Source organism: Phyllobates terribilis, unplaced genomic scaffold (genome assembly GCF_046119375.1).
Source record: "Phyllobates terribilis strain yellow unplaced genomic scaffold, ASM4611937v1 Scaffold_15__1_contigs__length_34870131, whole genome shotgun sequence".
NCBI classification, from domain to species: Eukaryota; Metazoa; Chordata; class Amphibia; order Anura; family Dendrobatidae; genus Phyllobates; species Phyllobates terribilis.
This window is the reverse complement of record NW_027362775.1, coordinates 28,528,426-28,600,514: the sequence shown is the minus strand read 5'-3', so window position 1 is coordinate 28,600,514 and position 72,089 is coordinate 28,528,426.

Genomic DNA, 72,089 nt, shown 5'->3' with positions numbered 1-72,089 from the left:
ATTTGCTTATGCTTTCCAAGCAAAAGCTGCCAAAAATTAGGACGGAGCAACTTGCAATGCCCCTTACAAGAGCCATGCAGTACAGCATATTACAAACATAAGTCCCATTATTGGGGAGTGGGTGTCCCATAGTATTTGCTTATGCTTTCCCAGCAAAAGCTGCCAAAAATTAGGACGGAGCAACTTGCAATGCCCCTTACAAGAGCCATGCAGTACAGCATATTACAAACATAAGTCCCATTATTGGGGAGTGGGTGTCCCATAGTATTTGCTTATGCTTTCCCAGCAAAAGCTGCCAAAAATTAGGACGGAGCAACTTGCAATGCCCCTTACAAGTGCCATGCAGTACAGCATATTACAAACATAAGTCCCATTATTGGGGAGTAGGTGTCCCATAGTATTTGCTTATGCTTTCCCAGTAAAAGCTGCCAAAAATTAGGACGGATCAACTTGCAATGCCCCTTACAAGAGCCATGCAGTACAGCATATTACAAACATAAGTCCCATTATTGGGGAGTGGGTGTCCCATAGTATTTGCTTATGCTTTCCCAGCAAAAGCTGCCAAAAATTAGGACGGAGCAACTTGCAATGCCCCTTACAAGAGCCATGCAGTACAGCATATTACAAACATAAGTCCCATTATTGGGGAGTGGGTGTCCCATAGTATTTGCTTATGCTTTCCCAGCAAAAGCTGCCAAAAATTAGGACGGAGCAATTTGCAATGCCCCTTACAAGAGCCATGCAGTACAGCATATTACAAACATAAGTCCCATTATTGGGGAGTGGGTGTCCCATAGTATTTGCTTATGCTTTCCCAGCAAAAGCTGCCAAAAATTAGGACGGAGCAACTTGCAATGCCCCTTACAAGAGCCATGCAGTACAGCATATTACAAACATAAGTCCCTTTATTGCGGAGTGGGTGTCCCATAGTATTTGCTTATGCTTTCCCAGCAAAAGCTGCCAAAAATTAGGACGGAGCAACTTGCAATGCCCCTTACAAGAGCCATGCAGTACAGCATATTACAAACATAAGTCCCATTATTGGGGAGTGGGTGTCCCATAGTATTTGCTTATGCTTTCCCAGCAAAAGCTGCCAAAAATTAGGACGGAGCAACTTGCAATGTCCCTTACAAGAGCCATGCAGTTCAGCATATTACAAACATAAGTCCCATTATTGGGGAGTGGGTGTCCCATAGCAGTTGCTTATGCTTTCCCAGCAAAAGCTGCCAGAAATTAGGACGGAGCAACTTGCAATGCCCCTTACATGAGCCATGCAGTACAGCATATTACAAACATAAGTCCCATTATTGGGGAGTGGGTGTCCCATAGTATTTGCTTATGCTTTCCCAGCAAAAGCTGCCAAAAATTAGGACGGAGCAACTTGCAATGCCCCTTACAAGAGCCATGCAGTACAGCATATTACAAACATAAGTCCCATTATTGGAGAGTGGGTGTCCCATAGTATTTGCTTATGATTTCCCAGCAAAAGCTGCCAAAAATTAGGACGCAGCAACTTGCAATGCCCCTTACAAGAGCCATGCAGTACAGCATATTACAAACATAAGTCCCATTATTGGGGAGTGGGTGTCCCATAGTATTTGCTTATGCTTTCCCAGCAAAAGCTGCCAAAAATTAGGACGGAGCAACTTGCAATGCCCCTTACAAGAGCCATGCAGTACAGCATAATACAAACATAAGTCCCATTATTGGGGAGTGGGTGTCCCATAGTATTTGCTTATGCTTTCCCAGCCAAAGCTGCCAAAAAATAGGACGGAGCAACTTGCAATGCCCCTTACAAGAGCCATGCAGTACAGCATATTACAAACATAAGTCCCATTATTGGGGAGTGGGTGTCCCATAGTTTTTGCTTATGCTTTCCCAGAAAAAGCTGCCAAAAATTAGGACGGAGCAACTTGCAATGCCCCTTACAAGAGCCATGCAGTACAGCATATTACAAACATAAGTCCCATTATTAGGGAGTATGTGTCCCATAGTATTTGCTTATGCTTTCCCAGTAAAAGCTGACAAAAATTAGGATGGAGCAACTTGCAATGCCCCTTACAAGAGCCATGCAGTACAGCATATTACAAACATAAGTCCCATTATTGTTGAGTGGGTGTCCCATAGTATTTGCTTATGCTTTACAAGCAAAAGCTGCCAAAAATTAGGACGGAGCAACTTGCAATGCCCCTTACAAGAGCCATGCAGTTCAGCATATTACAAACATAACTCCCATTATTGGGGAGTGGGTGTCCCATAGTATTTGCTTATGCTTTCCAAGCAAAAGCTGCCAAAAATTAGGATGGAGCAACTTGCAATGCCCCTTACAAGAGCTATGCAGTACAGCATAGTACAAACATAAGTCCCATTATTGGGGAGTGGGTGTCCCATAGTATTTGCTTATGCTTTCCAAGCAAAAGCTGCCAAAAATTAGGACGGAGCAACTTGCAATGCCCCTTACAAGAGCCATGCAGTACAGTATATTACGTCCCATTATTGGGGAGTGGGTGTCCCATAGTATTTGCTTATGCTTTCCCAGTAAAAGCTGCCAAATATTAGGACAGAGCAACTTGCAATGCCCCTTACAAGAGCCATGCAGTACAGCATATTACAAGCATAAGTCCCATTATTGGGGAGTGGGTGTCCCATAGTATTTGCTTATGCTTTCCCAGCAAAAGCTGCCAAAAATTAGGACGTAGCAACTAGCAATGCCCCTTACAAGAGCAATGCAGTACAGCATATTACAAACATAAGTCCCATTATTGGGGAGTGGGTGTCCCATAGTATTTGCTTAAGCTTTCCCAGCAAAAGCTGCCAAAAATTAGGACGTAGCAACTTGCAATGCCCCTTACAAGAGCCATGCAGTACAGCATATTACAAACATAAGTCCCATTATTGGGGAGTGGGTGTCCCATCGTATTTGCTTATGCTTTCCAAGCAAAAGCTGCCAAAAATTAGGACGGAGGAACTTGCAATGCCCCTTACAAGAGCCATGCTGTACAGCATATTACAAACATAAGTTCGATTATTGGGGAGTGGGTGTCCCATAGTATTTGCTTATGTTTTCCCAGCAAAAGCTGCCAAAAATTAGGACGGAGCAACTTGCAATGCCCCTTACAAGAGCCATGCAGTACAGCATATTACAAACATAAGTCCCATTATTGGGGAGTAGGTGTCCCATAGTATTTGCTTATGCTTTCCCAGTAAAAGCTGCCAAATATTAGGACGGAGCAACTTGCAATGCCCCTTACAAGAGCCATGCAGTACAGCATATTACAAACATAAGTCCCATTATTGGGGAGTGGGTGTCCCATAGTATTTGCTTATGCTTTCCCAGCAAAAGCTGCCAAAAATTAGGACGGAGCATCTTGCAATGCCCCTTACAAGAGCCATGCAGTACAGCATATTACAAACATAAGTCCCATTATTGGGGAGTGGGTGTCCCATAGTATTTGCTTATGCTTTCCCAGCAAAAGCTGCCAAAAATTAGGACGGAGCAACTTGCAATGCCCCTTACAAGAGCCATGCAGTACAGCATATTACAAACATAAGTCCCATTATTCGGGAGTGGGTGTCCCATAGTATTTGCTTATGCTTTCCCAGCAAAAGCTGCCAAAAATTAGGACGAGCAACTTGCAATGCCCCTTACAAGAGCCATGCAGTACAGCATATTACAAACATAAGTCCCATTATTGGGGATTGGGTGTCCCATAGTATTTGCTTATGCTTTCCCAGCAAAAGCTGCCAAAAATTAGGACAGAGCAACTTGCAATGCCCCTTACAAGAGCCATGCAGTACAGCATATTACAATCATAAGTCCCATTATTGGGGAGTGGGTGTCCCATAGTATTTGCTTATGCATTCCCAGCAAAAGCTGCCAAAAATTAGGACGGAGCAACTTGCAATGCCCCTTACAAGAGCCATGCAGTACAGCATATTACAAACATAAGTCCCATTATTGGGGAGTGGGTGTCCCATAGTATTTGCTTATGCTTTAGCAGCAAAAGCTGCCAGAAATTAGGACGGAGCAACTTGCAATGCCCCTTACAAGTGCCATGCAGTACAGCATATTACAAACATAAGTCCCATTATTGGGGAGTGGGTGTCCCATAGTATTTGCTTATGCTTTCCCAGCAAAAGCTGCCAAAAATTAGGACGGAGCAACTTGCAATGCCCCTTACAAGAGCCATGCAGTACAGCATATTACAAACATAAGTCCCATTATTGGGGAGTAGGTGTCCCATAGTATTTGCTTATACTTTCCCAGTAAAAGCTGCCAAATATTAGGACGGAGCAACTTGCAATGCCCCTTACAAGAGCCATGCAGTACAGCATATTACAAACATAAGTCCCATTATTGGGGAGTGGGTGTCCCATAGTATTTGCTTATGCTTTCCCAGCAAAAGCTGCCAAAAATTAGGACGGAGCAACTTGCAATGCCCCTTACAAGAGCCATGCAGTACAGCATATTACAAACATAAGTCCCATTATTGGGGAGTAGGTGTCCCATAGTATTTGCTTATGCTTTCCCAGTAAAAGCTGCCAAATATTAGGACGGAGCAACTTGCAATGCCCCTTACAAGAGCCATGCAGTACAGCATATTACAAACATAAGTCCCATTATTGGGGAGTGGGTGTCCCATAGTATTTGCTTATGCTTTCCCAGCAAAAGCTACCAAAAATTAGGACGGAGCATCTTGCAATGCCCCTTACAAGAGCCATGCAGTACAGCATATTACAAACATAAGTCCCATTATTGGGGAGTGGGTGTCCCATAGTATTTGCTTATGCTTTCCCAGCAAAAGCTGCCAAAAATTAGGACGGAGCAACTTGCAATGCCCCTTACAAGAGCCATGCAGTACAGCATATTACAAACATAAGTCCCATTATTCGGGAGTGGGTGTCCCATAGTATTTGCTTATGCTTTCCCAGCAAAAGCTGCCAAAAATTAGGACGAGCAACTTGCAATGCCCCTTACAAGAGCCATGCAGTACAGCATATTACAAACATAAGTCCCATTATTGGGGATTGGGTGTCCCATAGTATTTGCTTATGCTTTCCCAGCAAAAGCTGCCAAAAATTAGGACAGAGCAACTTGCAATGCCCCTTACAAGAGCCATGCAGTACAGCATATTACAATCATAAGTCCCATTATTGGGGAGTGGGTGTCCCATAGTATTTGCTTATGCATTCCCAGCAAAAGCTGCCAAAAATTAGGACGGAGCAACTTGCAATGCCCCTTACAAGAGCCATGCAGTACAGCATATTACAAACATAAGTCCCATTATTGGGGAGTGGGTGTCCCATAGTATTTGCTTATGCTTTAGCAGCAAAAGCTGCCAGAAATTAGGACGGAGCAACTTGCAATGCCCCTTACAAGTGCCATGCAGTAAAGCATATTACAAACATAAGTCCCATTATTGGGGAGTGGGTGTCCCATAGTATTTGCTTATGCTTTCCCAGCAAAAGCTGCCAAAAATTAGGACGGAGCAACTTGCAATGCCCCTTACAAGAGCCATGCAGTACAGCATATTACAGACATAAGTCCCATTATTGGGGAGTGGGTGTCCCATAGTATTTGCTTATGCTTTCCCAGCAAAAGCTGCCAAAAATTAGGACGGAGCAACTTGCAATGCCCCTTACAAGAGCCATGCAGTACAGCATATTACAAACATAAGTCCCATTATTGGGGAGTGGGTGTCCCATAGTATTTGCTTATGCTTTCCCAGCAAAAGCTGCCAAAAATTAGGACCGAGCAACTTGCAATGCCCCTTACAAGAGCCATGCAGTACAGCATATTACAAACATAAGTCCCATTATTGCGGAGTGGGTGTCCCATAGTATTTGCTTATGCTTTCCCAGCAAAAGCTGCCAAAAATTAGGACGGAGCAACTTGCAATGCCCCTTACAAGAGCCATGCAGAACAGCATATTACAAACATAAGTCCCATTATTGGAGAGTGGGTGTCCCATAGAATTTCCTTATGATTTCCAAGCAAAAGCTGCCAAAAATTAGGACGGAGCAACTTGCAATGCCCCTTACAAGAGCCATGCAGTACAGCATATTACAAACATAAGTCCCATTATTGGGGAGTGGGTGTCCCATAGTATTTGCTTATGCTTTCCCAGCAAAAGCTGCCAAAAATTAGGACGGAGCAACTTGCAATGCCCCTTACAAGAGCCATGCAGTACAGCATATTACAAACATAAGTCCCATTATTGCGGAGTGGGTGTCCCATAGTATTTGCTTATGCTTTCCCAGCAAAAGCTGCCAAAAATTAGGACGGAGCAACTTGCAATGCCCCTTACAAGAGCCATGCTGTACAGCATATTACAATCATAAGTCCCATTATTGGGGAGTGGGTGTCCCATAGTATTTTCTTATGCATTCCCAGCAAAAGCTGCCAAAAATTAGGACGGAGCAACTTGCAATGCCCCTTACAAGAGCCATGCAGTACAGCATATTACAAACATAAGTCCCATTATTGGGGAGTGGGTGTCCCATAGTATTTGCTTATGCTTTCCCAGCAAAAGCTGCCAAAAATTAGGACAGAGCAACTTGCAATGCCCCTTACAAGAGCCATGCAGTACAGCATATTACAAACATAAGTCCCATTATTGCGGAGTGGGTGTCCCATAGTATTTGCTTATGCTTTCCCAGCAAAAGCTGCCAAAAATTAGGACGGAGCAACTTGCAATGCCCCTTACAAGAGCCATGCAGTACAGCATATTACAAACATAAGTCCCATTATTGGAGAGTGGGTGTCCCATAGAATTTCCTTATGATTTCCAAGCAAAAGCTGCCAAAAATTAGGACGGAGCAACTTGCAATGCCCCTTACAAGAGCCATGCAGTACAGCATATTACAAACATAAGTCCCATTATTGGGGAGTGGGTGTCCCATAGTATTTGCTTATGCTTTCCCAGCAAAAGCTGCCAAAAATTAGGACGGAGCAACTTGCAATGCCCCTTACAAGAGCCATGCAGTACAGCATATTACAAACATAAGTCCCATTATTGCGGAGTGGGTGTCCCATAGTATTTGCTTATGCTTTCCCAGCAAAAGCTGCCAAAAATTAGGACGGAGCAACTTGCAATGCCCCTTACAAGAGCCATGCTGTACAGCATATTACAATCATAAGTCCCATTATTGGGGAGTGGGTGTCCCATAGTATTTTCTTATGCATTCCCAGCAAAAGCTGCCAAAAATTAGGACGGAGCAACTTGCAATGCCCCTTACAAGAGCCATGCAGTACAGCATATTACAAACATAAGTCCCATTATTGGGGAGTGGGTGTCCCATAGTATTTGCTTATGCTTTCCCAGCAAAAGCTGCCAAAAATTAGGACAGAGCAACTTGCAATGCCCCTTACAAGAGCCATGCAGTAGAGCATATTACAAACATAAGTCCCATTATTGCGGAGTGGGTGTCCCATAGTATTTGCTTATGCTTTCCCAGCAAAAGCTGCCAAAAATTAGGACGGATCAACTTGCAATGCCCCTTACAAGAGCCATGCAGTACAGCATATTACAAACATAAGTCCCATTATTGGAGAGTGGGTGTCCCATAGAATTTCCTTATGATTTCCAAGCAAAAGCTGCCAAAAATTAGGACGGAGCAACTTGCAATGCCCCTTACAAGAGCCATGCAGTACAGCATATTACAAACATAAGTCCCATTATTGGGGAGTGGGTGTCCCATAGTATTTGCTTATGCTTTCCCAGCAAAAGCTGCCAAAAATTAGGACGGAGCAACTTGCAATGCCCCTTACAAGAGCCATGCAGTACAGCATATTACAAACATAAGTCCCATTATTGCGGAGTGGGTGTCCCATAGTATTTGCTTATGCTTTCCCAGCAAAAGCTGCCAAAAATTAGGACGGAGCAACTTGCAATGCCCCTTACAAGAGCCATGCTGTACAGCATATTACAATCATAAGTCCCATTATTGGGGAGTGGGTGTCCCATAGTATTTTCTTATGCATTCCCAGCAAAAGCTGCCAAAAATTAGGACGGAGCAACTTGCAATGCCCCTTACAAGAGCCATGCAGTACAGCATATTACAAACATAAGTCCCATTATTGGGGAGTGGGTGTCCCATAGTATTTGCTTATGCTTTCCCAGCAAAAGCTGCCAAAAATTAGGACAGAGCAACTTGCAATGCCCCTTACAAGAGCCATGCAGTACAGCATATTACAAACATAAGTCCCATTATTGCGGAGTGGGTGTCCCATAGTATTTGCTTATGCTTTCCCAGCAAAAGCTGCCAAAAATTAGGACGGAGCAACTTGCAATGCCCCTTACAAGAGCCATGCAGTACAGCATATTACAAACATAAGTCTCATTATTGGGGAGTAGGTGTCCCATAGTATTTGCTTATGCTTTCCCAGTAAAAGCTGCCAAAAATTAGGACGGAGCAACTTGCAATGGCCCTTACAAGAGCCATGCAGTACAGCATATTACAAACATAAGTCCCATTATTGGGGAGTGGGTGTCCCATAGTATTTGCTTATGATTTCCCAGCAAAAGCTGCCAAAAATTAGGACGGAGCAACTTGCAATTCCCCTTACAAGAGCCATGCAGTACAGCATATTACAAACATAAGTCTTATTATTGGGGAGTGGGTGTCCCATCGTATTTGCTTATGCTTTCCAAGCAAAAGCTGCCAAAAATTAGGATGGAGCAACTTGCAATGCCACTTACAAGAGCCATGCAGTACAGCATATTACAAACATAAGTCCCATTATTGGGGAGTGGGTGTCCCATAGTATTTGCTTATGCTTTACAATCAAAAGCTGCCAAAAATTAGGACGGAGCAACTTGCAATGCCCCTTACAAGAGCCATGCAGTACAGCATATTACAATCATAAGTCCCATTATTGGGGAGTGGGTGTCCCATAGTATTTGCTTATGCATTCCCAGCAAAAGCTGCCAAAAATTAGGACGGAGCAACTTGCAATGCCCCTTACAAGAGCCATGCAGTACAGCATATTACAAACATAAGTCCCATTATTGGGGAGTGGGTGTCCCATAATATTTGCTTATGCTTTCCCAGCAAAAGCTGCCAGAAATTAGGACGTAGCAACTTGCAATGCCCCTTACAAGAGCCATGCAGTACAGCATATTACAAACATAAGTCCCATTATTGGGGAGTGGGTGTCCCATAGTATTTGCTTATGCTTTCCCAGCAAAAGCTGCCAAAAATTAGGACGGAGCAACTTGCAATGCCCCTTACAAGAGCCATGCAGTACAGCATATTACAAACATAAGTCCCATTATTGGGGAGTGGGTGTCCCATAGTATTTGCTTATGCTTTCCCAGCAAAAGCTGCCAAAAATTAGGACGGAGCAACTTGCAATGCCCCTTACAAGAGCCATGCAGTACAGCATATTACAAACATAAGTCCCATTATTGGGGAGTGGGTGTCCCATATTATTTGCTTATGCTTTCCCAGCAAAAGCTGCCAAAAATTAGGACGGAGCAATTTGCAATGCCCCTTACAAGAGCCATGCAGTACAGCATATTACAAACATAAGTCCCATTATTGGGGAGTGGGTGTCCCATAGTATTTGCTTATGCTTTCCCAGCAAAAGCTGCCAAAAATTAGGATGGAGCAACTTGCAATGCCCCTTACAAGAGCCATGCAGTACAGCATATTACAAACATAAGTCCCATTATTGGGGAATGGGTGTCCCATAGTATTTGCTTATGCTTTCCCAGCAAAAGCTGCCAAAAATTAGGACGGAGCAACTTGCAATGCCCCTTACAAGAGCCATGCAGTACAGCATATTACAAACATAAGTCCCATTATTGGGGAGTGGGTGTCCCATAGTATTTGCTTATGATTTCCCAGCAAAAGCTGCCAAAAATTAGGACGGAGCAACTTGCAATTCCCCTTACAAGAGCCATGCAGTACAGCATATTACAAACATAAGTCTTATTATTGGGGAGTGGGTGTCCCATCGTATTTGCTTATGCTTTCCAAGCAAAAGCTGCCAAAAATTAGGATGGAGCAACTTGCAATGCCACTTACAAGAGCCATGCAGTACAGCATATTACAAACATAAGTCCCATTATTGGGGAGTGGGTGTCCCATAGTATTTGCTTATGCTTTACAATCAAAAGCTGCCAAAAATTAGGACGGAGCAACTTGCAATGCCCCTTACAAGAGCCATGCAGTACAGCATATTACAATCATAAGTCCCATTATTGGGGAGTGGGTGTCCCATAGTATTTGCTTATGCATTCCCAGCAAAAGCTGCCAAAAATTAGGACGGAGCAACTTGCAATGCCCCTTACAAGAGCCATGCAGTACAGCATATTACAAACATAAGTCCCATTATTGGGGAGTGGGTGTCCCATAATATTTGCTTATGCTTTCCCAGCAAAAGCTGCCAGAAATTAGGACGTAGCAACTTGCAATGCCCCTTACAAGAGCCATGCAGTACAGCATATTACAAACATAAGTCCCATTATTGGGGAGTGGGTGTCCCATAGTATTTGCTTATGCTTTCCCAGCAAAAGCTGCCAAAAATTAGGACGGAGCAACTTGCAATGCCCCTTACAAGAGCCATGCAGTACAGCATATTACAAACATAAGTCCCATTATTGGGGAGTGGGTGTCCCATAGTATTTGCTTATGCTTTCCCAGCAAAAGCTGCCAAAAATTAGGACGGAGCAACTTGCAATGCCCCTTACAAGAGCCATGCAGTACAGCATATTACAAACATAAGTCCCATTATTGGGGAGTGGGTGTCCCATATTATTTGCTTATGCTTTCCCAGCAAAAGCTGCCAAAAATTAGGACGGAGCAATTTGCAATGCCCCTTACAAGAGCCATGCAGTACAGCATATTACAAACATAAGTCCCATTATTGGGGAGTGGGTGTCCCATAGTATTTGCTTATGCTTTCCCAGCAAAAGCTGCCAAAAATTAGGATGGAGCAACTTGCAATGCCCCTTACAAGAGCCATGCAGTACAGCATATTACAAACATAAGTCCCATTATTGGGGAATGGGTGTCCCATAGTATTTGCTTATGCTTTCCCAGCAAAAGCTGCCAAAAATTAGGACGGAGCAACTTGCAATGCCCCTTACAAGAGCCATGCAGTACAGCATATTACAAACATAAGTCCCATTATTGGGGAGTGGGTGTCCCATAGTATTTGCTTATGATTTCCCAGCAAAAGCTGCCAAAAATTAGGACGGAGCAACTTGCAATTCCCCTTACAAGAGCCATGCAGTACAGCATATTACAAACATAAGTCTTATTATTGGGGAGTGGGTGTCCCATCGTATTTGCTTATGCTTTCCAAGCAAAAGCTGCCAAAAATTAGGATGGAGCAACTTGCAATGCCACTTACAAGAGCCATGCAGTACAGCATATTACAAACATAAGTCCCATTATTGGGGCGTGGGTGTCCCATAGTATTTGCTTATGCTTTACAATCAAAAGCTGCCAAAAATTAGGACGGAGCAACTTGCAATGCCCCTTACAAGAGCCATGCAGTACAGCATATTACAATCATAAGTCCCATTATTGGGGAGTGGGTGTCCCATAGTATTTGCTTATGCATTCCCAGCAAAACCTGCCAAAAATTAGGACGGAGCAACTTGCAATGCCCCTTACAAGAGCCATGCAGTACAGCATATTACAAACATAAGTCCCATTATTGGGGAGTGGGTGTCCCATAATATTTGCTTATGCTTTCCCAGCAAAAGCTGCCAGAAATTAGGACGTAGCAACTTGCAATGCCCCTTACAAGAGCCATGCAGTACAGCATATTACAAACATAAGTCCCATTATTGCGGAGTGGGTGTCCCATAGTATTTGCTTATGCTTTCCCAGCAAAAGCTGCCAAAAATTAGGACGGAGCAACTTGCAATGCCCCTTACAAGAGCCATGCAGTACAGCATATTACAAACATAAGTCCCATTATTGGGGAGTGGGTGTCCCATAGTATTTGCTTATGCTTTCCCAGCAAAAGCTGCCAAAAATTAGGACGGAGCAATTTGCAATGCCCCTTACAAGAGCCATGCAGTACAGCATATTACAAACATAAGTCCCATTATTGGGGAGTGGGTGTCCCATAGTATTTGCTTATGCTTTCCCAGCAAAAGCTGCCAAAAATTAGGATGGAGCAACTTGCAATGCCCCTTACAAGAGCCATGCAGTACAGCATATTACAAACATAAGTCCCATTATTGGGGAGTGGATGTCCCATAGTATTTGCTTATGCTTTCCCAGCAAAAGCTGCCAGAAATTAGGACGGAGCAACTTGCAATGCCCCTTACAAGAGCCATGCAGTACAGCATATTACAAACATAAGTCCCATTATTGGGGAGTGGGTGTCCCATAGTATTTGCTTATGCTTTCCCAGCAAAAGCTGCCAAAAATTAGGACGGAGCAACTTGCAATGCCCCTTACAAGAGCCATGCAGTACAGCATATTACAAACATAAGTCCCATTATTGGGGAGTGGGTGTCCCATAGTATTTGCTTATGCTTTCCCAGCAAAAGCTGCCAAAAATTAGGACGGAGCAACTTGCAATGCCCCTTACAAGAGCCATGCAGTACAGCATATTACAAACATAAGTCCCATTATTGGGGAGTCGGTGTCCCATAGTATTTGCTTATGCTTTCCCAGCAAAAGCTGCCAAAAATTAGGACGGAGCAACTTGCAATGCCCCTTACAAGAGCCATGCAGTACAGCATATTACAAACATAAGTCCCATTATTGGGGAGTGGGTGTCCCATAGTATTTGCTTATGCTTTCCCAGCAAAAGCTGCCAAAAATTAGGACGGAGCAACTTGCAATGCCCCTTACAAGAGCCATGCAGTACAGCATATTACAGACATAAGTCCCATTATTGGGGAGTGGGTGTCCCATAGTATTTGCTTATGCTTTCCCAGCAAAAGCTGCCAAAAATTAGGACGGAGCAACTTGCAATGCCCCTTACAAGAGCCATGCAGTACAGCATATTACAAACATAAGTCCCATTATTGGGGAGTGGGTGTCCCATAGTATTTGCTTATGCTTTCCCAGCAAAAGCTGCCAAAAATTAGGACCGAGCAACTTGCAATGCCCCTTACAAGAGCCATGCAGTACAGCATATTACAAACATAAGTCCCATTATTGGAGAGTGGGTGTCCCATAGAATTTGCTTATGCTTTCCAAGCAAAAGCTGCCAAAAATTAGGATGGAGCAACTTGCAATGCCCCTTACAAGAGCCATGCAGTACAGCATATTACAAACATAAGTCCCATTATTGGGGAGTGGATGTCCCATAGTATTTGCTTATGCTTTCCCAGCAAAAGCTGCCAAAAATTAGGACGGAGCAACTTGCAATGCCCCTTACAAGAGCCATGCAGTACAGCATATTACAAACATAAGTCCCATTATTGCGGAGTGGGTGTCCCATAGTATTTGCTTATGCTTTCCCAGCAAAAGCTGCCAAAAATTAGGACGGAGCAACTTGCAATGCCCCTTACAAGAGCCATGCAGTACAGCATATTACAAACATAAGTCCCATTATTGGGGAGTGGGTGTCCCATAGTATTTGCTTATGCTTTCCCAGCAAAAGCTGCCAAAAATTAGGACGGAGCAACTTGCAATGCCCCTTACAAGAGCCATGCAGTACAGCATATTACAGACATAAGTCCCATTATTGGGGAGTGGGTGTCCCATAGTATTTGCTTATGCTTTCCCAGCAAAAGCTGCCAAAAATTAGGACGGAGCAACTTGCAATGCCCCTTACAAGAGCCATGCAGTACAGCATATTACAAACATAAGTCCCATTATTGGGGAGTAGGTGTCCCATAGTATTTGCTTATGCTTTCCCAGCAAAAGCTGCCAAAAATTAGAACGGAGCAACTTGCAATGCCCCTTACAAGAGCCATGCAGTACAGCATATTACAAACATAAGTCCCATTATTGCGGAGTGGGTGTCCCATAGTATTTGCTTATGCTTTCCCAGCAAAAGCTGCCAAAAATTAGGACGGAGCAACTTGCAATGCCCCTTACAAGAGCCATGCAGTACAGCATATTACAAACATAAGTCCCATTATTGCGGAGTGGGTGTCCCATAGTATTTGCTTATGCTTTCCCAGCAAAAGCTGCCAAAAATTAGGACGGAGCAACTTGCAATGCCCCTTACAAGAGCCATGCAGTACAGCATATTACAAACATAAGTCCCATTATTGGAGAGTGGGTGTCCCATAGAATTTGCTTATGCTTTCCAAGCAAAAGCTGCCAAAAATTAGGACGGAGCAACTTGCAATGCCCCTTACAAGAGCCATGCAGTACAGCATATTACAAACATAAGTCCCATTATTGGGGAGTGGGTGTCCCATAGTATTTGCTTATGCTTTCCCAGCAAAAGCTGCCAAAAATTAGGACGTAGCAACTAGCAATGCCCCTTACAAGAGCAATGCAGTACAGCATATTACAAACATAAGTCCCATTATTCGGGAGTGGGTGTCCCATAGTATTTGCTTATGCTTTCCCAGCAAAAGCTGCCAAAAATTAGGACGAGCAACTTGCAATGCCCCTTACAAGAGCCATGCAGTACAGCATATTACAAACATAAGTACCATTATTGGGGAGTGGGTGTCCCATAGTATTTGCTTATGCTTTCCCAGCAAAAGCTGCCAAAAATTAGGACAGAGCAACTTCGAATGCCCCTTACAAGAGCCATGCAGTACAGCATATTACAATCATAAGTCCCATTATTGGGGAGTGGATGTCCCATAGTATTTGCTTATGCATTCCCAGCAAAAGCTGCCAAAAATTAGGACGGAGCAACTTGCAATGCCCCTCACAAGAGCCATGCAGTACAGCATATTACAAACATAAGTCCCATTATTGGGGAGTGGGTGTCCCATAGTATTTGCTTATGCTTTAGCAGCAAAAGCTGCCAGAAATTAGGACGGAGCAACTTGCAATGCCCCTTACAAGAGCCATGCAGTACAGCATATTACAAACATAAGTCCCATTATTGGGGAGTGGGTGTCCCATAGTATTTGCTTATGCTTTCCCAGCAAAAGCTGCCAAAAATTAGGACGGAGCAACTTGCAATGCCCCTTACAAGAGCCATGCAGTACAGCATATTACAGACATAAGTCCCATTATTGGGGAGTGGGTGTCCCATAGTATTTGCTTATGCTTTCCCAGCAAAAGCTGCCAAAAATTAGGACGGAGCAACTTGCAATGCCCCTTACAAGAGCCATGCAGTACAGCATATTACAAACATAAGTCCCATTATTGGGGAGTGGGTGTCCCATAGTATTTGCTTATGCTTTCCCAGCAAAAGCTGCCAAAAATTAGGACCGAGCAACTTGCAATGCCCCTTACAAGAGCCATGCAGTACAGCATATTACAAACATAAGTCCCATTATTGGGGAGTGGGTGTCCCATAGTATTTGCTTATGCTTTCCCAGCAAAAGCTGCCAAAAATTAGGACGGAGCAACTTGCAATGCCCCTTACAAGAGCCATGCAGTACAGCATATTACAAACATAAGTCACAATATTGGGGAGTGGGTGTCCCATAGTATTTGCTTATGCTTTCCCAGCAAAAGCTGCCAAAAATTAGGACGGAGCAACTTGCAATGCCCCTTACAAGAGCCATGCAGTACAGTATATTACAAACATAAGTCCCATTATTGGGGAGTGGGTGTCCCATAGTATTTGCTTATGATTTCCCAGCAAAAGCTGCCAAAAATTAGGAAGGAGCAACTTGCAATGCCCCTTACAAGAGCCATGCAGTACAGCATATTACAAACATAAGTCCCATTATTGGGGAGTGGGTGTCCCATAGTATTTGCTTATGCTTTCCAAGCAAAAGCTGCCAAAAATTAGGATGGAGCAACTTGCAATGCCCCTTACAAGAGCCATGCAGTACAGCATATTACAAACATAAGTCCCATTATTGGGGAGTGGGTGTCCCATAGTATTTGCTTATGCTTTCCAATCAAAAGCTGCCAAAAATTAGGACAGAGCAACTTGCAATGCCCCTTACAAGAGCCATGCAGTACAGCATATTACAAACATAAGTCCCATTATTGGGGAGTGGGTGTCCCATAGTATTTGCTTATGCATTCCCAGCAAAAGCTGCCAAAAATTAGGACGGAGCAACTTGCAATGCCCCTTACAAGAGCCATGCAGTACAGCATATTACAAACATAAGTCCCATTATTGGGGAGTGGGTGTCCCATAGTATTTGTTTATGCTTTCCCAGCAAAAGCTGCCAGAAATTAGGACGGAGCAACTTGCAATGCCCCTTACAAGAGCCATGCAGTACAGCATATTACAAACATAAGTCCCATTATTGGGGAATGGGTGTCCCATAGAATTTGCTTATGATTTCCAAGCAAAAGCTGCCAAAAATTAGGACGGAGCAACTTGCAATGCCCCTTACAAGAGCCATGCAGTACAGCATATTACAAACATAAGTCCCATTATTGGGGAGAGGGTGTCCCATAGTATTTGCTTATGCTTTCCCAGCAAAAGCTGCCAAAAATTAGGACGGAGCAACTTGCAATGCCCCTTACAAGAGCCATGCAGTACAGCATATTACAGACATAAGTCCCATTATTGGGGAGTGGGTGTCCCATAGTATTTGCTTATGCTTTCCCAGCAAAAGCTGCCAAAAATTAGGACGGAGCAACTTGCAATGCCCCTTACAAGAGCCATGCAGTACAGCATATTACAAACATAAGTCCCATTATTGGGGAGTGGGTGTCCCATAGTATTTGCTTATGCTTTCCCAGCAAAAGCTGCCAAAAATTAGGACCGAGCAACTTGCAATGCCCCTTACAAGAGCCATGCAGTACAGCATATTACAAACATAAGTCCCATTATTGGAGAGTGGGTGTCCCATAGAATTTGCTTATGCTTTCCAAGCAAAAAGCTGCCAAAAATTAGGACGGAGCAACTTGCAATGCCCCTTACAAGAGCCATGCAGTACAGCATATTACAAACATAAGTCCCATTATTGGGGAGTGGGTGTCCCATAGTATTTGCTTATGCTTTCCCAGCAAAAGCTGCCAAAAATTAGGACGGAGCAACTTGCAATGCCCCTTACAAGAGCCATGCAGTACAGCATATTACAAACATAAGTCCCATTATTGCGGAGTGGGTGTCCCATAGTATTTGCTTTTGCTTTCCCAGCAAAAGCTGCCAAAAATTAGGACGGAGCAACTTGCAATGCCCCCTACAAGAGCCATGCAGTACAGCATATTACAAACATAAGTCCCATTATTGGAGAGTGGGTGTCCCATAGTATTTGCTTATGCTTTCCCAGCAAAAGCTGCCAAAAATTAGGACGGAGCAACTTGCAATGCCCCTTACAAGAGCCATGCAGTACAGCATATTACAGACATAAGTCCCATTATTGGGGAGTGGGTGTCCCATAGCATTTGCTTATGATTTCCCAGCAAAAGCTGCCAAAAATTAGGACGGAGCAACTTGCAATGCCCCTTACAAGAGCCATGCAGTACAGCATATTACAAACATAAGTCCCATTATTGCGGAGTGGGTGTCCCATAGTATTTGCTTATGCTTTCCCAGCAAAAGCTGCCAAAAATTAGGACGGAGCAACTTGCAATGCCCCTTACAAGAGCCATGCAGTACAGCATATTACAAACATAAGTCCCATTATTGCGGAGTGGGTGTCCCATAGTATTTGCTTATGCTTTCCCAGCAAAAGCTGCCAAAAATTAGGACGGAGCAACTTGCAATGCCCCTTACAAGAGCCATGCAGTACAGCATATTACAAACATAACTCCCATTATTGGAGAGTGGGTGTCCCATAGTATTTGCTTATGCTTTCCCAGCAAAAGCTGCCAAAAATTAGGACGGAGCAACTTGCAATGCCCCTTACAAGAGCCATGCAGTACAGCATATTACAAACATAAGTCCCATTATTGGGGAGTGGGTGTCCCATAGTATTTGCTTATGATTTCCCAGCAAAAGCTGCCAAAAATTAGGACGGAGCAACTTGCAATGCCCCTTACAAGAGCCATGCAGTACAGCATATTAGAAACATAAGTCCCATTATTGGGGAGTGGGTGTCCCATAGTATTTGCTTATGCTTTCCAAGCAAAAGCTGCCAAAAATTAGGATGGAGCAACTTGCAATGCCCCTTGCAAGAGCCATGCAGTACAGCATATTACAAACATAAGTCCCATTATTGGGGAGTGGGTGTCCCATAGTATTTGCTTATGCTTTCCAATCAAAATCTGCCAAAAATTAGGACAGAGCAACTTGCAATGCCCCTTACAAGAGCCATGCAGTACAGCATATTACAAACATAAGTCCCATTATTGGGGAGTGGGTGTCCCATAGTATTTGCTTATGCATTCCCAGCAAAAGCTGCCAAAAATTAGGACGGAGCAACTTGCAATGCCCCTTACAAGAGCCATGCAGTACAGCATATTACAAACATAAGTCCCATTATTGGGGAGTGGGTGTCCCATAGTATTTGCTTATGCTTTCCCAGCAAAAGCTGCCAGAAATTAGGACGGAGCAACTTGCAATGCCCCTTACAAGAGCCATGCAGTACAGCATATTACAAACATAAGTCCCATTATTGGGGAGTGGGTGTCCCATAGAATTTGCTTATGCTTTCCAAGCAAAAGCTGCCAAAAATTAGGACGGAGCAACTTGCAATGCCCCTTACAAGAGCCATGCAGTACAGCATATTACAAACATAAGTCCCATTATTGGGGAGTGGGTGTCCCATAGTATTTGCTTATGCTTTCCCAGCAAAAGCTGCCAAAAATTAGGACGGAGCAACTTGCAATGCCCCTTACAAGAGCCATGCAGTACAGCATATTACAGACATAAGTCCCATTATTGGGGAGTGGGTGTCCCATAGTATTTGCTTATGCTTTCCCAGCAAAAGCTGCCAAAAATTAGGACGGAGCAACTTGCAATGCCCCTTACAAGAGCCATGCAGTACAGCATATTACAAACATAAGTCCCATTATTGCGGAGTGGGTGTCCCATAGTATTTGCTTATGCTTTCCCAGCAAAAGCTGCCAAAAATTAGGACGGAGCAACTTGCAATGCCCCTTACAAGAGCCATGCAGTACAGCATATTACAAACATAAGTCCCATTATTGCGGAGTGGGTGTCCCATAGTATTTGCTTATGCTTTCCCAGCAAAAGCTGCCAAAAATTAGGACGGAGCAACTTGCAATGCCCCTTACAAGAGCCATGCAGTACAGCATATTACAAACATAAGTCCCATTATTGGAGAGTGGGTGTCCCATAGAATTTGCTTATCCTTTCCAAGCAAAAGCTGCCAAAAAATAGGACGGAGCAACTTGCAATGCCCCTTACAAGAGCCATGCAGTACAGCATATTACAAACATAAGTCCCATTATTGGGGAGTAGGTGTCCCATAGTATTTGCTTATGCTTTCCCAGTAAAAGCTGCCAAAAATTAGGACGGAGCAACTTGCAATGCCCCTTACAAGAGCCATGCAGTACAGCATATTACAAACATAAGTCCCATTATTGGGGAGTGGGTATCCCATAGTATTTGCTTATGCTTTCCCAGCAAAAGCTGCCAAAAATTAGGACGGAGCAACTTGCAATGCCCCTTACAAGAGCCATGCAGTACAGCATATTACAAACATAAGTCCCATTATTGGGGAGTGGGTGTCCCATAGTATTTGCTTATGCTTTCCCAGCAAAAGCTGCCAAAAATTAGGACAGAGCAATTTGCAATGCCCCTTACAAGAGCCATGCAGTACAGTATATTACAAACATAAGTCCCATTATTGGGGAGTGGGTGTCCCATAGTATTTGCTTATGCTTTCCCAGCAAAAGCTGCCAAAAATTAGGATGGAGCAACTTGCAATGCCCCTTACAAGAGCCATGCAGTAGAGCATATTACAAACATAAGTCCCATTATTGGGGAGTGGGTGTCCCATAGTATTTGCTTATGCTTTCCCAGCAAAAGCTGCCAAAAATTAGGACGGAGCAACTTGCAATGCCCCTTACAAGAGCCATGCAGTACAGCATATTACAAACATAAGTCCCATTATTGCGGAGTGGGTGTCCCATAGTATTTGCTTATGCTTTCCCAGCAAAAGCTGCCAAAAATTAGGACGGAGCAACTTGCAATGCCCCTTACAAGAGCCATGCAGTACAGCATATTACAAACATAAGTCCCATTATTGGGGAGTGGGTGTCCCATAGAATTTGCTTATCCTTTCCAAGCAAAAGCTGCCAAAAAATAGGACGGAGCAACTTGCAATGCCCTTTACAAGAGCCATGCAGTACAGCATATTACAAACATAAGTCCCATTATTGGGGAGTGGGTGTCCCACAGTATTTGCTTATGCTTTCCCAGCAAAAGCTGCCAAAAATTAGGATGGAGCAACTTGCAATGCCCCTTACAAGAGCCATGCAGTACAGCATATTACAAACATAAGCCCCATTATTGCGGAGTGGGTGTCCCATAGTATTTGCTTATGCTTTCCCAGCAAAAGCTGCCAAAAATTAGGACGGAGCAACTTGCAATGCCCCTTACAAGAGCCATGCAGTACAGCATATTACAAACATAAGTCCCATTATTGGGGAGTAGGTGTCCCATAGTATTTGCTTATGCTTTCCCAGTAAAAGCTGCCAAAAATTAGGACGGAGCAACTTGCAATGCCCCTTACAAGAGCCATGCAGTACAGCATATTACAAACATAAGTCCCATTATTGGGGAGTGGGTATCCCGTAGTATTTGCTTATGCTTTCCCAGCAAAAGCTGCCAAAAATTAGGACGGAGCAACTTGCAATGCCCCTTACAAGAGCCATGCAGTACAGCATATTACAAACATAAGTCCCATTATTGGGGAGTGGGTGTCCCATAGTATTTGCTTATGCTTTCCCAGCAAAAGCTGCCAAAAATTAGGACGGAGCAATTTGCAATGCCCCTTACAAGAGCCATGCAGTACAGTATATTACAAACATAAGTCCCATTATTGGGGAGTGGGTGTCCCATAGTATTTGCTTATGCTTTCCCAGCAAAAGCTGCCAAAAATTAGGATGGAGCAACTTGCAATGCCCCTTACAAGAGCCATGCAGTACAGCATATTACAAACATAAGTCCCATTATTGGGGAGTGGGTGTCCCATAGTATTTGCTTATGCTTTCCCAGCAAAAGCTGCCAAAAATTAGGACGGAGCAACTTGCAATGCCCCTTACAAGAGCCATGCAGTACAGCATATTACAAACATAAGTCCCATTATTGGGGAGTGGGTGTCCCATAGTAGTTGGTTATGCTTTCCCAGCAAAAGCTGCCAGAAATTAGGACGGAGCAACTTGCAATGCCCCTTACAAGAGCCATGCAGTACAGCATATTACAAACATAAGTCCCATTATTGGGGAGTGGGTGTTTCATAGTATTTGCTTATGCTTTCCCAGCAAAAGCTGCCAAAAATTAGGACGGAGCAACTTGCAATGCCCCTTACAAGAGCCATGCAGTACAGCATATTACAAACATAAGTCCCATTATTGGGGAGTGGGTGTCCCATAGTATTTGCTTATGATTTCCCAGCAAAAGCTGCCAAAAATTAGGACGGAGCAACTTGCAATGCCCCTTACAAGAGCCATGCAGTACAGCATATTACAAACATAAGTCCCATTATTGGGGAGTGGGTGTCCCATAGTATTTGCTTATGCTTTCCAAGCAAAAGCTACCAAAAATTAGGATGGAGCAACTTGCAATGCCCCTTACAAGAGCCATGCAGTACAGCATATTACAAACATAAGTCCCATTATTGGGGAGTGGGTGTCCCATAGTATTTGCTTATGCTTTCCCAGCAAAAGCTGCCAAAAATTAGGACGGAGCAACTTGCAATGCCTTTTACAAGAGCCATGCAGTACAGCATATTACAAACATAAGTCCCATTATTGGAGAGTGGGTGTCCCATAGTATTTGCTTATGCTTTCCCAGCAAAAGCTGCCAAAAATTAGGACGGAGCAACTTGCAATGCCCCTTACAAGAGCCATGCAGTACAGCATATTACAGACATAAGTCCCATTATTGGGGAGTGGGTGTCCCATAGTATTTGCTTATGCTTTCCCAGCAAAAGCTGCCAAAAATTAGGACGGAGCAACTTGCAATGCCCCTTACAAGAGCCATGCAGTACAGCATATTACAAACATAAGTCCCATTATTGCGGAGTGGGTGTCCCATAGTATTTGCTTATGCTTTCCCAGCAAAAGCTGCCAAAAATTAGGACGGAGCAACTTGCAATGCCCCTTACAAGAGCCATGCAGTACAGCATATTACAAACATAAGTCCCATTATTGCGGAGTGGGTGTCCCATAGTATTTGCTTATGCTTTCCCAGCAAAAGCTGCCAAAAATTAGGACGAAGCAACTTGCAATGCCCCTTACAAGAGCCATGCAGTACAGCATATTACAAACATAAGTCCCATTATTGGAGAGTGGGTGTCCCATAGAATTTGCTTATGCTTTCCAAGCAAAAGCTGCCAAAAATTAGGACGGAGCAACTTGCAATGCCCCTTACAAGAGCCATGCAGTACAGCATATTACAAACATAAGTCCCATTATTGGAGAGTGGGTGTCCCATAGTATTTGCTTATGCTTTCCCAGCAAAAGCTGCCAAAAATTAGGACGGAGCAACTTGCAATGCCCCTTACAAGAGCCATGCAGTACAGCATATTACAGACCTAAGTCCCATTATTGGGGAGTGGGTGTCCCATAGTATTTGCTTATGCATTCCCAGCAAAAGCTGCCAAAAATTAGGACGGAGCAACTTGCAATGCCCCTTACAAGAGCCATGCAGTACAGCATATTACAAACATAAGTCCCATTATTGGGGAGTGGGTGTCCCATAGTATTTGCTTATGCTTTCCCAGCAAAAGCTGCCAGAAATTAGGACGGAGCAACTTGCAATGCCCCTTACAAGAGCCATGCAGTACAGCATATTACAAACATAAGTCCCATTATTGGGGAGTGGGTGTCCCATAGAATTTGCTTATGCTTTCCAAGCAAAAGCTGCCAAAAATTAGGACGGAGCAACTTGCAATGCCCCTTACAAGAGCCATGCAGTACAGCATATTACAAACATAAGTCCCATTATTGGGGAGTGGGTGTCCCATAGTATTTGCTTATGCTTTCCCAGCAAAAGCTGCCAAAAATTAGGACGGAGCAACTTGCAATGCCCCTTACAAGAGCCATGCAGTACAGCATATTACAGACATAAGTCCCATTATTGGGGAGTGGGTGTCCCATAGTATTTGCTTATGCTTTCCCAGCAAAAGCTGCCAAAAATTAGGACGGAGCAACTTGCAATGCCCCTTACAAGAGCCATGCAGTACAGCATATTACAGACATAAGTCCCATTATTGGGGAGTGGGTGTCCCATAGTATTTGCTTATGCTTTCCCAGCAAAAGCTGCCAAAAATTAGGACGGAGCAACTTGCAATGCCCCTTACAAGAGCCATGCAGTACAGCATATTACAAACATAAGTCCCATTATTGCGGAGTGGGTGTCCCATAGTATTTGCTTATGCTTTCCCAGCAAAAGCTGCCAAAAATTAGGACGGAGCAACTTGCAATGCCCCTTACAAGAGCCATGCAGTACAGCATATTACAAACATAAGTCCCATTATTGCGGAGTGGGTGTCCCATAGTATTTGCTTATGCTTTCCCAGCAAAAGCTGCCAAAAATTAGGACGGAGCAACTTGCAATGCCCCTTACAAGAGCCATGCAGTACAGCATATTACAAACATAAGTCCCATTATTGGAGAGTGGGTGTCCCATAGAATTTGCTTATCCTTTCCAAGCAAAAGCTGCCAAAAAATAGGACGGAGCAACTTGCAATGCCCCTTACAAGAGCCATGCAGTACAGCATATTACAAACATAAGTCCCATTATTGGGGAGTGGGTGTCCCATAGTATTTGCTTATGCTTTCCCAGCAAAAGCTGCCAAAAATTAGGACGGAGCAACTTGCAATGCCCCTTACAAGAGCCATGCAGTACAGCATATTACAAACATAAGCCCCATTATTGCGGAGTGGGTGTCCAATAGTATTTTCTTATGCTTTCCCAGCAAAAGCTGCCAAAAATTAGGACGGAGCAACTTGCAATGCCCCTTACAAGAGCCATGCAGTACAGCATATTACAAACATAAGTCCCATTATTGGGGAGTAGGTGTCCCATAGTATTTGCTTATGCTTTCCCAGTAAAAGCTGCCAAAAATTAGGACGGAGCAACTTGCAATGCCCCTTACAAGAGCCATGCAGTACAGCATATTACAAACATAAGTCCCATTATTGGGGAGTGGGTATCCCATAGTATTTGCTTATGCTTTCCCAGCAAAAGCTGCCAAAAATTAGGACGGAGCAACTTGCAATGCCCCTTACAAGAGCCATGCAGTACAGCATATTACAAACATAAGTCCCATTATTGGGGAGTGGGTGTCCCATAGTATTTGCTTATGCTTTCCCAGCAAAAGCTGCCAAAAATTAATACGGAGCAATTTGCAATGCCCCTTACAAGAGCCATGCAGTACAGTATATTACAAACATAAGTCCCATTATTGGGGAGTGGGTGTCCCATAGTATTTGCTTATGCTTTCCCAGCAAAAGCTGCCAAAAATTAGGATGGAGCAACTTGCAATGCCCCTTACAAGAGCCATGCAGTACAGCATATTACAAACATAAGTCCCATTATTGGGGAGTGGGTGTCCCATAGTATTTGCTTATGCTTTCCCAGCAAAATATGCCAAAAATTAGGACGGAGCAACTTGCAATGCCCCTTACAAGAGCCATGCAGTACAGCATATTACAAACATAAGTCCCATTATTGGGGAGTGGGTGTCCCATAGTAGTTGCTTATGCCTTCCCAGCAAAAGCTGCCAAAAATTAGGACGGAGCAACTTGCAATGCCCCTTACAAGAGCCATGCAGTACAGCATATTACAAACATAAGTCCCATTATTGGGGAGTGGGTGTCCCATAGTATTTGCTTATGATTTCCCAGCAAAAGCAGCCAAAAATTAGGACGGAGCAACTTGCAATGCCCCTTACAAGAGCCATGCAGTACAGCATATTACAAACATAAGTCCCATTATTGGGGAGTGGGTGTCCCATAGTATTTGCTTATGCTTTCCCAGCAAAAGCTGCCAAAAATTAGGACGGAGCAACTTGCAATGCCTTTTACAAGAGCCATGCAGTACAGCATATTACAAACATAAGTCCCATTATTGGAGAGTGGGTGTCACATAGTATTTGCTTATGCTTTCCCAGCAAAAGCTGCCAAAAATTAGGACGGAGCATCTTGCAATGCCCCTTACAAGAGCCATGCAGTACAGCATATTACAGACATAAGTCCCATTATTGGGGAGTGGGTGTCCCATAGTATTTGCTTATGCTTTCCCAGCAAAAGCTGCCAAAAATTAGGACGGAGCAACTTGCAATGCCCCTTACAAGAGCCATGCAGTACAGCATATTACAAACATAAGTCCCATTATTGCGGAGTGGGTGTCCCATAGTATTTGCTTATGCTTTCCCAGCAAAAGCTGCCAAAAATTAGGACGGAGCAACTTGCAATGCCCCTTACAAGAGCCATGCAGTACAGCATATTACAAACATAAGTCCCATTATTGCGGAGTGGGTGTCCCATAGTATTTGCTTATGCTTTCCCAGCAAAAGCTGCCAAAAATTAGGACGGAGCAACTTGCAATGCCCCTTACAAGAGCCATGCAGTACAGCATATTACAAACATAAGTCCCATTATTGGAGAGTGGGTGTCCCATAGAATTTGCTTATGCTTTCCAAGCAAAAGCTGCCAAAAATTAGGACGGAGCAACTTGCAATGCCCCTTACAAGAGCCATGCAGTACAGCATATTACAAACATAAGTCCCATTATTGGAGAGTGGGTGTCCCATAGTATTTGCTTATGCTTTCCCAGCAAAAGCTGCCAAAAATTAGGACGGAGCAACTTGCAATGCCCCTTACAAGAGCCATGCAGTACAGCATATTACAGACATAAGTCCCATTATTGGGGAGTGGGTGTCCCATAGTATTTGCTTATGCTTTCCCAGCAAAAGCTGCCAAAAATTAGGACGGAGCAACTTGCAATGCCCCTTACAAGAGCCATGCAGTACAGCATATTACAAACATAAGTCCCATTATTGCGGAGTGGGTGTCCCATAGTATTTGCTTATGCTTTCCCAGCAAAAGCTGCCAAAAATTAGGACGGAGCAACTTGCAATGCCCCTTACAAGAGCCATGCAGTACAGCATATTACAAACATAAGTCCCATTATTGCGGAGTGGGTGTCCCATAGTATTTGCTTATGCTTTCCCAGCAAAAGCTGCCAAAAATTAGGACGGAGCAACTTGCAATGCCCCTTACAAGAGCCATGCAGTACAGCATATTACAAACATAAGTCCCATTATGGGAGAGTGGGTGTCCCATAGAATTTGCTTATGCTTTCCAAGCAAAAGCTGCCAAAAATTAGGACGGAGCAACTTGCAATGCCCCTTACAAGAGCCATGCAGTACAGCATATTACAAACATAAGTCCCATTATTGGGGAGTGGGTGTCCCATAGTATTTGCTTATGCTTTCCCAGCAAAAGCTGCCAAAAATTAGGACGGAGCAACTTGCAATGCCCCTTACAAGAGCCATGCAGTACAGCATATTACAAACATAAGTCCCATTATTGCGGAGTGGGTGTCCCATAGTATTTGCTTATGCTTTCCCTGCAAAAGCTGCCAAAAATTAGGACGGAGCAACTTGCAATGCCCCTTACAAGAGCCATGCAGTACAGCATATTACAAACATAAGTCCCATTATTGGGGAGTAGGTGTCCCATAGTATTTGCTTATGCTTTCCCAGTAAAAGCTGCCAAAAATTAGGACGGAGCAACTTGCAATGCCCCTTACAAGAGCCATGCAGTACAGCATATTACAAACATAAGTCCCATTATTGGGGAGTGGGTGTCCCATAGTATTTGCTTATGCTTTCCCAGCAAGAGCTGCCAAAAATTAGGACAGAGCAACTTGCAATGCCCCTTACAAGAGCCATGCAGTACAGCATATTACAAACATAAGTCCCATTATTGGGGAGTGGGTGTCCCATAGTATTTGCTTATGCTTTGCCAGCAAAAGCTGCCAAAAATTAGGACCGAGCAACTTGCAATGCCCCTTACAAGAGCCATGCAGTACAGCATATTACAAATATAAGTCCCATTATTGAGGAGTGGGTGTCCCATAGTATTTGCTTATGCTTTCCCAGCAAAAGCTGCAAAAAATTAGGATGGAGCAACTTGCAATGCCCCTTACAAGAGCCATGCAGTACAGCATATTACAAATATAAGTCCCATTATTGGGGAGTGGGTGTCCCATAGTATTTGTTTATGCCTTGCATGCAAAAGCTGCCAAAAATAAGGACGGAGGAACTTGCAATGCTGGCACCCTGGTGGTATAGTGGTGGTGGAGGCTGAGGATAAGGAGAAGAAGATTAAACAGCCGAAACGAGGAAGCGTATACCCATGTGTGGGTGTGAAGCGGTGCATGTGAATACACCTCCCGACGTAACACAGTGGATTTGACTTTATGTTACTCTTCTGTCATTTGGTGGTGATGAGAAGTCTGGCCCAATCCAGCCCTTGTTCATTTTGATAAGGGTCAGCTTGTCAGCATTGTCAGTTGACAGGCGAGTGCGCTTATCAGTTATAATTCCCCCAGCGGCACTAAAAACACGCTCCGATAACACGCTAGCGGCAGGGCAGGCCAGGACCTCCAAGGCGTACAGAGCCAGTTCATTCCAAGTGTCCAGCTTGGATACCCAATAATTAAAAGGCACAGAGGAATCACGGAGGACGCTGGTACGATCGGCAAGGTACTCCCTCACCATCTTTTGAAACTTTCCACTCCTTGTGAGAGTACCCCGCGCCTCAGGGCCTGTAAGCTGGGCGGGTGTCAGAAAACTGTCCCAGAACGTTGACAGTGTTCCCCTGCCTCTGCTGGATTGGAGTTGCTTCTCTCTCGCCTGTACGCCTTGGTTGGGCAACGAACTGTGACCTCTGCCGCTAGCGTGTTCAGATGGGAATTTTTTTTAAGAGTTCTGCAGCAAGGGCCTTCTGGTATTGCCCCATTTTTGTAAACCTCTCCACCTCAGGAATAAGAGAGTGAAAGTTCTCCTTGTAGCGGGGGTCTACAAGTGTCACCAACCAGTAATGACTGTCAACCAACATTTTGACAACGCGAGGGTCACGGTTAAGGCAGCGTAACATAAAGTCAGCCATGCGTGCCAGACTGGTAACGGGCAAGATTTCCGTGTCCTCACCAAGATGACGACTGACCATGCTCTCCTCCTCCTCCTCCTCTTCCTCCTCCCCCCTGTCCTCAGGCCACCCACGCTGAACCGACGGTATGACACTTGTACAGGTACTACCGTTTACAACGCATGATAGCAGCTCCTGTTCTTCCTCCTCCTCCTCCTCTCCCTCATTGTCCCCCAATGCACGTTGGGATGAGATGAGGCTGGGCTGTGTGTAATCGCCCGCTATGGCTTCTTGATCCATCTCATCATACTCTGACTGCAATGCCTCCTCTTTAATTCTCTGCAGAGAGCGTTGCAAAAGACAGACAAGTGGGATGCTGACACTAATGATGGCGTCATCGCCACTCACCATCTTGGTGGCCTCCTCAAAGTTTGTCAGGATGGTACATATGTCAGACATCCAGGTCCACTCCTGAGGTCTTATGTGTGGAGTCTGACCTGAATATCGACGGCCTTGTTGCAGCTGGTACTCCACAACTGCTCTCTTCTGCTCACAAATCCTTTGCAACATGTGGAGGGTAGAGTTCCAACGTGTGGGGACATCACACACCAGTCGGTGTGCCAGAAGCTGCAAACGCTGCTGCAACACAGCAAGGGTGGCGGAAGCTGTAGCCGACTTGCGAAAATGAGCTGACAGGTGGCGTACTTTCACGAGCAGATCTGGCAACTCGGGGTACGATTTAAGAAACCGCTGAACCACGAGGTTAGGCACATGAGCCAGGCATGGTACGTGTGTGATCTCACCTCGCCTCAGAGCCGCCACCAGGTTACGGCCATTGTCACACACGACCATGCCGGGATGTAGGTTCAGCGGTCTCAGCCACAGATCTGCCTGCTCTTTCACAGCTGTCCACAACTCACAAGCAGTGTGAGGTTTATCACCTAAGCTTATGAGTTTCAGTACAGCCTGTTGCCGCTTGGCGGAGGCAGTACTGCAATGCTTCCAGCTTGTAACTGATGTGGTGATATCTGAGATGGAGGCTGAACATGAGGAGGAGGAGGAGGATGCGCAGGAGCTGTACACTGTGGGGGCAACTCTGACTGACATAGGGCCCGCAATCCTCGGTGTGGGGAGGATGTGTTCCATCCCAAGGTCCGACTGGGTCCCGGCTTCCACTATGTTTACCCAGTGTGCCGTCAGAGAGATGTACCATCCCTGGCCACAAGCACTTGTCCACGTGTCCGTTGTCAGGTGGACTCTCCCAGTAACTGCGTTGTTGAGGGCACGGCAGATGCTTTGGGACACGTGCTTGTGTAGTGCGGGGCTGGCACACCGGGCAAAATAGTGTCGGCTGGGGACCGAGTACCGAGGGACGGCCACCGCCATAAGATTGCGGAAGGATTCCGTCTCCACCAGCCTAAAAGGCAGCATTTCCAATGCAAGCAGTCGTGAAATGTGCGAATTTAGGAATGTGGCCTGTGGGGCGTTAGCTGCGAATTTCCGCTTTCGTTCAAAGGTCTGGGATATGGACAATTGAACGCTGCGGTGGGACGTGGACGTGGACGTTGATGCTGTTTCTTGAGAAACTGCCATAACAAGTGAAGACTGAGAGGAGGGGGCATCTTTACATGCAGTATGGACAGGGGATTGCCTTGCACACACAACAGGGGGTTCTATTGCACGCACAACAGTGGAAGAAGCAGTGGTGACACCCGCTGACACTGGTCGTGGACCCTGGGTTTCGCCCCACAAAGTCGGGTGCTTTGCTGCTATGTGCCTGATCATGCTGGTGGTGGTCAGGCTGGTAGTTTTGTCACCTCTGCTGATGCTGGCATGGCAGGTGGAACATATGGCCTTTTTGGGGTTATCAGCAGAGTCTTTAAAAAAATTCCAGACTCTGGAAGACCTACCGCTTGTACTGGCAACGTCCCTCGTGTTGGTGTTACGGGGAAGGTTGCCTGCCTTCTGTCTGCGGCCACCACACTGCTTCTTCCTGCCTGTTGGGGTACTCTGCCTCCCTCCCCCTGTGTGCTGCTGGCCTTACTCTGCATGTCCTCCTTCCACGTTGGGTCAGTTACTAGATCATCCACCACCTCCTCCTCTTCCACTTGCGCACCACGATCCTCCTCCTCACTTCCTGGCAATTGTGTCTCGTCATCGTCCACCTCTTGTGACAGATTGCCAACGTCGACTTCCTGTGGCAGTGGCTGTTCAAATATTTGGGCATCGCAACATGGGATCTCCTCTTCCACCACTTCAAGCGTATCAGGCGAGGGGCCCAAATATGGAAATGGACTAGTGAACAGCTCTTCAGAGTGTCCAAGTGTGGGATCACTTGCTGTCTGACGACACTCGGCATGGTGGGAGAAAGGAGCATCAGGGTGAGGAGGAGTATGCAGTCGAGACTCACGGCTACTAAGAGTTGACCGTGTGGAAGACAGACCGGAGGTGGTGGTGCCCAGGTAACTTAAAGTATTAACTGCTATCCAATTAATAACCTGTTCAAACTGATCAGTTCTCAATACTGGTGTTGTTCTGTGCTTCCCTAGTAATTCGGTCAAGAAGTGGGAGCGAGAAGATGTGGCTGTTGGTTGTGGCACATTTTCACCTTGGCCACGGCCCCATCCTCTGCACGAACCATCACCAGAACGTCCACTTCCACGTCCCTTGCCACGCGCCTTGCCCATTGTAAATGAAGTAAAATAGCTTACACTTGCACTATCAATGGAAAGAGGGTAATAAAGAGTAGATTAGAACAGTGGAAGAGGAAAACCACAGTTATTGTTTACTGGGGTATACCACACTTTTTTAAATAGAGATATTTGCGGCTGAACAGTGAGCGACACACTCAAACTGCTTTTTTTTTAGATACCAAAGGCCCAAAACTGGATAGTACAGCGATTTGACCGTGGAACTGCGAAACCACACTGGGATGTCGGGCCTACACAAGACTATTTTCAACAGATATATTTTTGTGTCACAACAGTCAGGAGACACTACTGTTTTTCTTTACGGAAAAAAATACCAAAAGCTGAATAATAGAGATTTTTTACCGTGGGATGGCAAAACCACAGTTATTTGGGTATACCACACTTTTTTAAATAGAGATATTTGCGGCTGAACAGTGAGCGACACACTCAAACTGCTTTTTTTTTAGATACCAAAGGCCCAAAACTGGATAGTACAGCGATTTGACCTGTGAAACTGCGAAACCACACTGGGATGTCGGGCCTACACAAGATTATTTTCAACAGATATATTTTTGTGTCACAACAGTCAGGAGACACTACTGTTTTTCTTTACGGAAAAAACTACCAAAAGCTGAATAATAGAGATTTTTTACCGTGGGATGGAAAAACCACAGTTATTGTTTACTGGGGTATACCACACTTTTTTAAATAGAGATATTTGCTGCTGAACAGTGAGCGACACACTCAAACTGCTTTTTTTTTAGATACCAAAGGCCCAAAACTGGATAGTACAGCGATTTGACCGTGGAACTGCGAAACCACACTGGGATGTCGGGCCTACACAAGACTATTTTCAACAGATATATTTTTGTGTCACAACAGTCAGGAGACACTACTGTTTTTCTTTACGGAAAAAACTACCAAAAGCTGAATAATAGAGATTTTTTACCGTGGGATGGCAAAACCACAGTTATTTGGGTATACCACACTTTTTTAAATAGAGATATTTGCGGCTGAACAGTGAGCGACACACTCAAACTGCTTTTTTTTTAGATACCAAAGGCCCAAAACTGGATAGTACAGCGATTTGACCTGTGAAACTGCGAAACCACACTGGGATGTCGGGCCTACACAAGATTATTTTCAACAGGTATATTTTTGTGTCACAACAGTCAGGAGACACTACTGTTTTTCTTTACGGAAAAAACTACCAAAAGCTGAATAATAGAGATTTTTTACCGTGGGATGGAAAAACCACAGTTATTGTTTACTGGGGTATACCACACTTTTTTAAATAGAGATATTTGCTGCTGAACAGTGAGCGACACACTCAAACTGCTTTTTTCTTAGATACCAAAGGCCCAAAACTGGATAGTACAGCGATTTGACTGTGGAACTGCGAAACCACACTGGGATGTCGGGCCTACACAAGACTATTTTCAACAGATATATTTTTGTGTCACAACAGTCAGGAGACACTACTGTTTTTCTTTACGGAAAAAACTACCAAAAGCTGAATAATAGAGATTTTTTACCGTGGGATGGCAAAACCACAGTTATTTGGGTATACCACACTTTTTTAAATAGAGATATTTGCGGCTGAACAGTGAGCGACACACTCAAACTGCTTTTTTTTTAGATACCAAAGGCCCAAAACTGGATAGTACAGCGATTTGACCTGTGAAACTGCGAAACCACACTGGGATGTCGGGCCTACACAAGATTATTTTCAACAGGTATATTTTTGTGTCACAACAGTCAGGAGACACTACTGTTTTTCTTTACGGAAAAAACTACCAAAAGCTGAATAATAGAGATTTTTTACCGTGGGATGGCAAGACCACAGTTATTGTTTACTGGGGTATACCACACTTTTTTAAATAGAGATATTTGCGGCTGAACAGTGAGCGACACACTCAAACTGCTTTTTTTTTAGATACCAAAGGCCCAAAACTGGATAGTACAGCGATTTGACCGTGGAACTGCGAAACCACACTGGGATGTCGGGCCTACACAAGACTATTTTCAACAGATATATTTTTGTGTCACAACACTCAGGAGACACTACTGTTTTTCTTTACGGAAAAAACTACCAAAAGCTGAATAATAGAGATTTTTTACCGTGGGATGGCAAAACCACAGTTATTTGGGTATACCACACTTTTTTAAATAGAGATATTTGCGGCTGAACAGTGAGCGACACACTCAAACTGCTTTTTTTTTAGATACCAAAGGCCCAAAACTGGATAGTACAGCGATTTGACCCGTGGAGCTGCGAAACCACACTGGGATGTCGGGCCTACACAAGACTATTTTCAACAGATATATTTTTGTGTCGCAACAGTCAGGAGACACTACTGTTTTTCTTTACGGAAAAAACTACCAAAACCTAAATAATAGAGATTTTTTACCGTGGGATGGCAAAACCACAGTTATTGTTTACTGGGGTATACCACGCTTTTTTAAATAGAGATATTTGCGGCTGAACAGTGAGCAACACACTCAAACTGTTTTTTTTTAGATACAAATGGCCCAAAATGGATAATACAGAGGTTTGAACCGTGGAAGTGCAAAACAACATTTCTGTTTCTCTAGCCTACACCAGACTATTTTCAACAGTTATATTTGTGTCTGAAAAATCAGAGACACGCTTTTTTTGGGGGGCGGGGGACACACCAAAAGGTTAATAAGATGGGTATTTGTACAGTGTGAAGGAGGAAAAAAAAAGGAGGATTTAGATGAAAAAAAAAGGATTTTTCCTGGCCCCCGACGCCTGGTGCTAAGTCCAGCAATTTCAGCAACAGGAGCACCCAGGACTGTAATGCAGCGTTTGCTGGTATGACCACTGTGTCTCCTATACAGCCTGCCTGCCTGGTATCTGGGATGAATATTAGTCCTGAAAAGGACTGTTTGTTTGTTCTGGCAGCCTTTACAGACCCTACACTAACTATTTCGCAGTTTACATCTCTCCCTAAATCAGCAGCGCTGTCCCTACACTGACTGAGTCCAAGATGGCGGTGCCCCGTTTTAAATACTCGAGGTGACGCTGTGCGGCCAGCCAATCACTGTAATGCTCACAACCAACATGGCTGCAGCATTACAGTGACTGGCTGGCAATCCCTGCATGTTCATTGGCTCTGTAAAGAGCGCCAAACATGCAGGGCGGAGACCCGAGCTCCCGCCCGAGTAACCCGGAAATGCTCGGTGCTTCCCGAACATCCCGAGTAGCGTGATGCTCGGGCGAGTACCGAGCAGTGTCGAGCATGTTCGCTCAACACTAGTGAGGATACATTAGGTGAGGGTAGAGCTGGTCGTGCAGCGGTGGTTACTGCAGTTTGTAGGCTTGTCGGAAGAGGTGAGTCTTCAGGTTTCTTTTGTAGGTTTCCACGGTCGGCGAGAGTCTGATGTGTTGGGGTAGAGAGTTCCAGAGTAGGGGGGATGCACGGGAGAAATCTTGTATACGATTGTGGGAGGAGGAGATAAGAGGGGAGTAGAGAAGGAGATCTTGTGAGGATCGGAGGTTGCGTGCAGGTAAGTACCAGGAGACTAGGTCACAGATGTATGGGGGAGACAGGTTGTGGATGGCTTTGTATGCCATGGTTAGAGTTTTGAACTGGATTCTCTGGGCAATGGGGAGCCAGTGAAGAGATTGACAGAGAGGAGAGGCCGGGGAATAGCGGGGGTACAGGTGAATTAGTCGAGCAGCAGAGTTTAGGATAGATTGGAGAGGCGTAAGAGTGTTCTAAGGGAGGCCACGGAGCAGGAGGTTGCAGTAGTCGAGGCGGGATATGATGAGGGCATGCACTAGTGTTTTTGAAGAGTCTTTGCTGAGGAATGCAAGGATCCAGGAGATGTTTTTGAGTTGGAGTCGGCAGGAAGTGGAAAGGGCTTGGATATGTGGCTTGAAGGAGAGATCAGAGTCCAGGGTTACTCCAAGGCAGCGAGCTTGTGGGACTGGGGAGAGTGAACAGCCATTGATGTTGATGGCTAGGTCAGATGGGGGATGTGAATGAGAGGGTGGAAAGATGATGAACTCTGTTTTATCCATGTTGAGTTTTAGAAATCTGTCAGAGAAGAAGGATGACATGGTGGACAGACATTGTGGGATTTTGGTTAGTAGGGAGGAGATATCGGGTCCAGAGAGGTAGATCTGTGTGTCGTCAGCATAGAGGTGATACTGAAAACAGTGAGACTTTATGAGCTGTCCCAGGCCAAAGGTGTAGATGGAGAAGAGCAGAGATCCTAGAATTGAACCTTGGGGGACACCGACAGATAGGGGGCGAGATGAGGAGGTGGTGCGTGAGTGGGAGACGCTGAATGTCCTGTCTGTTAAGTATGAGAAGATCCAAGATAGAGCCAAGTCCGTGATGCCAAGAGATGAGAGAATCTGGAGTAAGAGGGAATGGTCCACTGTGTCAAAGGCAGATGACAGGTCCAGAAGGAGGAGGATGGAGTAGTGTCGCTTGGATTTGGAATTTAGTAGGTCATTGGTGACTTTGGTCAGGGCAGTTTCAGTCGAGTGATGTGGTCGGAAGCCAGATTGCTGGCGGTCGAAGAGGGAGCAGGAGGAGAGGTGGGAGGACAGTTCAAGGTGGACATGTTGTTCTAGTAGTTTTGAGGCAAAGGGGAGTAGTGATATGGGGCGGTAGCTAGTCAGAGAGGAAGGGTCAAGGGAGGGCTTTATGAGGATGGGTGTGATTGCGGCATGTTTGAAACCTGAGGGGAAGACACCGGTTGTTATTGACAGATTGAAGAGGTGGGTTAGGGTTGGGATGAAGACTGTGGTAAGGTTAATGATGAGGTGGGATGGATTGTTTCAAGTTCGCAGGTGGTGAGGTGTGATTTGGAGAGTAAAGAGGAGACTTGACCTTCTGTAATGGTGGAGAAGTGGGGTTTGGAGGAGGAGGGTTGAATAGATATGAGGAGGGGTTGTGTGGACGTTAGGCAAAAGTTTTGTCTAATGGAGTCAATCTTCTGTTTGAAGAATGAGGCAAAGTCGTCGGCTGAGATGAGAGAAGAGGGAGGAGGTGCTGGGGGACGAAGGAGAGAGTTGAAAGTGTTAAATAGCTGTTTAGGGTTGTGAGATAGGGAGGATATGAGAGATGAGAAGTAGGTTTATTTTGCTGTAGTGAGTGCAGACTTGAAATTAGTGAGGGATTGCTTGAATGCGATGAAGTGCTCGATGGAGTGAGACCTTTTCCATCTCCGCTCCGCAACCCTGGAGGCCCGGCGCAGTTCTTTAGTAAGTTTAGTGTGCCAGGGTTGCCTGTTGAATGTGCGAGATGTGGTGTGTGTGAGAGGGGCGATCGAGTCTAGAGCTGCAGCTATTGTGGTGTTATATGAAGCAGCAGCAACATCTGCATCATGTAAGGAATTTATGTCTGTAAGAGAGAGGAGGGATTCAGAGAGTGAGCGTAAGTCAAGGTGTTTGAGATTTCTGCGAGGGTATGCAAGTTTGTGGAGTGGGGAATGTTGCCCCGGGGAGGAGAGAGAAGAGAATGTAAGTAGGCTGTGATCAGAGAGAGGGAGAGTTGAGTTAGAGAGGTTAGATAGGGAACAGAGGTGGGTGAAGATGAGGTCCAATGTGTGGCCATCTTTGTGGGTGGATGTGGAAGACCATTGAGTGAGTCCGAAGGAGGAAATGAGGGATAGGAACTTAGAGACAGACGAGTGGGAAGTGTTAATGGGGATGTTGAAGTCACCCATTATGATAGTGGGGATGTCAGTGGAGAGGAAGTGAAGCAGCCAGGTGGTGAAGTGGTCTAAGAAGGTGGTGGCTTGCCCTGGGGGTCGGTAAACGACGGCCAGTTGGAAGTTGGAGGGGGAATAGATGCGCACACAGTGCACCTCAAAAGAGGGGAGTGTAACGGAGGGTGGCAGTGGGTTTGGGTGAAAGCGCAATGTTCTCATAGGAGAAAACCTACGCCTCCGCCATGATTGCCGTTGGGGCGGGGGGTGTGGGAAAGATGGAATCCGCCATATGAAAGTGCAGCTGGGGAGGCTGTGTCAGAGGGGGTGAGCCAGGTTTCAGTGATGGCGAGGAAGGAAAGTTTGTTTGTATTGAAAAGATCGTGGATGAAGGAAAGTTTGTTGCAGACAGAGCGAGCGTTCCATAGAGCTCCTGTTAGAGCAACTAAGGGAGTGGGGATTGGTTGGATGGGTATGACGTTAGAAGGGTTGCGACAGTTTGTGGAAGGTCGTGGATAGGAGGAAGAAGTAACTGTGGGGATATGGCGAGGAGGACCAGGATTTGGAGAGATATCTCAAGCAGTGAGGAGGAGCAGAGAAAGTGTTAGCAGGTGGGAGCAAGAGAGAGCATGAGGTGGCTGTCTGTGTTTGGAGATCCAGGATTGAATTATTAGGAATAATTTGGAGGAGGAGGTGAGATGAATGGGGAGGATGGAGGGAGAGATGAATAGATTCTTACTAGGTGTAGGGATTTGAGGGGTTACTAGAAAGTGGAGGACTATAGAGGAAAAAGTGAGAGCTAACAGAAACATAGTTAAAAGAGAGTAAGTGGTCAAAGTGTTGGTTACCTGACTCCTGCCCTGACTAACTGCCTCTGAAATAACTGCCACTTTTCTCCGAAGCCACTTTGCACAAGAAGACACGTGCACCCCTTACAGAGCTTCTAAATATATAGGGCACATTAAACTATCAGGTGAAGGGCATTGTGGGAGCTGAATATGGCTAAATTAGCAGCTGGTAGTCTCACCAAGAGATGGCTGGGTGATCAAACACAGAGCTAGGACTCTAGTCACTGCAGTTTAGCACCTCTAAAAATCAGATAAGATCTATAGTGGGGAAGGGACAGACATATGTGAGTACTGAATGGAGTGGGACAGATAAAGCAGAGAAGTTATGCAGAGCATGTACCATTGAGGTGAATCAGCAAACCAGAGCATTAGATTACAGCAGACACAGCAAGCAGAGAAGTTATGCAGAGCATGTACCAGTGAGGTGAACCAGCAAAGCAGAGCATTAGATTACAGCAGACACAGCAAGCAGAGAAGTTATGCAGAGCATGTACCAGTGAAGTGAATCAGCAAAGCAGAGCATAAGATTACAGCAGACACAGCAAGCAGAGAAGTTATGCAGAGCATGTACCAGTAAGGTTATTCCACTGCGACCTCCACCACTCTTCCAAGGGGCATAGATATTGTTTTTTTATTTTACTGCGACCTCCACCACTCTTAAAAGGGGCATTCATATTGTCTTTTTATTCCACTGTGACCTGCACGTCTCTTCAAAGGGGCATTGATATTGTCTTTTTATTTAATTGGAACCTCCACCACTCTTCCAAGGGGCATTGATATTGTCTTTTTATTCCACTGTAACCTCCACCATTCTTCCAAGGGGCATTGATATTGTCTTTTTATTCCACTGCGACCTCCGCCACTCTTCCAAAGGGCATTGATATTGTCTTTTTTTCCACTGTAACCTCCACCACTGTTCTAAGAGGCATTAAAACAGTCTTGTTAAGCTACTGTGACCTCCATGTCTCTTCCAAGGGGCATTAAAACAGTATGGTGAACCAATGTGTACTCCACAGCTCTTCCAACACGCATTGATATTGTCTTTTTATTTCACTGTAACTTCCACCACTCTTTCAAGGGGCATTGATATTGTTTTTTATCCCACTGTGACCTCCACCACTCTTACAAGGGGCATTAAAACCGTCTTGTTAAGCTACTGTGACCTCCAAGTCTCTTCCACAGCGCATTAAAACCGCCTGGTTAAACCGCTCTGAGCTCCACAGCTCTTCCAAGGGGCACTGACAATGTCTTTTTATTCCATTGTAACCTTCTGCACTTTTCCAAGTGCATTGATATTGTCTTTTTATTCCTCTGCGACGTCCACGACTCTTCCAAGGGGCTATAATACCGTCTTGTTAAGCTACTGTGACCTCCAAGTTTCTTACACAGGGCATTGATATTGTCTTTTTATTCCAATGTAACCTCCACCACTCTTCCAAGGGGCATTGATATTGTCTTTTTAATCCACTGCGACCTCCATCACTATTCCAAGAAGCATTGAAACCGTCTTGTTAAGCTACTGTGACCTCCACGTCTATTCCACGGTGCATTAAAACATTCTGGTTAAACCACTGTGAACTCCACAGCTCTTCCAATGGGCATTGTTAATGTCTTTTTTTTCCACTCTAACCTCCACCACTCTTCCAAGGGGCATTGATATTGTCTTTTTATTTTACTGCGACCTCCACCACTCTTCCAAGGGACATTAATATTGTCTTTTTATTCCACTGTAACCAACACGTCTCTTACAAGGGGCATTAATATTGTCTTTTTATTTAATTGGAACCTTCACCACTCTTCCAAGGGGCATTGATATTGTCTTTTTATTCCACTGTAACCTCCACCATTCTTCCAAGGGACATTGATATTGTGTTTTTATTCCACTGTAATCTCCACCACTCTTCCAAGGGGCATTGATATTATCTTTTTATTCCACTGTAACCTCCACCACTCTTCCAAGGGGCATTGATATTGTTTTTTTAATACACTGCGACCTCTAACTCTCCTCCAAGGGGCTTTAAAACAGTCTTGATAAGCTTCTGTGACCTCCACGTCTCTTCCAAGGTGCATTAAAACCGCATGGTTAAACCACTCTGAACTCCACAGCTCTTCCAAGAGGCATTGATATTGTCTTTTTATTCCACTGTAACCTCCACCACTCTTCCAAGGGGCATTGATATTGTCTCTTTTTTCCACTGCGACCTCCAACACTCCTCTAAGGGGATTTGACAGTCTTTTTAATCCACTGTGACCTCCACCACTCTTCCAAGGGGCATTAAAACCGTCTTGTTAAGCTACTGTGACCTTCTCGTACCTTCCACGGGGCATTGATATTGTCGTTTTATTCCACTGCGACCTCCACCACTCTTCCAAGGGGCGTTGATATTGTCTTTTTAATCCACTGTGACCTCCACCACTCTTCCAAGACACATTGATATTGTCTTTTTATTCCACTGCGACTTTCACCACTCTTCCAAGGAACATTGATATTGTCTTTTTTTTCCACTGTGACCTCCACCACTCTTCTAAGGGGCATTGATATTTTCTTTATATTTCACTGCGACCTCCACCACTCTTACAAGTGGCATCGATAATGTCTTTTTAATCCACTGCGACCTCCACCACACTTCCAAGGGGCATTAAAACCGTCTTGTTAAGCTACTGTCACCTCCACGTCTCTTCCAAGGGGCATTAAAACAGTCAAATTAAACCACTCTGAACTCCACAGCTGTTGCAAGAGGCATTGATATTGTCTTTTTATTCCACTGTAACCACCACCACTCTTCCAAGGGGCATTGATTTTGTCTTTTTAATCCACTGCGACCTCCATCTCTCTTCCAAGAAGCATTAAAATCGTCTTGTTTAGCTACTGTGACTTCCACGTCTATTCCACGGTGCCTTAAAACAATCTGGTTAAACCACTGAGAACTCCTCAGCTCTTCCAAAGGGCATTGATATTGTCTTTTTATTCCACTGTAACCTCCACCACTCTTCCAAGGGGCATTGATATTGTCTTTTTATTTTAATGTGACCTCCACCACTCTTCCAAGGGGCATTAATATTGTCTTTTTATTCCACTGAGACCTCCACCAGTCTTCCAAGGGTCATTGATATTGTCTTTTTATTCCACTGTAACCTCCACCATTCTTCCAAGGGGCATTGATATTGTCTTTTTATTCCACAGCAACCTCCATCTCTCTTCCAAGGGGCATTTAAACAGTCTGGTTAAACCACTCTGAACTCCACAGCTCTTCCAAGAGGCATTGATATTGTCTTTTTATTCGACTGTAACATTCACCACTCTACCAAGGGGCATTAAAACCGTCTTGTTAAGCTACTGTGACCTCCACGTCTCTTCCAAGGGGCATTAAAACCGTCAATTTAAAACACTCTGAACTCCACAGCTCTTGCAAGAGGCATTGATATTGTCTTTTTATTCCTCTGTAACCTCCACCACTCTTCCAAGGGGCATTGATTTTGTCTTTTTAATCCACTGCGACCTCCATCACTCTTCCAAAAAGCATTAAAACCGTCTTGTTTAGCTACTGTGACCTCCACCACTCTTCCAATGGGCATTAAAACCGTCTTGTTTTGCTACTGTGACCTCCACATCCCTTCCACGGGGCATTGATATTGTCTTTTTATTCCATTGCGACCTCCACCACTCTTCCAAGGGGCATTAAAACAGTCTTGTTAAGCTACTGTGACCACCAAGTCTCTTCCAAGGGGCATTAAAAACTTCTGGTTAAACCGCTCTGAGCTCCACAGCTTTAACAAGGGGCATTGACAATGTCTTTTTATTCCACTGTAACCTTCTGCACTCTTCCAAGTACATTGATATTGTCTTTTTATTCCTCTGCGACGTCCACGTGTCTTCCAAGGGGCATTAAAACAGTCTTGTTAAGCTACGGTGACCTTCAAGTTTCTTACACAGGGCATTGTATTGTCTTTCTATTCCACTGTAACCTCCACCACTCTTCCAAGGGGCATTGATATTGTCTTTTTATTCCGCTGTAACCTCCACCAATCTTCCAAGGGGCATTGATATTGTCTTTTTATTCCACTGCGACCTCCACCACTCTTCCAAGGGGCATTAAAACAGTCTTGTTAAGCTACTGTGACCTCCACGTCCCTTCCACGGGGCATTGATATTGTCTTTTTATTCCACTGCGACCTCCACCACTCTTCCAAGGGGCATTGATATTGTCTTTTTAATCCACTGTGACCTCCACGTCTCTTCCAAGGGGCATTAAAACCGTTAATTTAAACCACTCTGAACTCTACAGCTCTTCCAAGGAGCATTGGTATTGTCTTTTTATTCCACTCTAACCTCCACCACTCTTCCAAGGGGCATTGACATTGTCTATTTATTCCACTGCGACCTCCACCACTCTTCCAAGGGGCATTAAAACCATCTTGTTATGCTACAGTGACCTTCACAACTGTTCCATGGGGCATTGATATTGTCTTTTTATTCCACTGTAACCTCCTCCATTCTTCCAAGGGGCATTGATTTTGTCTTTTTATTCCACTGCGACCTCTACCACTCTTCCAATGGGCATTGATAATGTCTTTGTAATCCACTGCAACCTCCACCACTCTTCCTAGGGGCATTAAAGCCGTCTTGTTAAGCTACTGTCACATCCATGTCTATTCCACGGGGTATTGATATTGTCTTTTTATTCCATTGTAACCTCCACCACTCTTCCAAGTGGCATTGACATTGTCTTTTTATTCCACTGCGACTTCCACCTCTCTCCTAAGGGGCATTTATATTGTCTTGTTAAGCTACTGTGACCTCCACGTCTCTTCCAAGGGGCATTAAAGCCGTCAATTTAAACCACTCTGAACTCCACAGCTCTTCCAAGGAGCACTGGTATTGTCTTTTTATTCCACTGTAACCTCCACCACTCTTCCAAGGGGCATTGATATCATTTTTTTATTCCACTGCGACCTCCACCAGTCCCCCAAGAGGCATTAAAACCTTCTTGTTAAGCTACTGTGACCTACACGTCTCTTCCACGGGGCATTGATATTGTCTTTTTATTTAACTGTAAGCTCCACCACTGTTCCAAGGGGCATTGATATTGTCTTTTTATTCCACTGTAACCTCCATCACTCTTCCAAGGGCATTGGTATTGTCTTTTTATGCAACTGTAACCTCCACCATTCTTCCAAGGGCCATTGATATTGTCTTTTTATTCCACTGCGACCTCCACCACTCTTCCAAGGGGCATTCATATTGTCTTTTTAATCCACTGCGACCTCCACCACTCTTCCAAGGGGTATTAAAACCGTCTTTTTAAGCTACTGTCACCTCCATGTCCCTTTCAAGGGGCATTAAAACCGTCAATTTAAACCACTCTGAACTCCACAGATCTTGCAAGGGGCATTGATATTGTCTTTTTATTCCAATGTAACCTCCAGCACTCTTCCAAGGAGCATTGATATTGTCTTTTTATTCCACTGCAACTTCCAACTCTCTTCCAACGGGCATTGAAACCGTCTTGTTAAGCTACTGTGACCTCCACTTCTCTTTCACGGGGCATTGATATTGTCTTTTTATTCCACTGGGAACTTCACCACTCTTCCAAGTGGCATTGATATTGTCTTTTTAATCCACTGCGACCTCCACCACTCTTCCAAGGGGCATTAAAACAGTATTGTTAAGCTACTGTGACCTCCACGTCTCTCCCAAGGTGCATTAAAACCGTCAATTTAAACCACTCTAAACTCCACAGCTCTTGCAAGAGGCATTGATATTGTCTTTTTACTCCACTGTAACCTACAGCACTCTTTCAAGGGGCATTGATATTGTCTTTTTACTCCAGTGTAACCTACAGCACTCTTTCAAGAGGCATTGATATTGTCTTTTTATTCCACTACGACTTCCACCAATCTCCCAAGGTGCATTAAAAACATCTTGTTTAGCTGCTGTAACGTCCATGTCTATTCCACGGGGCATTGATATTGTCTTGTTATTCCACTGTATCCTCCACCACTCTTCCAAGGGGTATTGATATTGTCTTTTTATGCCACCGCGACTTCCACCTCTCTTCTAAGGGACATTGATATTGTCTTTTTAATCCTCTGCGACCTCCACCACTCTTCCAAGAGGCATTAAAACAGTCTTGTTAAGCTACTGTGACCTCCATATCTCTTCCAAGGGGCATTAAAACAGTCTGGTTAAACCACTCTGAACTCCACAGCTCTTCCAAGGAGCATTGATATTGTCTTTTTATTCCACTGCAACCTCCACCATTCTTAAAAGGGGTATTGATATTGTCTTTTTAATGCACTGCGACCTCCACCACACTTCCAAGGGGCATTAAAACCATCTGGTTAAACGACGTTGAACTCCATAGCTCTTTCAAGAGGCATTGATATTGTCTTTTTATTTCACTGTAACCTCCACCACTCTTTCAAGGGTCATTGATATTGTCTTTTTATTCCACTGCGACCTCTACCACTCTTCCAAGGGGCATTAAAACTGTCTTGTTAAGCTACTGAGACCTCCACGTGTCTTCCACGGGGCATTGATATTGTCTTTTTAATCCACTGTGACTTCCACCACTTTTCCAAGGGGCATTAAAACTGTCTTGTTAATCTACTGTGACCTCCACGTCTCTTCCAAGGGGCAATAAAACCATCTGGTTAAACCATTCTGAACTCCACAGCTCTTTCAAGGGGTATTGGTATTGTCTTTTTATTCCACTCTAACCTTCCCCACTTTTCCAAGGGGCATTGACATTGTTTTTTTATTCCACTATGACCTCCAAATTTCTTCCAAGGGGCATTGATATTGTCTTTTTATTCCACTGCCACCTCCACCATTCTTCCAAGGGGCATTGATATTGTCTTTTTAATCCACTGCGACCTCCACATCACTTCCAATGGGCATTAAAACTGTCTGGTTAAACCACTCGGAACTCCACAGCTCTTCCAAGGGGCGTTGGTATTGTCTTTTTATTCCACTCTAACCTCCACCACTCTTCCAATGGGCATTGACATTGTCTTTTTATTCCACTGCGACCTCCACCATTCTTCCAAGGGGCATTAAAACTGTCTTGTTAAGCTACAGTGACATCCACATCTCTTCCTCGGGGCATTGATATTGTCTTTAAATCCCACTGTAACCTCCACCACTCTACAAAGGGGCATTGATATTGTATTTTTATTCCACTGCGACATCCACCACTCTTCCAAATCGCATTGATATTGTCTTTTTAATCCACTGTGACCTCCACCACTCTTCCAAAGGGCATTAAAACCATCTTGTTAAGCTACTGTGACCTCCACGTCTCTTCCACGGGGCATTGATATTGTCTTTTTATTCCACTGTGACCTCCACCACTCTTCCTCGGGGCATTGATATTGTCTTTTTAATCCACTGCAACCTCCACCACTCTTTCATGTGGCATTAAAACCGTCTTGTTAAGCTTCTGTGAACTCCACGTCTTTTGCAACTGGCATTAAAACCGTATGGTTAAACCAATCTGAACTCCACAGATCTTCCAAGGGGCATTGATATTGTCTTTTTATTCCACTGTATCCTCCATCTCTCTTCCAAGGGGCATTGATATTGATTTTTATTCCACTGCGACCTCCACCACTCCTCCAAGGGGCATTAAAACCGTCTTGTTAAGCTACTGTGACCTCCATGTCTTTTCCACAAGGCATTGATATTGTCTTTTTATTCCACTGGAACCTCCAACACTCTTCCAAGGTGCATTGATATTGTCTTTTTATTCCTCTGAGACTTCAACAACTCCTTCAAGGAGCATTGACATTGTCTTTTTAATACATTTTGACCTCCACCACTCTTCCAATCGGCATTAAAACAGTCTTGTTAATCTACTGTGACCTCCATGTCTCTTCCAAGGGGCATTAAAACCGTCAATTTAAACCACTCTCAACTCCACAGCTCTTGCAAGGGGCTTTGATATTGTTTTTTGTTCCACTGTAACCTCCAGCACTCTTCTAAGGGGCATTGATATTGTCTTTTTATTCCACTGCAACTTTCACCTCTCTTCCAAGGGACATTAAAACCGTCTTGTTAAGCTACTGTGACATCCACGTCTCTTTCACGGGGCATTGATATTGTCTTTTTATTCCACTGTAAACTCCACCACTCTCCCAAGGGGCATTGATATTTTCTTTTTAATCCACTGCGACCTCCACCACTCTTCCAAGGAACATTGATATTGTCTTTTTTTTCCACTGTAACCTCCACCACTCTTCTAAAGGGCATTGATATTTTCTTTTTATTCCACTGCGACCTCCACCACTCTTCCAAGGGGCATCGATAATGTCTTTTTAATCCACTGCGACCTCCACCACTCTTCCAAGGGGCATTAAAACCGTCAAGTTAAACCACTCTGAACTCCACAGCTCTTGCAAGAGGCATTGATATTGTCTTTTTATTCCACTGTAACCTCCACCACTCTTCCAAGGGGCATTGATTTTGTCTTTTTAATCCACTGCGACCTACATGTCTCTTCCAAGAAGCATTAAAACCGTCTTGTTTAGCTACTTTGACCTCCATGTCTATTCCACGGTGCCTTAAAACCTTCTGGTTAAACGACTGTGAACTCCACAGCTCTTCCAAAGGGCATTGATATTGTCTTTTTATTCCACTGTAACCTCCACCACTCTTCCATGGGGCATTGATATTGTCTTTTTATTTTTTTGCGATCTCCACAACTCTTCCAAGGGGCATTAAAATTGTCTTTTTATTCCACTGCGACCTCCACCACTCTTCCAAGGGGCATTGATATTGTCTTTTTATTCCACTGCGACCTCCACCTCTCTTCCAAGGGACATTAAAACCATCTTGTTAAGCTACTGTGACCTCCAAGTCTCTTCCACGAGGCATTGATATTGTCTTTTTATTCCACTGCGACCTCCACATCTCTTTCAAGTGGAATTGATGTTGTCTTTTTATTCCACTGCGACCTCCACCACTCTTCTAAGGGGCATTGATATTGTCTTTTTAATCCACTGCGACCTCCACCACTCTTCCAAGGGGCATTAAAACAGTTTTGATAAGCTACTGTGACCTCCACGTCTCTTCCAATGGGCATTAAAACTGTCAATTTAAACCACTCTGAACTCCACAGCTCTTCCAAGAGGCATTGATATTGTCTTTTTATTCGACTGTAACCTCCACCACTCTTCCAAGGGGCATTAAAGCCGTCTTGTTAAGCTACTGTGACCTCCACGTCTCTTCCAAGGGGCAGTAAAACCGTCAATTTAAACCACTCTGAACTCCACAGCTCTTGCAAGAGGCATTGATATTGTCTTTTTATTCCACTGTAACCTCCACCACTCTTCCAAGGGGCATTGATTTTGTCTTTTTAATCCACTGCGACCTCCATCTCTCTTCCAAGAAGCATTAAAACCGTCTTGTTTAGCTACTGTGACCTCCATGTCTATTCCACGGTGCCTTAAAACCTTCTGGTTAAACCACTGTGAACTCCACAGCTCTTCCAAAGGGCATTAATATTGTCTTTTTATTCCACTGTAACCTCCACCACTCTTCCAAGGGGCATTGATATTGTCTTTTTATTTTATTGCGACCTCCACCACTCTTCCAAGGGGCATTAATATTGTCTTTTTATTCCACTGCAACCTTCACCACTCTTCCAAGGGTCATTGATATTGTGTTTTTATGCGACTGTAACCTCCACCACTCTTCCAAGGGGCATTAAAACCGTCTTGTTAAGCTACTGTGACCTCCACGTCTCTTCCAAGGGACATTAAAACCGTCAATTTAAACCATTTTGAACTCCACAGCTCTAGCAAGAGGCATTGATATTGTCTTTTTATTCCACTGTAACCTCCACCACTCTTCCAAGGGGCATTGATTTTGTCTTTTTAATCCACTGAGACCTCCATCACTCTTCCAAGAAGCATTAAAACCGTCTTGTTTTGCTACTGTGACCTCCACGTCCCTTCCACGGGCCATTGATAATGTATTTTTATTCCATTGCAACCTCCACCACTCTTCCAAGGGGCATTAAAACCGTCTTGTTAAGCTACTGTGACCTCCACGTCTCTTCCAAGGGGCATTAAAACAGTATGGTGAACCAATGTGTACTCCACAGCTCTTCCAAGGCGCATTGATATTGTCTTTTTATTTCACTGTAACTTCCACCACTCTTACAAGGGGCATTAAATCCGTCTTGTTAAGCTACTGTGACCTCCAAGTCACTTCCACAGGGCATTAAAACCGTCTGGTTAAACCGCTCTGAGCTCCACAGCTCTTCCAAGGGGTATTAACAATGTCTTTTTATTCCATTGTAACCTTCTGCACTCTTCCAAGTACATTGATATTGTCTTTTTATTGCTCTGCGACGTCCACGTCTCAACCAAGGGGCATTAAAACAGTCTTGTTAAGCTACTGTGACATTCAAGTTTCTTACACAGGGCATTGATATTGTCTTTTTATTCCACTGTAACCTCCACCACTCTTCCAAGGGGCATTGATATTGTCTTTTCATTCCGCTGTAACCTCCACCAATCTTCCAAGGGGCATTGATATTGTCTTTTTATTCCACTGCGACCTCAACCACTCTTCTAAGGGGCATTGATATTGTCTTTTAAATCCACAACGATCTCCACCTCTCTTCCAAGGGTCATTAAAACAGTCTTGTTAAGCTACTGAGACCTCCTCGTCTCTTCCAAGGGGCATTAAAACAGTCTGGTTAAACACTCTGTACTTCACAGCTCTTACAAGAGGCATTGATATTGTCTTTTTATTCGACTGTAACATCCACCACTCTTCCAAGCGGCATTGATATTGTCTTTTTATTCCACTGAGACCTCCATCACTCTTCCAAGGGGCATTGATATTGTCTTTTTAATCCACTACGACCTCCACCACTCTTCAAAGGGGCATTAAAACCGTCTTGTTAAGCTACTGTCCCCTCCACGTCCCTTCCAAGGGGCATTAAAACCGTCAATTTAAACGACTCTGAACTCCACAGCTCTTGCAAGGGGCATTGATATTGTCTTTTTATTCCACTGCAACTACCACCTCTCTTCCAAGGGGCATTAAGACCGTCTTGTTAAGCTACTGTGACCTCCACGTCTCTTTCACGGGGCATTGATATTGTCTTTTTATTCCGCTGTAACCTCCACCACTCTTCCAAGGGGCATTGATATTGTCTTTTTGTTCCACTGAGACCTTCACCACTCTTCCAAGAGGCATTGATATTGTCTTTTTAATCCACTGCGAACTCCACCACTCTTCCAAGGGGCATTAAAACTGTATTGTTAAGCTACTGTCACCTCCGCGTCCCGTCAAAGGGGCATTAAAACCGTCAAATTAAACCTCTATGAACTCCACAGCTCTTGCAAGGGGCATTGATATTTTTTTTTTATTCCAATGTAACCTCCAGCACTCTTCCAAGGGCCATTGATATTGTCTTTTTATTCCACTGCCACTTCCACCTCTCTTCCAAGGGGCATTATAACCGTCTTGTTAAGCAACTGTGACCTACACATCTTTTTCACGGGGCATTAATATTGTCTTTTTATTTCACTGTAACCTCCACCACTCTTCCAAGGGGCATTGATATTGTCTTTTTATTCCATTTGGACCTTCACCACTCTTCCAAGTGGCATTGATATTGTCTTTTTAATCCACTGTGACCTCCACCACTCTTCCAAGGGGCATTAAAACCGTATTGTTAAGCTACTGTGACTTCCATGTCTCTTCCAAGATGCATTAAAACCGTCAATTGAAACCACTCTGAACTCCACAGCTCTTGCAAGAGGCATTAATATTGTTTTTTTACTCCACTGTAACCTACAGCACTCTTTCAAGGGGCATTGATATTGTCTTTTTATTCCACTACGACTTCCACCACTCTCCCAAGGTGCATTAAAAACATCTTGTTTAGCTACTGTAACGTCCATGTCTATTTTATGGGGCATCGATATTGTCTTTTTATTCCAATGTATCCTCCACCACTCTTCCAACGGGCATTAAAACAGTCTTGTTAATCTACTGTGACCTCCACATCTCTTCCAAGGGGCATTAAAACCGTCAATTTAAACCACTCTCAACTCGACAGCTCTTGCAAGTGGCATTGATATTGTTTTTTAATCCACTGTAACCTCCAGCACTCTTCCAAGGTGCATTGATATTGTCTTTTTATTCCACTGCGACTTTCACCTCTCTTCCAAGGGACATTAAAACCGTCTTGTTAAGCTACTGTGACATCCACGTCTCTTTCACGGGGCATTGATATTGTCTTTTTATTCCACTGTAAACTCCACCACTCTTCCAAGGGGCATTGATATTGTCTTTTTAATCCACTGCGACCTCCACCACTTTTCCAAGGGGCATTAAAAACGTCTTTTTAAGCTACTGTGACCTCCACGTCACTTCCAATGGGCATTAAAACCGTCTGGTTTAAATACTCTGAACTCCACTGCTCTTCCAAGTTGCATTGATATTGTATTTTTAATCCACTGTTACCTCCACCACTCTTCCAAGGGGCATTGATATTGTTTTTTCATTCCACTGCGACCTCCACTACTCTTCCAAGTGGCATAGATATTGTCTTTTTATTCCATTGCGACCTCCACCACTCTTCTAAGGGGCATTTATATTGTGTTTTTAATCAACTGCGACCTCCACCACTCTTCCAAGGGCCATTAAAACCATGTTGTTAAGCTACTTTGACCTCCACGTCAATTCCACGGGGCATTGAAACCATCAATTTAAACCACTCTGAACTCCACAGCTCTTGCAAGGGGCATTGATATTGTCTTTTTATTCCACTGCAACTTCCACCTCTCTTCCAAGGGGCATTAAGACTGTCTTGTTAAGCTACTGTGACCTCCACGTCTCTTTCACGGGCCATTGATATTGTCTTTTTATTCCACTGTAACCTCCACCACTCTTCCAAGGGGCATTGATATTGTCTTTTTGTTCCACTGGGACCTTCACCACTCTTCCAAGTAGCATTGATATTGTCTTTTTAATCCACTGCGACCACCACCTCTCTTCCAAGGGGCATTAAAACCGTCTTGTTAAGCTACTGTGACCTCCAAGTTTCTTACACAGGGCATTGATATTGTCTTTTTATTCGACTGTAACCTCCACCACTCTTCCAAGGGGCATTGATATTGTCTTTTTAATCCACTGCGACCTCCATCACTCTTCCAAGAAGCATTGAAACCGTCTTTTTAAGCTACTGTGACCTCCACGTCTCTTCCAAGGGGCATTAAAACTGTATGGTTAAACCAATCTGAACTCCACAGATCTTCCAAGTGGCATTGATATTGTCTTTTTATTCCACTGTATCTTCCACCACTCTTCCAAGGGGCATTGATATTGTCTTTTTATTCCACTGCGACCTCCACCACTCTTCCAGGGGGCATTAAAACCGTCTTGTTCAGCTACTGTGACCTCCATGTCTCTTCCACAGGGCATTGATATTGTCTTTTTATTCAACTGTAACCTCCACCACTCTTCCAAGGGGCATTGATATTGTTTTTTATTCCACTGTAACCTCCACCACTCTTTCAAGGGGCATTGATATTGTCTTTTTATTCCACTGCCACCTCCACCATTTTTCCAAGGGGGATTGACATTGTCTTTTTAATCAACTGCGACCTCCACCACTTTTCCAAGGGGCATTAAAAATGTCTTTTGAAGCTACTGTGACCTCCACATCACTTCCAATGGGCATTAAAACTGTCTGGTTAAACCACTCTCAACTCCACAGCTCTTGCAAGGGGCATTGATATTGTTTATTATTCCACTGCGACCTTCACCCCTCTTCCAAGGAACATGGATATTGTCTTTTTTTCCACTGTAACCTCCACCACTCTTCTAAGGGGCATTGATATTTTCTTTTTATTTCGCTGTAAACTCCACCACTCTTCCAATTGGCATTGATATTGTCTTTTTAATCCACTGCGACCTCCACCACTTTTCCAAGGGGCATTAAAAACGTCTTTTTAAGCTACTGTGACCTCCACGTCACTTCCAATGGGCATTAAAACCGTCTGGTTTAACTACTCTGAACTCCACTGCTCTACCAAGTGGCATTGATATTGTCGTTTTAATCCACTGTTACCTCCACCACTCTTCCAAGGTGCATTGATATTGTTTTTTTATTCCACTGCGACCTCCACTGCTCTTCCAAGTGGCATTGATATTGTCTTTTTATTCCACTGCAACCTCCACCACTCTTCTAAGGGGCATTTTCTATTGTGTTTTTAATCAATTTCGACCTCCACCACTCTTCCAAGGGCCATTAAAACCAAGTTGTTAAGCTACTTTGACCTCCACGTCTATTCCACGGGGCATTAAAACCATCAATTTAAACCACTCTGAACTCCACAGCTCTTGCAAGGGGCATTGATATGGTCTTTTTATTCCTCTGTAACCTCCACCACTCTTCCAAGGGGCATTGATATTGTCTTTTTAATCCACTGAGACCTTCATCACTCTTCCAAGGGGCAATAAAACTGTCTTGTTAAGCTACTGTGACCTCCAACTCGCTTCCAAGGGGCATTAAAACCGTCTGGTTAATCCACTCTGAGCTCCACAGCTCTTCCAAAGGGCATTGACAATGTCTTTTTATTCCATTGTAACCTTCTGCACTCTTCCAAGTGCATTGATATTTTCTTTTTATTCCTCTGCGACTTCCACGACTCTTCCAAGGGGCATTAAAACAGTCTTGTAAAGCTACTGTGACCTCCAAGTTTCTTACACAGGGCATTGATATTGTCTTTTTATTCCACTGTAACCTCCACCACTCTTCCAAGGGGCATTTATATTTTCTTTTTAATCCACTGCGACCTCCGTCACTCTTCCAAGAAGCATTGAAACCGTCTTGTTAAGCTACTGTGACCTCCACGTCTATCCCACGGTGCATTAAAACTTTCTGGTTAAACCACTGTGAACTCCACAGCTCTTCCAAGGGGCAATGATATTGTCTTTTAATTCCTCTCTAACCTCCACCACTTTTCCAAGGGGCATTGAAATTTTTTTTTATTTTACTGCGACCTCCACCACTCTTCCAAGGGGTATTAATATTGTCTTTTTATTCCACTGCGACCTCCACCACTCTTCCAAGGGGCATTAAAACCGTCTTGTTAAGTTACTGTGACCTCCACGTCTCTTCCAAGGAGCGTTAAAACCGTCTGGTTATACCACTCTGAACTCCACAGCTCTTCCAAGGGGCATTATTATTGTCTTTTTATTCCACTGTAACCTCCACCACTCTTCCAAGGGGCATTGATATTGTCTTTTATTCCAGTGTGACCTCCACCAGTCCTCCAAGAGACATTAAAACCGTCTTGTTAAGCTTCTGTGACCTCCACGTCTCTTCCACGGGCATTGAAATTGTCTTTTTATTCCACTGTAACCTCCACCACTCATCCAAGGGGCATTGATATTGTCTTTTTATTCCACTGCGACCTCCACCACTCTTCCAAGGTGCACTGATAATGTCTTTTTATTCCACTGCGACCTCCACCACTCTTCCAAGGCTAATTGATATTGTCTTTTTAATCCACTGCGACCTCCACCAATCTTCCAAGGGGCATTAAAACCGTCTTGTTAAGCTATTGTGACCTCCACATCTCTTCCACGGGGCATTGATATTGTATTTTTATTTAACTGTAACCTCCACCACAGTTCCATGGGGCATTGATATTGTCTTTTTATTCAACTGTAACCTCCACCACTCTTCCAAGGGGCATTGATATTGTCTTTTTATTCCACTGCGACCTCCACCACTCTTCCAAGGGGCATTCCTATTGTCTTTTTAATCCACTACGATCTCCACATCTCTTCCAAGGGGCATTAAAACCATCTTGTTAAGCTACTGTCACCTCCATGTCCCTTCCAAGCGGCATTAAAAATGTCAATTTAAACCTCTCTGAACTCCACAGCTCTTGCAAGGGGCATTGATATTTTTTTTTTATTCCAATGTAACCTCCAGCACTCTTCCAAGGGCCATTGATATTGTCTTTTTATTCCACTGCCACTTCCACCTCTTTTCCAAGAGGCATTAAAACCGTCATGTTAAGCAACTGTGACCTCCACGTCTCTTTCACGGGGCATTGATATTGTCTTTTTATTCCACTGTAACCTCCACCACTCTTCCAAGGGGCATTGGTATTGTCTTTTTATTCCACTTGGACCTTCACCACTCTTCCAAGTGGCATTGATATTGTCTTTTTAATCCACTGCGACCTCCACCACGCTTCCAAGGGGCATTAAAACCGTATTGTTAAGCTACTGTGACCTCCATGTCTCTTCCAAGATGCATTAAAACAGTCAATTTAAACCACTCTGAACTCCACAGCTCTTGCAAGAGACATTAATATTGTCTTTTTACTCCACTATAACCTACAGCACTCTTTCAAGGGGCATTGATATTGTCTTTTTATTCCACTACGACTTCCATCACTCTCCCAAGGTGCATTAAAAACATCTTGTTTAGCTACTGTAACGTCCATGTCTATTCCATGGGGCATTGATATTGTCTTTTTATTCCAATGTATTCTCCACCATTCTTCTAAGGGGCATTAAAACAGTCTTGTTAATCTACTGTGACCTCCACGTCTCTTCCAGGGGGCATTAAAACCGTCAATTTAAAGCACTCTCAACTCCACAGCTCTTGCAAGTGGCATTGATATTGTTTTTTATTCCACTGTAACCTCCAGCACTCTTCCAAGGGGCATTGATATTGTCTTTTTATTCCACTGCGACTTTCACCTCTCTTCCAAGGGATATTAAAACCATCTTGTTATGCTACTGTGACATCCACGTCTCTTTCACGGGGCATTGATATTGTCTTTTTATTCCACTGTAATCTCCACCACTCTTCCAAGTGGCATTGATATTGTCTTTTTAATCCACTGCGACCTCCACCACTTTTCCAAGGGGCATTAAAAACGTCTTTTTAAGCTACTGTGACCTCCACGTCACTTCCAATGGGCAATAAAACCGTCTGGTTTAACTGCTCTGAACTCCACTGCTCTTCCAAGTTGCATTGATATTGTCTTTTTAATCCACTGTTACCTCCACCACTCTTCCAAGGGGAATTGATATTGTTTTTTTATTCCACTGCGACCTCCACTACTCTTCCAAGTGGCATTGATATTGTCTTTTTATTCCACTGCGACCTCCACCACTCTTCTAAGGGGCATTTATATTGTGTTTTTAATCAACTGCGACCTCCACCACTCTTACAAGGGCCATTAAAACCATGTTGTTAAGCTACTTTGACCTCCACGTCAATACCAAGGGGTATTGAAACCATCAATTTAAACCACTCTGAACTCCACAGCTCTTGCAAGGGGCATTGATATTGTCTTTTTATTCCACTGCAACTTCCACCTTTCTTCCTAGGGGCATTAAAATCGTCTTGTTAAGCTACTGTGACCTCCACGTCTCTTTCACGGGGCATTGATATTGTCTTTTTATTCCACTGTAACCTCCACCACTCTTCCCAGGGGCATTGATATTGTCTTTTTATTCCACTGAGACTTTCACCACTCTTCCAAGGGGCATTAAAACCGTCTTGTTAAGCTACTGTGACCTCCAAGTCTCTTCCAAGGGGCATTAAAACCGTCTGGTTAAACCGCTCTGAACTCCACAGCTCTTCCAAGGGGCATTAACAATGTCTTTTTATTCCATTGTAACCTTCTGCCCTCTTCCAAGTGCATTGATATTGTCTTTTTATTCATCTGCGACGTCCACGACTCTTCCAAGGGGCATTAAAACCATCTTGTTAAGGTACTGTGACCTCCTAGTTTCTTACACAGGGCATTGATATTGTCTTTTTATTCCACTGTAACCTAAACCACTCTTCCAAGGGGCATTGATATTGTCTTTTTAATCCACTGCGACCTCCATCACTCTTCCAAGAAGCATTGAAACCATCTTGTTAAGCTACTGTGACCTCCACGTCTATTCCACGGTGCATTAAAACTTTCTGGTTAAACCACTGTGAACTCCACAGCTGTTCCAAGGGGCATTGATATTGTCTTTTTATTCTACTCTAACCTCCACCACTCTTCCAAGGGGCATTGATATTTATTTTTTATTTTTCTGCGACCTCCACCACTCTTCCAAGGGGCATTAATATTGTCTTTTTATTCCACTATGACCTCCACCACTCTTCCAAGGGGCATTGACATTGTCTTTTTATTCCACTGCGACCTCCACCACTCTTCCAAGGGGCATTAAAACCGTCTTGTTAAGTTACTGTGACCTCCACGTCTCTTCCACGGGCATTAAAATTGTCTTTTTATTCCACTGTAACCTCCACCACTCGTCCAAGGGGCATTGATATTGTCTTTTTATTACACTGAGACCTCCACCACTCTTCCAAGAGGTCATTGATAATGTCTTTTTATTCCACTGCGACCTCCACCACTCTTCCAAGGCTAATTGATATTGACTTTTTATTCCACTGCGACCTCCACCACTCTTCCAAGGGGCATTAAAACCGTCTTGTTAAGCTATTGTGACCTCCACATCTCTTCCACGGGGCATTGATATTGTCTTTTTATTTAACTGTAACCTCCACCACTGTTCCAAGGAGCATTGATATTGTCTTTTTATTCCACTGTAACCTCCATCACTCTTCCAAGGGGCATTGATATTGTCATTTTATTCAACTGTAACCTCCACCACTCTTCCAAGGGGCATTGATATTGTCTTTTTATTCCTCTGCGACCTCCACCACTCTTCCAAGGGGCATTCATATTGTCTTTTTAATCCACTTCGACCTCCACCACTCTTCCAAGGGGCATTAAAACCGTCATGTTAAGCTACTGTCACCTCCACGTCCTTTCCAAGGGGCATTAAAACCGTCTTGTTAAGCTTCTGTGACCTCCACGTCTCTTTCACGGGGCAGTGATATTGTCTTTTTATTCCACTAGGACCTTCACCACTCTTCCAAGTGGCATTGATATTGTCTTTTTAATCCACTGCGACCTCCACCACTCTTCCAAGGGGCATTAAAACCATATTGTTAAGCTACTGTGACCTCCACGTCTCTTCCAAGATGCATTAAAACCGTCAATTTAAATCACTCTGAACTCCACAGCTCTTGCAAGAGGCATTAATATTGTCTTTTTACTCCACTGTAACCTACAGCACTCTTTCAAGGGGCATTGATATTGTCTTTTTATTCCACTACGACTTCCATCACTCTCCCAAGGTGCCTTAAAAACATCTTCTTTAGCTACTGTAACGTCCATGTCAATTCCACGGGGCATTGATATTGTCTTTTTATTCCACTGTATCCTCCACCACTCTTCCAAGGGGAATTGATATTGTCTTTTATTCCACTGCGACCTCCACCAGTCCTCCAAGAGACATTAAAACTGTCTTGTTAAGCTTCTGTGACCTCCACGTCTCTTCCACGGGCTTTGAAATTGTCTTTTTATTCCACTGTAACCTCCACCACTCGTTCAAGGGGCATTGATATTGTCTGTTTATTCCACTGTGACCTCCACCACTATTACAAGGGGCATTGATAATGTCTTTTTATTCCACTGCGACCTCCACCACTCTTCCAAGGCTAATTGATATTGTCTTTTTAATCCACTGCGACCTCCACCAGTCTTCCAAGGGGCATTAAAACGGTCTTGTTAAGCTATTGTGACCTCCACATCTCTTTCACGGGGCATTGATATTGTCTTTTTATTTAACTGTAACCTCCACCACTGTTCCAAGGAGCATTGATATTGTCTTTTTATTCCACTGTAACCTCCATCACTCTTCTAAGGGGCATTGATATTGCCTTTTTATTCAACTGTAACCTCCACCACTCTTCCAAGGGGCATTGATATTGTCTTTTTATTCCACTGCGACCTCCACCACATTTCCAAGGGGCATTCATATTTTCTTTTTAATCCACTCCGACCTCCACCACTCTTCCTAGGGGCATTAAAACCGTCATGTTAAGCTACTGTCACCTCCACGTCCCTTCCAAGGGGCATTAAAACCGTCAATTTAAACCTCTCTGAACTCCACAGCTCTTGCAAGGGGCATTGATATTTTTTTTTTATTCCAATGTAACCTCCAGCACTCTTCCAAGGGCCATTGATATGGTCTTTTTATTCCACTGCCACCTCCACCTCTCTTCCAAGGGGCATAAAAACTGTCTTGTTAAGCTTCTGTGACCTCCATGTCTCTTTCACGGGGCAGTGATATTGTCTTTTTATTCCACTGTAACCTCCACCACTCTTACAAGGGGCATTGATATTGTCTTTTTATTCCACTAGGACCTTCACCACTTTTCCAAGTGGCATTGATATTGTCTTTTTAATACACTGCGACCTCCACCACTCTTCCAAGGGGCATTAAAACCGTATTGTTAAGTTACTATGACCTCCACGTCTCTTCCAAGATGCATTAAAACCGTCAATTTAATCCACTCTGAACTCCACAGCTCTTGCAACAGGCATTAATATTGTCTTTTTACTCCACTGTAACCTACAGCACTCTTTCAAGGGGCATTGATATTGTCTTTTTATTCCACTACGACTTCCATCACTCTCCCAAGGTGCATTAAAAACATCTTGTTTAGCTACTGTAACCTCCCTGTCTATTCCACGGGGCAGTGATATTGTCTTTTTATTCCACTGTATCCTCCACCACTCTTCCAAGGGGTATTGATATTGTCTTTTTATTTCACTGTAACTTCCACCACTCTTTCAAGAGGCATTGATATTGTTTTTTTATTCCACTCTATCCTCCACCACTCTTCCAAGGGGTATTGATATTGTCTTTTTATTCCACTGCGACTTCCACCTCTCTTCTAAGGGGCATTGATATTGTCTTTTTAATCCACTGCGACCTCCACCACTCTTCCAAGAGACATTAAAACGGTCTTGTTAAGCTACTGTGACCTCCACATCTCTTCCAAGGGGCATTAAAACCGTCTGGTTAAACCACTCTGTACTCCACAGCTCTTCCAAGGGGCATTAATATTGTCTTTTTATTCCACTGTAACCTCCACCATTCTTCCAAGGGGTAGTGATATTGTCTTTTTAATGCACTGCGACCTCCACCACTCTTCCAAGGGGCATTAAAACCTTCTGGTTAAACCACTCTGTACTCCATAGCTCTTTCAAGACGCATTGATATTGTCTTTTTATTTCACGGTAACCTCCAACACTCTTTCAAGGGGCATTAATATTGTCTTTTTATTCCACTGCGACCTCCACCACTCTTCCAAGGGGCATTAAAACTGTCTTGTTAAGCTACTGTGATCCCCACGTGTCTTCCACGGGGCATAGATATTGTCTTTTTAATCCACTGTGACCTCCACCAATTTCCATGGGGCATTAAAACTTTCTTGTTAATCTACTGTGACCTCCATGTCTCTTCAAAGGGGCAATAAAACCATCTGGTTAAACCACTCTGAACTCCACAGCTCTTCCAAGGCGCATTGATATTGTCTTTTTATTCCACTCTAACCTCCACCACTCTTACAAGGGGCATTGACATTTTCTTTTTATTCCACTGCGACGTCCATCATTCTTCCAAGGGGCATTGATATTGTCTTTTAATTCCACTGTCACCTCCACCACTCTTCCAAGGGGCATTGATATTGTCTTTTTAATCCACTGCGACCTCCACCACTTTTCCAAGGGGCATTTAAAACGTCTTTTTAAGCTGCTGTGACCTCCACGTCACTTCCAATGGGCATTAAAACCGTCTGGTTAAACCACTTTGAACTACACAGCTCTTCCAAAGGGCATCATTATTGTCTTTTTATTCCACTCTAACCTCCACCACTCTTCCAAGGGGCATTAAAACTGTCTTGTTAAGCTGCTGTTACCTCCATGTCTATTCCAGGGGGCATTGATATTGTCTTTTAATTCCAATGTAACCTCCACCACTCTTCTAAGGGGCAGTGATATTGTCTTTTTAAACCACTGCGACCTCCAAGGGCCATTAAAACCAAGTTGTTAAGCTAACTTGACCTCCACATCTATTCCCCGGGGCATTAAAACCATCAATTTAAACCACTCTGAACTCCACAGCTCTTGCAAGGGGCATTGATATGGTCTTTTTATTCCTCTGTAACCTCCACCACTCTTCCAAGGGGCATTGATATTGTCTTTTTAATCCACTGTTACCTCCACCACTCTTCCAAGGGGAATTGATATTGTTTTTTTATTCCACTGCGACCTCCACTACTCTTTCAAGTGGCATTGATATTGTCTTTTTATTCCACTGCGACCTCCACCACTCTTCTAAGGGGCATTTATATTGTGTTTTTAATCAACTGTGACCTCCACCACTCTTACAAGGGCCATTAAAACCATGTTGTTAAGCTACTTTGACCTCCACGTCAATACCACGGGGTATTGAAACCATCAATTTAAACCACTCTGAACTCCACAGCTCTTGCAAGGGGCATTGATATTGTCTTTTTATTCCACTGCAACTTCCACCTTTCTTACTAGGGGCATTAAAACCGTCTTGTTAAGCTACTGTGACCTCCACGTCTCTTTCACGGGGCATTGATATTGTCTTTTTATTCCACTGTAACCTCCACCACTCTTCCCAGGGGAATTGATATTGTCTTTTTATTCCACTGAGACCTTCACCACTCTACCAAGGGGCATTAAAACCGTCTTGTTAAGCTACTGTGACCTCCAAGTCTCTTCCAAGGGGCATTAAAACCGTCTGGTTAAACCGCTCTGAACTCCACAGCTCTTCCAAGGGGCATTGACAATGTCTTTTTATTCCATTGTAACCTTCTGCACTCTTCCAAGTGCATTGATATTGTCTTTTTATTCCTCTGCGACGTCCACGACTCTTCCAAGGGGCATTAAAACCGTCTTGTTAAGCTACTGTGATCTCCTAGTTTCTTACACAGTGCATTGATATTGTCTTTTTATTCCACTGTAACCTAAACCACTCTTCCAAGGGGAATTGATATTGTCTTTTTAATCCACTGCGACCTCCATCACTCTTCCAAGAAGCATTGAAACCATCTTGTTAAGCTACTGTGACCTCCACGTCTATTCCACGGTGCATTAAAACTTTCTGGTTAAACCACTGTGAACTCCACAGCTGTTCCAAGGGGCATTGATATTGTCTTTTTATTCTACTCTAACCTCCACCACTCTTCCAAGGGGCATTGATATTTTTTTTTTATTTTTCTGCGACCTCCACCACTCTTCCAAGGGGCATTAATATTGTCTTTTTATTCCACTATGACCTCCACCACTCTTCCAAGGGGCATTGACATTGTCTTTTTATTCCACTTCGACCTCCACCACTCTTCCAAGGGGCATTAAAACCGTCTTGTTAAGTTACTGTCACCTCCACGTCTCTTCCACGGGCATTGAAATTGTCTTTTTATTCCACTGTAACCTCCACCACTCGTCCAAGGGGCATTGATATTGTCTTTTTATTCCACTGAGACCTCCACCACTCTTCCAAGAGGTCATTGATAATGTCTTTTTATTCCACTGCGACCTCCACCACTCTTCCAAGGCTAATTGATATTGTCTTTTTATTCCACTGCGACCTCCACCTCTCTTCCAAGGGGCATTAAAACCGTCTTGTTAAGCTATTGTGACCTCCACATCTCTTCCACGGGGCATTGATATTGTCTTTTTATTTAACTGTAACCTCCACCACTGTTCCAAGGAGCATTGATATTGTCTTTTTATTCCACTGTAACCTCCATCACTCTTCCAAGGGGCATTGATATTGTCTTTTTATTCAACTGTAACCTCCACCACTCTTCCAAGGGGCATTGATATTGTCTTTTTATTCCTCTGCGACCTCCACCACTCTTCCAAGGGGCATTCATATTGTCTTTTTAATCCACTCCGACCTCCACTACTCTTCCTAGGGGCATTAAAACCGTCATGTTAAGCTACTGTCACCTCCACGTCCCTTCCAAGGGGCATTAAAACCGTCAATTTAAACCTCTCTGAACTCCACAGCTCTTGCAAGGGGCATTGATATTTTTTTTTTATTCCAATGTAACCTCCAGCACTCTTCCAAGGGCCATTGATATGGTCTTTTAATTCCACTGCCACCTCCACCTCTCTTCCAAGGGGCATTAAAACCGTCTTGTTAAGCTTCTGTGACCTCCATGTCTCTTTCACGGGGCAGTGATATTGTCTTTTTATTCCACTGTAACCTCCACCACTCTTACAAGGGGCATTGATATTGTCTTTTTATTCCACTAGGACCTTCACCACTCTTCCAAGTGGCATTGATATTGTCTTTTTAATCCACTGCGACCTCCACCACTCTTCCAAGGGGCATTAAAACCGTATTGTTAAGCTACTGTGACCTCCACGTCTCTTCCAAGATGCATTAAAACCGTCAATTTAAACCACTCTGAACTCCACAGCTCTTGCAAGAGGCATTAATATTGTCTTTTTACTCCACTGTAACCTACAGCACTCTTTCAAGGGGCATTGATATTGTCTTTTTATTCCACTACGACTTCCATCACTCTCCCAAGGTGCATTAAAAACATCTTGTTTAGCTACTGTAACGTCCCTGTCTATTCCACGGGGCAGTGATATTGTCTTTTTATTCCACTGTATCCTCCACCACTCTTCCAAGGGGTATTGATATTGTCTTTTTATTCCACTGTAACCTCCACCACTCTTCCAAGGGGCATTGATATTGTCTTTTTATTTCACTGTAACTTCCACCACTCTTTCAAGAGGCATTGATATTGTCTTTTTATTCCACTCTATCCTCCACCACTCTTCCAAGGGGTATTGATATTGTCTTTTTATTCCACTGCGACTTCCACCTCTCTTCTAAGGTGCATTGATATTGTCTTTTTAATCCACTGCGACCTCCACCACTCTTCCAAGAGGCATTAAAACGGTCTTGTTAAGCTACTGTGACCTCCACATCTCTTCCAAGGGGCATTAAAACCGTCTGATTAAACCACTCTGTACTCCACAGCTCTTCCAAGGGGCATTAATATTGTCTTTTTATTCCACTGTAACCTCCACCATTCTTCCAAGGGGTAGTGATATTGTCTTTTTAATGCACTGCGACCTCCACCACTCTTCCAAGGGGCATTCAAACCTTCTGGTTAAACCACTCTGTACTCCATAGCTCTTTCAAGAGGCATTGATATTGTCTTTTTATTTCACGGTAACCTCCAACACTCTTTCAAGGGGCATTAATATTGTCTTTTTATTCCACTGCGACCTCCACCACTCTTCCAAGGGGCATTAAAACTGTCTTGTTAAGCTACTGTGATCCCCACGTGTCTTCCACGGGGCATACATATTGTCTTTTTAATCCACTGTGACCTCCACCAATTTCCATGGGGCATTAAAACTTTCTTGTTAATCTACTGTGACCTTCATGTCTCTTCAAAGGGGCAATAAAACCATCTGGTTAAACCACTTTGAACTCCACAGCTCTTCGAAGGGGCATTGGTATTGTCTTTTTATTCCACTCTAACCTCCACCACTCTTCCAAGGGGCATTGACATTGTCTTTTTATTCCAATGCGACGTCCATCATTCTTCGAAGGGGCATTGATATTGTCTTTTAATTCCACTGTCACCTCCACCACTCTTCCAAGGGGCATTCAAACCTTCTGGTTAAACCACTCTGTACTCCATAGCTCTTTCAAGAGGCATTGATATTGTCTTTTTATTTCACGGTAACCTCCAACACTCTTTCAAGGGGCATTAATATTGTCTTTTTATTCCACTGCGACCTCCACCACTCTTCCAAGGGGCATTAAAACTGTCTTGTTAAGCTACTGTGATCCCCACGTCTCTTCCACGGGGCATACATATTGTCTTTTTAATCCACTGTGACCTCCACCAATTTCCATGGGGCATTAAAACTTTCTTGTTAATCTACTGTGACCTTCATGTCTCTTCAAAGGGGCAATAAAACCATCTGGTTAAACCACTTTGAACTCCACAGCTCTTCGAAGGGGCATTGGTATTGTCTTTTTATTCCACTCTAACCTCCACCACTCTTCCAAGGGGCATTGACATTGTCTTTTTATTCCACTGCGACGTCCATCATTCTTCGAAGGGGCATTGATATTGTCTTTTAATTCCACTGTCACCTCCACCACTCTTCCAAGGGGCATTGATATAGTCTTTTTAATCCACTGCGACCTCCACCTCTTTTCCAAGGGGCATTTAAAACGTCTTTTTAAGCTACTGTGACCTCCACGTCACTTCCAATGGGCATTAAAACCGTCTGGTTAAACCACTTTGAACTACACAGCTCTTCCAAAGGGCATCATTATTGTCTTTTTATTCCACTCTAACCTCCACCACTCTTCCAAGGGGCATTAAAACTGTCTTGTTAAGCTGCTGTTACCTCCATGTCTATTCCAGGGGGCATTGATATTGTCTTTTTATTCCAATGTAACCTCCACCACTCTTCTAAGGGGCAGTGATATTGTCTTTTTAAACCACTGCGACCTCAAAGGGCCATTAAAACCAAGTTGTTAAGCTACTTTGACCTCCACGTCTATTCCACGGGGCATTAAAACCATCAATTTAAACCACTCTGAACTCCACAGCTCTTGCAAGGGGCATTGATATGGTCTTTTTATTCCTCTGTAACCTCCACCACTCTTCCAAGGGGCATTGATATTGTCTTTTTAATCCACTGAGACCTTCATCACTCTTCCAAGGGGCATTAAAACTGTCTTGTTAAGCTACTTTGACCTCGAACTCTCTTCCAAGGGGCATTAAAACTGTCTGGTTAATCTACTCTGAGCTCCACAGCTCTTCCAAAGGGCTTGACAATGTCTTTTTATTCCATTGTAACCTTCTGCACTCTTCCAAGTTCATTGATATTTTCTTTTTATTCCTCTGCGACGTCCACGACTCTTCCAAGGGGCATTAAAACCTTCTTGTTAAGCTACTGTGACCTCCAAGTTTCTTACACAGGGCATTGATATTGTCTTTTTATTCCACTGTAACCTCCACCACTCTTCCAAGGGGCATTTATATTTTCTTTTTAATCCACTGCGACCTCCATCACTCTTCCAAGAAGCATTGAAACCGTCTTGTTAAGCTACTGTGACCTCCACGTCTATCCAACGGTGCATTAAAACTTTCTGGTTAAACCACTGTGAACTCCACAGCTCTTCCAAGGGGCATTGATATTGTCTTTTAATTCCTCTCTAACCTCCACCACTTTTCCAAGGGGCATTGAAATTTTTTTTTATTTTACTACGACCTCCACCACTCTTCCAAGGGGTATTAATATTGTCTTTTTATTCCACTGTGACCTCCACCACTCTTACAAGGGGCATTGACATTGTTTTTTTATTCCACTGCGACCTCCACCACTCTTCCAAGGGGCATTAAAACCGTCTTGTTAAGTTACTGTGACCTCCACGTCTCTTCCAAGGAGCGTTAAAACCGTCTGGTTATACCACTCTGAACTCCACAGCTCTTCCAAGGGGCATTATTATTGTCTTTTTATTCCACTGTAACCTCCACCACTCTTCCAAGGGGCATTGATATTGTCTTTTATTCCAGTGCGACCTCCACCAGTCCTCCAAGAGACATTAAAACCGCCTTGTTAAGCTTCTGTGACCTCCACGTCTCTTCCACGGGCATTGAAATTGTCTTTTTATTCCACTGTAACCTCCACCATGTAACGGGTCAGGGAGGCGGAACCTCTGAGCTACTATACAAGGGGGCGGTCCTTGTAAGGGAGCGGGTGGCAACCAGGGATGACGGGCAGGCAGTCACAGCAGGTGACCGGGACAGTCTCTGAATGAACGGGCAGGGGGTCACGGCAAGTGATCGGGGCAGTCTCTGGAAGAACGGGCAGGGGGTCACGGCAAGTGATCGGGGCAGTCTCTGGATGAACGGGCTGGGAGTTACGGCAAGTGACCGGGGCAGTCTCTGGGTAAAGGGTAGGTACGACCTGTGATGGCAGAGCCTCCGGGTAGGCTAGCAGGCAGATGGTAGATGTGTGCTCCCAGGTGAGCAAGCGAGAGTCTCTGGAATGGTAGGTGGTCACAGCACGTGACGGCGAAGCCTCCGGGTAGGCTAGCAGGCAGATGGTAGATGTGTGCTCCCAGGTGAGCAAGCGAGATTCTCTGGAATGGTAGGTGGTCACAGCACGTGACGGCGAAGCCTCCGGGTAGGCTAGCAGGCAGGTAACAGGTGGGCGCTCCCAGGTGAGCGGGCAAGCTGGTCCATAGACAGACTGACAGGAGTAGGAAGGCAGACCGTCGGACCTCAGGCTAGCAGGCAGGTGACTGGATATCAGGCAGGACAAAGACAGCAAGCTGGCAGGAATCTGGCAGGTAACTGGCAGGTAACTGGCAAAGGGACCTGAGGGCTGAAGCACAGGTGAGACACAGTGCAAACAACATTGCTCGGGCACCTCCATTTTGGAGGAGGTGCCTTTTATATGGGAGGTCCTCCGGCAATTGGCCGGGGACTCCTTAGGACGGCGCGCGCGGTCCCTTTAAGAGAGGGGGAGCGCGCGCGCCCTAAGCACACTGCCGGGGAAGGAGCGCGCGCCGGAAGCAGCGGGGGGAGCAGAGCTGGAGGACGCCGCGCCAGGAGCGGGGAGGTGAGAGGGACGGCGTCTCTGCCTAGAACGGGGCAGAGACGCCGATGCTACACACCACTCATCCAAGGGGCATTGATATTGTCTTTTTATTCAACTGCGACCTCCACCACTCTTCCAAGGTGCACTGATAATGTCTTTTTATTCCACTGCGACCTCCACCACTCTTCCAAGGCTAATTGATATTGTTTTTTTAATCCACTGCGACCTCCACCACTCTTCCAAGGGGCATTAAAACCGTCTTGTTAAGCTATTGTGACCTCCACATCTATTCCACGGGGCATTGATATTATCTTTTTATTTAACTGTAACCTCCACCACTGTTCCAAGGGGCATTGATATTGTCTTTTTATTCAACTGTAACCTCCACCACTCTTCCAAGGGGCATTGATATTGTATTTTTATTCCACTGCGACCTCCACCACTCTTCCAATGGGCATTCCTATTGTCTTTTTAATCCACTACGACCTCCACCTCTCTTCCAAGGGGCATTAAAACCATCTTGTTAAGCTACTGTCACCTCCACGTCCCTTCCAAGGGGCATTAAAACCGTCAATTTAAACCTCTCTGAACTCCACAGCTCATGCAAGGGGCATTGATATTTTTTTTTTATTCCAATGTAACCTCCAGCACTCTTCCAAGGGCCATTGATATTGTCTTTTTATTCCACTGCCACTTCCACCTCTCTTCCAAGGGGCATTAAAACCGTCTTGTTAAGCAACTGTGACCTCCACGTCTCTTTCACGGGGCATTGATATTGTCTTTTTATTCCACTGTAACCTCCACCACTCTTCCAAGGGGCATTGGTATTGTCTTTTTATTCCACTTGGACCTTCACCACTCTTCCAAGTGGCATTGATATTGTCTTTTTAATCCACTGCGACCTCCACCACTCTTCCAAGGGGCATTAAAACATATTGTTAAGCTACTGTGACCTCCATGTCTCTTTCAAGATGCATTAAAACAGTCAATTTAAACCACTCTGAACTCCACAGCTCTTGCAAGAGGCATTAATATTGTCTTTTTACTCCACTGTAACCTACAGCACTCTTTCAAGGGGCATTGATATTGTCTTTTTATTCCACTACGACTTCCATCACTCTCCCAAGGTGCATTAAAAACATCTTGTTTAGCTACTGTAACGTCCATGTCTATTCCATGGGGCATTGATATTGTCTTTTTATTCCAATGTATCCTCCACCATTCTTCCAAGGGGCATTAAAACAGTCTTGTTAATCTACTGTGACCTCCACGTCTCTTCCAGGGGGCATTAAAACCGTCAATTTAAAGAACTCTCAACTCCACAGGTCTTGCAAGTGGCATTGATATTGTTTTTTATTCCACTGTAACCTCCAGCACTCTTCCAAGGGGCATTAATATTGTCTTTTTATTCCACTGCGACTTTCACCTCTCTTCCAAGGGATATTAAAACCGTCTTGTTATGCTACTGTGACATCCACGTCTCTTTCACGGGGGAATTGATATTGTCTTTTTATTCCACTGTAAACTCCACCACTCTTCCAAGTGGCATTGATATTGTCTTTTTAATCCACTGCGACCTCCACCACTTTTCCAAGGGGCATTAAAAACGTCTTTTTAAGCTACTGTGACCTCCACGTCACTTCCAATGGGCATTAAAACCGTCTGGTTTAACTGCTCTGAACTCCACTGCTCTTCCAAGTTGCATTGATATTGTCTTTTTAATCCACTGTTACCTCCACCACTCTTCCAAGGGGAATTGATATTGTTTTTTTATTCCACTGCGACCTCCACTACTCTTCCAAGTGGCATTGATATTGTCTTTTTATTCCACTGCGACCTCCACCACTCTTCCAAGGGCCATTAAAACCATGTTGTTAAGCTACTTTGACCTCCACGTCAATACCACGGGGTATTGAAACCATCATTTTAAACCACTCTGAACTCCACAGCTCTTGCAAGGGGCATTGATATTGTCTTTTTATTCCACTGCAACTTCCACCTTTCTTCCTAGGGGCATTAAAACCGTCTTGTTAAGTTACTGTGACCTCCACGTCTCTTTCACGGGGCATTGATATTGTCTTTTTATTCCACTGTAACCTCCACCACTCTTGCAAGGGGCATTGATATTGTCTTTTTATTCCACTGCGACTTTCACCTCTCTTCCAAGGGATATTAAAACCGTCTTGTTATGCTACTGTGACATCCACGTCTCTTTCACGGGGCATTGATATTGTCTTTTTATTCCACTGTAAACTCCACCACTCTTCCAAGTGGCATTGATATTGTCTTTTTAATCCACTGCGACCTCCACCACTTTTCCAAGGGGCATTAAAAACGTCTTTTTAAGCTACTGTGACCTCCACGTCACTTCCAATGGGCATTAAAACCGTCTGGTTTAACTGCTCTGAACTCCACTGCTCTTCCAAGTTGCATTGATATTGTCTTTTTAATCCACTGTTACCTCCACCACTCTTCCAAGGGGAATTGATATTGTTTTTTTATTCCACTGCGACCTCCACTACTCTTCCAAGTGGCATTGATATTGTCTTTTTATTCCACTGCGACCTCCACCACTCTTCCAAGGGCCATTAAAACCATGTTGTTAAGCTACTTTGACCTCCACGTCAATACCACGGGGTATTGAAACCATCATTTTAAACCACTCTGAACTCCACAGCTCTTGCAAGGGGCATTGATATTGTCTTTTTATTCCACTGCAACTTCCACCTTTCTTCCTAGGGGCATTAAAACCGTCTTGTTAAGCTACTGTCTCCTCCACGTCTCTTTCACGGGGCATTGATATTGTCTTTTTATTCCACTGTAACCTCCACCACTCTTCTCAGGGGCATTGATATTGTCTTTTTATACCACTGAGACCTTCACCACTCTTCCAAGGGGCATTAAAACCGTCTTGTTAAGCTACTGTGACCTCCAAGTCTCTTCCAAGGGGCATTAAAACCGTCTGGTTAAACCGCTCTGAACTCCACAGCTCTTCCAAGGGGCATTGACAATGTCTTTTTATTCCATTGTAACCTTCTGCACTCTTCCAAGTGCATTGATATTGTCTTTTTATTCCTCTGCGACGTCCACGACTCTTCCAAGGGGCATTAAAACCGTCTTGTTAAGCTACTGTGACCTCCTAGTTTCTTACACAGGGCATTGATATTGTCTTTTTATTCCACTGTAACCTAAACCACTCTTCCAAGGGGCATTGATATTGTCTTTTTAATCCACTGCGACCTCCATCACTCTTCCAAGAAGCATTGAAACCATCTTGTTAAGCTACTGTGACCTCCACGTCTATTCCACGGTGCATTAAAACTTTCTGGTTAAACCACTGTGAACTCCACAGCTGTTCCAAGGGGCATTGATATTGTCTTTTTATTCCACTCTAACCTCCACCACCCTTCCAAGGGGCATTGATATATTTTTTTTATTTTTCTGCGACCTCCACCACTCTTCCAAGGGGCATTAATATTGTCTTTTTATTCCACTATGACCTCCACCACTCTTCCAAGGGGCATTGACATAGTCTTTTTATTCCACTGCGACCTCCACCACTCTTCCAAGGGGCATTAAAACCGTCTTGTTAAGTTACTGTGACCTCCACGTCTCTTCCACGGGCATTGAAATTGTCTTTTTATTCCACTGTAACCTCCACCAGTCGTCCAAGGGGCATTGATATTGTCTTTTTATTCCACTCAGACCTCCACCACTCTTCCAAGAGGTCATTGATAATGTCTTTTTATTCCACTGCGACCTCCACCACTCTTCCAAGGCTAATTGATATTGTCTTTTTATTCCACTGCGACCTCCACCACTCTTCCAAGGGACATTAAAACTGTCTTGTTAAGCTATTGTGACCTCCACATCTCTTCCACGGGGCATTGATATTGTCTTTTTATTTAACTGTAACCTCCACCACTGTTCCAAGGAGCATTGATATTGTCTTTTTATTCCACTGTAACCTCCATCACTCTTCCAAGGGGCATTGATATGGTCTTTTTATTCAACTGTAACCTCCACCACTCTTCCAAGGGGCATTGATATTGTCTTTTTATTCCTCTGCGACCTCCACCACTCTTCCAAGGGGCATTCATATTGTCTTTTTAATCCACTCCAACCTCCACCACTCTTCCAAGGGGCATTAAAACCGTCATGTTAAGCTACTGTCACCTCCACGTCCCTTCCAAGGGGCATTAAAACCATCAATTTAAACCTCTCTGAACTCCACAGCTCTTGCAAGGGGCATTGATATTTTTTTTTTATTCCAATGTAACCTCCAGCACTCTTCCAAGGGCCATTGATATTGTCTTTTTATTCCACTGCCACTTCCACCTCTCTTCCAAGGGGCATTAAAACCGTCTTATTAAGCTTCTGTGACCTCCACGTCTCTTTCACGGGGCAGTGATATTGTCTTTTTATTCCACTGTAACCTCCACCACTCTTCCAAGGGGCATTGATATAGTCTTTTTATTCCACTAGGACCTTCACCACTCTTCCAAGTGGCATTGATATTGTCTTTTTAATCCACTGCGACCTCCACCACTCTTCCAAGGGGCATTAAAACCGTATTGTTAAGCTACTGTGACCTCCACGTCTCTTCCAAGATGCATTAAAACCGTCAATTTAAACCACTCTGAACTCCACAGCTCTTGCAAGAGGCATTAATATTGTCTTTTTACTCCACTGTAACCTACAGCACTCTTTCAAGGGGCATTGATATTGTCTTTTTATTCCACTACGACTTCCATCACTCTCCCAAGGTGCCTTAAAAACATCTTGTTTAGCTACTGTAGCATCCATGTCTATTCCACTGGGCATTGATATTGTCTATTCCACTGTATCCTCCACTACTCTTCCAAGGGGTATTGATATTGTCTTTTTAATCCATTGCGACCTCCACCACTCTTCCAAGAGGCATTAAAACAGTCTGGTCAAGCTACTGTGACCTCCACATCTCTTCCAAGGGGCATTAAAACCGTCTGGTTAAACCACTCCGAACTCAACAGCTCTTCCAAGGGGCATTGATATTGTCTTTTTATTCTACTGTAACCTCCACCATTCTTCCAAGGGGTATTAATATTGTCTTTTTAATGCACTGCGACCTCCGCCACTATTCTAAGGGGAATTAAAACCATCTGGTTAAACCACTCTTAACTCCATAGCTCTTTCAAGAGTCATTGATATTGTCTTTTTATTTCACTGTAACCTCCACCACTCTTTCAAGGGGCATTGATATTGTCTTTTTATTCCACTGCGACCTCCACCACTCTTCCAAGGGGCATTAAAACTGTCTTGTTAAGCTACTGTGACCTCCACTTGTCTTCCATGGGGCATTGAAATTGTATTTTTAATCCACTGTGACCTCCACCACTTTTCCAAGGGGCATTAAAACCATCTTGTTAATTTACTGTGACCTCCACGTCTCTTCCAAGGGGCAATAAAAACATCTGGTTAAACCACTCTAAACTCCACAGCTCTTCCAAGGGGCATTGGTATTGTCTTTTTATTCCACTCTAACCTCCACCACTCTTCCAAGGGGCATTGACATTGTCTATTTATTCCACTGCGACCTCCATCATTCTTCCAAGGGGCATTGATATTGTCTTTTTATTCCACTGCCACCACGATCACTCTATCAAGGGGCATTGATATTGTCTTTTTATTCCACTGCGACCTCCACCATTCTTCCAAGGGGCATTAAAACTGTCTTGTTAAGCTCCAGTAACCTCCACATCTCTTCCACGGGGCATTGATATTGTCATTAACTTCCACTGTAACCTCCACCACTCTACCAAGGGGCATTGATATAGTATTTTTATTCCACTGCGTCCTCCATCACTCTTCCAAAGGGCATTGATATTGTCTTTTTAATCCACTGCGACCTCCACCACTCCTCCAAAGGGCAATAAAACCATCTTGTTAAACTACTGTGACCTCCACGTCTCTTCCACGGGGCATTGATATTGTATTTTTATTCCTCTGCGACCTCCACCACTCTTACTCGGGGCATTGATATTGTCTTTTTAATCCACTGCAACCT